The sequence below is a fragment of the Hevea brasiliensis genome, chromosome 18 (genome assembly GCF_030052815.1).
Source record: "Hevea brasiliensis isolate MT/VB/25A 57/8 chromosome 18, ASM3005281v1, whole genome shotgun sequence".
Taxonomy (NCBI): domain Eukaryota; kingdom Viridiplantae; phylum Streptophyta; class Magnoliopsida; order Malpighiales; family Euphorbiaceae; genus Hevea; species Hevea brasiliensis.
Window position 1 is genome coordinate 1337585 of NC_079510.1, and position 72089 is coordinate 1409673.

General features: G+C 37.5%; 1 protein-coding gene across 1 annotated transcript; it reads right to left on the bottom strand.

Moving 5' to 3' along the window:
• Positions 1 to 7268: 7268 nt before the first annotated feature.
• On the bottom strand, positions 7269 to 13880 carry LOC110667912 (decapping 5-like protein). The gene is made up of 7 exons (XM_021828909.2): positions 13617 to 13880; positions 13419 to 13519; positions 10271 to 10342; positions 9301 to 10164; positions 8439 to 8606; positions 7970 to 8077; positions 7269 to 7869 (listed from the first exon to the last, which is right to left on the bottom strand). The coding sequence occupies exons 1-7, from the start codon at positions 13783 to 13785 to the stop codon at positions 7729 to 7731; spliced, it is 1623 nt and encodes a 540-aa protein (XP_021684601.2). The 5' UTR covers positions 13786 to 13880; the 3' UTR covers positions 7269 to 7728.
• Positions 13881 to 72089: the final 58209 nt, after the last annotated feature.

The window sequence follows — 72089 nt, forward strand, 5'->3', positions numbered from 1 at the left end:
AAGGAGCAACTACAGGAGCTTTTGGACAAGGGTTTCATACGTCAGAGCACTTCACCCTGGGGTGCTCCTGTTCTATTTGTGAGAAAGAAGGATGGGTCATTGAGGTTGTGCATTGACTACAGACAGCTGAACAAGGTGACAGTGAAGAACAAGTATCCACTTCCTCGGATCGATGATTTGTTTGATCAGCTCCAAGGAGCTAGATTCTTTTCCAAGATAGACCTGCGATCAAAGCTACCATCGCTTGAGAATCGGGAATGAAGACGTGTCCAAAACGGCTTTCGTGACAAGATATGGTCATTATGAGTTCTTGGTGATGTCTTTGACTCACTAATGCACCAAAGAAACCTTCATGGACTTGATGAACAGGTGTTCAAGCCATTTTTGGACCGCTTTGTCATCGTGATTCATAGATGACATTCGTATACTCGGACCGAGGAAGAACACGTGTGGCACTTGAGGATGGTGTTGCAAACGTTGAGGGAGCACCAGCTATATGCCAAATTTTCAAAATGTGAATTTTGGCTAGAAAGCATCTCATTCTTGGGACACGTGGTTTCTAGTGACGGCATTCAAGTGGATCCCAAGAAAATTGAAGCTGTAATTGATTGGCTTAGGCCTACAAATACCACCGAGGTGCGAAGTTTTCTGGGTTTAGCTGGCTACTATAGGCGTTTTGTACAAGATTTCTCCAGGATAGCGGCTCCCCTAACTAAGTTGACCAGGAAGAATGTTCCATTCATTTGGACAGATGACTGTGAGGTGAGTTTCCAGAAGCTTAAGGAGTGTCTAACCACTGCCCCTGTGTTGACACTACCTGTGAGTGGTGAAGGATACACCGTGTATTGTGACGCCTCTAGAGTTGGCCTAGGGTGTGTGTTGATGCAGAATGGAAAGGTAGTGGCTTATGCTTCAAGGCAGCTGAAGAGGCATGAGCAGAACTACCCCACCCATGATTTGGAAATGGCGGCTGTAATCTTTGCACTTAAAATCTAGAGACACTACCTGTATGGTGAAGTGTGCGAGATATACACCGACCACAAAAGTTTGAAGTACATCTTCCAGCAGAGGGATTTAAACTTGAGACAGAGGAGATGGATGGAGCTTCTGAAAGACTATGATTGCACCATCCAAAGACCACCTCGAAAGGTCAATGTTGTAGCAGATGCCTTGAGCGTAAAATCTTCCGCGCTTGGCGCACATTTCAAAGAGAGAAGAGACCATTGATTCAGGAGGTACATGAGTTGATGGATCAAGGTTTAATCCTAGATCTTTCAGATGAGGGGGTATTGTTGGCTCACTTTTCAGTGAGGCCAGACTTAAGGGACAGAGTTAGAGTTTCCCAGCACAGAGACCAACAATTGATGAAGATCATAGAAAGAGTACAAAGAAGGTGAAGGTGGTGAGTTTGGGTTTGCCAATGATGGCGCCCTAGTGCAAGGTTCTAGGATATGTGTGCCCGATGTGGACAACCTCAGGAATGAAATCATGCGAGAGGCACACTATACACTGTACAGTGTCCACCCAGGTTCCACCAAGATGTACCATGATGTGAAAGATAGCTATTGGTGGAATGGCATGAAGAGAGACATTGCAGACTTTGTGTCCAAGTGCTTGACTTGTCAGAAGGTGAAGTTTGAACACCAGAGACCGTCGTGAAGCCGCAAGAGCTCCCTATCCTGAATGGAAGTGGGAAATGATCACTATGGATTTTGTGGATCGTTGCCTCGGACCACGCGAGGATATGATTCGATATGGGTAATTGTAGACCGCTTGACCAAATCAGCTCACTTCTTACCTGTGAAGACTACATATTCTGTGGCACAGTATGCCCGGTTCTACATTCGAGAAATAGTCAGATTGCATGGAGTTCCGGCTTCCATAATATCTGACAGAGGGCCCCAGTTCACTTCTCGGTTTTGGAGAAAGTTGCAGGAGGCTCTTGGCACACAGTTGAACTTCAGTACAGCCTTCCACCCTCGCATTGCATCGGACAAATTGAAAGGACAATCCAAACATCGAAGACATGCTTCGCATGAGTGTCTTGGATTTTGGAGGTCAATGGGATGAGCAGCTAGCTTTAGTGGAGTTTGCCTATAACAACAGTTATCACTCCAGCATAGGGATGGCACCCTATGAGGCACTATATGGAAGAAAGTGTAAGTCTCCTCTGTGTTGGACAGAAATGGGGAAAGCGAAGGTGCATGATGTAGACCTAGTGCAGTACACTTCAGAGGTAGTTCCTTTAATCGTGAACGATCAAGACAATTTTCAAAGAAATGTAAGAGTTATGCACTGCACGGAGGGATGTGGAGTTTGCAATGGGCGACTATGTATTCTCAAGGTATCTCCAATGAAGGGAGTCATGAGATTCGGAAAGAAGGGCAAGTTGGCACCTCGATATCTGACCTTTGAGGTTACCGATAGAGTTGGGGCGCTTGCCTACCGGCTGGAGCTACCACCCAAACTTTCTCACGCTCATCCCGTGTTTCACATCTCCATGCTCAGAAATACATTCCCGATCCTTCTCATGTATCTGCAAATGATGTGATAGAGCTAAAAGAGAACTTGACATTTGAGGAGCAACCTGTAGCCATAGTGGACTACCAAGTGAGACAGCTAAGATCCAAACAGATCCCTATGGTTAAGGTTTTGTGGAGGAGTCAGTCGGTGGAAGAGTGCACCTGGGAGTCAGAACGGGACATGCGTAGCAAGTACCCTTATTTGTTCAATGTATAATTATGTGCTTTATTCTGCCTTGTGTAAAATTCGAGGATGAATTTTCTATAAGGGGGGAAGAATGTAACACCCCAAAAATTTTAATTTTTTGAGCATTTTTAGTATTTTAATTTTATTAAATTTTTGGAATTTTTTTGAGATTTTTCAGATTTTAAAAATCGGATTCGATTTTCCGAAAATATAAACTTTGATGATTTTTTAAAAATTAATTTAAAGACCACGTGGCAAAACTAAAAATATATTTGGAGTCTACGTATTTTTCTCGAAGTTTTATGGAATTTTTGAATTTTTGGACCTCGTTTTGGTCCCGAGGCGAGTAAAATTCAAAATTTTGTATCTCGAATCGAACCAATCGAATCGACCGGGATCGGACGGTCGAATCGGACCGCCCTTTTCCTTCTTCCTTTTTCTTCTCCGCGATGGCTCTCTCCCTTTTCTCTCGCTTTCTCTCTCCTCCCCTCGGCCAGCCTCCCCTGCGTCCTCCTCGCCGGCGCGCCTCACCCAGCCACCACCGCCCGTAACGGCCGGAACGCGCGATCTCCTTCCTCGCGCATGCTCGGCTTCCCGCCACCCGGCCGATCCGGCCACCAATTGGACCGGGTCTTGTGTCCAAAATCATCTACTCAACAGAGCTTTCCATAGACACAAAGAACGCCAAATCCATCGAGCGGTTTGTCCGATTTTTGCTCGGGAAGATTTTAGCCCATTTCGACTTTTGGGCTAGATTTCTAGAAAACCGTGAATCCCACGATAAAACAGAGTCCAACATCACGCACCATACGTCGAGAGATTCGAACGACATAAATTTTGAATTTTTCGACACCGCTGGTGGGTCCTACTAACTTCGCAGTTGTTTTTCCGAGCATTTAATGAGCTTAGAAAATTCTGAAAAATTTATGTACTAACCCCGTGTTATGGGCTTCGTGTAGGTATCCTCGATTCGGAAATTCGACAGCTTGACCGGTTCGCAAATTTCGCCAGATGCACTGCTACGGAAAAGTCTCCGAATTGGACCGAGGTTTTGGCTAGCCCCCCATTCTCAGACGCACCGAGCGCGTTCCCAAAGTCGGATTATGCTCAGGTAAACCCGAACCTTGTTTTTTCGTAATTTTCTAGTGCTTAAATAGTATTAAAAATCCATAAAATATTCGTGGTAGCTTAGAAAATTACTATTCTTTTTGCAATAGCTTAGTAATATTGCTAAGGACCATGAGGCAAAGTTTTATAATTTTTAGAGCTTGTTTGGGCAGTTTTGTAAAATGATCAATAATAAGGACTAAATTGAAATTTTGCGTATTGTGATGGATGATTGATTTGATGGGCCCTGTGAGGGGCTGTGTGATATGATTGAACTGTGGATATATGGATTTTGAATATAGAAGTGTGTTTTGAGCCATTTTGCAGTTGGGTTAGGTAGGTCCTAGGTATAGGGAGACTCACGATTTTCTGCACGACTTAGGACGCTTGATCTTTTTCTTTGTTTGTATTGAGTCAAATTTATTAAATAGATGTAATGTAATTGTCAGTGAGCCGACAGCCTTTCTTCCTCCGCCCACCACACAAGAATTTGTCGCAAGTTTGTGAGTAAAATATTAATTTTAATTGTAATTTAAATATTAATATATATTCATCAAGCACATGCATCACTTATATTCATATATTTATGTAGTAAAAATATAGGCACTAATTATGTTGAATACATAAATGATAATGAGCAATGAATGTTGTTGTGGTAATTTGGAGCAGTGTGCGTGTGATGTGGTGTGGACTATGGATAGACGGCGATCCACGCTTGAGTAATTCATGGGACCCGATCCTTCGAGGGGTAGTCACGGCTTGAGTAATTACTGGGACCCTCGATTTGGTTATTAAGTGGAAGTCCGAGCTTGAGTAATTCGGCACCAGTTGGATTTAAGAGAGTCAGATAGGGATCAGCCCCATATGTTATGATTGATACTACAGGTGTGTGAGTGCTCCAAATTACCTTTTGATGCTATGATGTGAATATGATGTTGATATTGCATTTCACTCTACAGGTGCATTAGTTCTGAGATAGATATAGAGATTAAGGTTAAAATTGATATTTTACTCTCTGAGTCGAACGCTCACTCCTGTTCAAAAATTTTTACAGGCCGCAGGAGGATATTTTATTCTGGGTTAACCTGCTTTTATACTTTCCAGGTTGTTTATCGATATTTGTGTAATTTTATTTACTCCTAGAATTTTCGCATGTGTTAGCAGTAATTATTTGAATTTGGTCTGTAATATTATTATCATGTTGGACCTGTAAACTTAATATTTTAAGTCTGTTTTGATGGATTGGATGAGGGAGCTGAGCTCCCATTTATTATTATGTTGATGAGTATGTGGAGGGTGAGCTGAGCTCTCCAATGGATTGTTTATTGTGTTTACAGGTCGGGTGAGTCAAAAATTCCCCGTTGGTAAGTCCATTTTATGGCCGGACTCTGTCCGTTTGTTTTTTTGAAATTGGGCCCAAATGGGCCTCAGCATTGGGTAAATGAACAGTTAGGCTTACTACGGGCCTCGGGGGCTTTAGGCTGACCCAAGTCCTAGTGCCGGTCCGGCCCATAGGTTGGGTCGTGACATAAATTATAGCACAAAATTTTTCAATATTCCTAATAAAAGACGAGAAGTTTGATTTTTGAAGTGCACAATTTATCACTATTTTTATATATTTAAAATCAATTAAACACTTTAATGCTAAATAAATTATTGCAACAACTTTTGGTTATCAAAACTATGGTGAACAATGTTGCATTATCGTCAATATAAAGAATTTTTATATTGTTTATCACTTTTATTATAGGAAAAAGTTGTTTTTGTTCATGTGAAAATATTTCTAAGATTTTAAGTTTTTTCTACTTATGAATTCATAAATTTTAAACCTATTTTTCTGTTTTTAAGTATTTATGAGTTTTTTTTTTCTATGTTTTGATGGATCTATTAATATATTTCTTTTAAATTTAAAAATTAATATTTATTTATAATTAATTATGACTTTGAAAATCTAATCATATTAGTTATATTATTAAATATTAAAAATTTATTGTATATTACTATTTTTCTATTTTATGATATTTAATATTTAAAATCTTTATATAAAATATACTCAACAAATATATATCTAAACTAAGTTATTAAATTATTTTCACAATATCTAAATTTTTATGATAAAAAAATATATAAAATAAATAAAAATATCTTTGTCAATGACTCAATATAATTATTTTTATATGAAAAATCAAATTAAATTATTAATAATGTAAAACAGCATAAGACAATCATATTTGTTGTGTAAAACTATTTAAATTATTTTTATAAATTATTTTTATAATTAAACCTTTCAAAATACAAGACAGCATAAGACGAAACGAAAAAATAATTAACCCTTCATTCAATTTTGATTAATTCACCATTTTCAATAATTAAAAACAAAGACTTCTGCATTTGGTTGTGTAAAACTAATTTAGTTTTAAAAATATAGGCAAATTATAAATTTGTTCTTATAATATAGTAATATTAATGACTGAATCGATATATTTTAGAAACTAAATGAAAAGATCCCTATATTTTAGTTCAATTAATAATTTAATCTTTCTAATTAATCCATAAAATAAACAAAAATTTCAAATTAAATTTTTAACTAAATTACTATTTAATCCCTACATTTTATTCTTATATTTTAAAAAATATACTATTTAATCTCTACACTTTACTTTCATTAAACAATTAAGTCCATTCATCAATTTTAACAAAACTAGCCTTCCTCAACAAAACTATCATTCCCCAATAAAAAATTCTAAATTTCTCTCTATTTATGCTCGCCTTTCTCTCATTCTTCCACAGCCCATTACGTACCCCTCTCTCCCTCTCTCTTTCTTTCACAGCCACTCCACCTCATTAACCTTAACGTCAGCGCAAAGGCTTCAAATATCTTCTTATTCAAAGAAGGCTTCTCAGTGTTAAATTGCATGATCTTCACATCTTCTATATATATATATATATATATATATATATATATATATATATATATATATATATATATCATTTCATTGTGTTTGAAATTTTAGATGCTTTATCATTAAGCTAACATCATTCAAATTTAGAGATTTAGCCATGCTTCTTTAACAATGCCAAACCAGGCCAACTTTCAATCATAATAATGACAACAGTAAATTAAATATTCAATTCATTGCAAGAAAAAGAATTTTAATGAATTATCACACAACCAAGCTTATTAGAAAAATTAAAAAAAATTTTAATTAAAATTTTCTAATAATAAAAAAGAAATTAATTGAATTGAATTCTTATAAAATTTCTAGAGTCCAAAGGGAGAGCAATAAAGATTCATTTTAAATGAATGTGGATTTGTATTTGTTGTTCAAGTGAAAAATCATAACTTTAGTATAATATCAAACTCAAATTCCCCATCCATCTGAACAAAGAGATCTAGAAATGGAGCAGAATGACTCATTTCATAAATCTGTGAAAAGCGAAACTGATTCAAATTAATCAGCTGAATTTAATAATGCTTTCATTAATATGGGGCATCCCAACGCCACCTTAGCATATTTCCAGAACACTAAATCAATACAATGTCTGCCCATAATTTACAGAGCACAAATATGCATACCTAAGTAGAAAAGGAGTTCAAGATATAGATCGATTCGAAAACCTAATTGCATTGTTCCTTCTAACAATAAAAGTGAAAAGGCAGCCCATTACCCAAAAAAACATGAACTTGCCATAATTGTTCAATTTAATGGTTCCTACCAGGTATCTCAACATTAAAATCACCAGATATAGATACCTCATGTAGTTATCATATTACCTTGAGGATAAATCCTTCCGATGCAAAATATTAAAAATAAGGCAAGCTGAAATGAAAGGTGGACCATGATGTGCAAAAACAAATGGATCTCTTGAGAAGGGAGGGCGGGAGTGTGGTGGTGGTTTGAAAGGGCTGCATCAGAAAGGCAAGTTCCCATTCCCCCTCCCACCATAACCATATCCCCTTCCTCCATTATGTCTGCCATGATAGTAATAGCCACGTCCGGCACCCCATCCACCATAGCCAGGATTAGGTCTCTGATTGCGCCAACCAAAAGTCTAATAAAACATTACAAGAGCAGAAAGTCAATAAATCACCTAGAAAATTAAGTTGAGCATAATTTGATCCACATCTTCTGTGTGTAAGAAATATGCTAACCTCATTATCTAGCGTCATTCGGTTAGAGAATCGGTTCTGACCATTCCTTCCCTGGCTGAGTGTATTACAAGAAATTGTGTCAAAGAATTCATCTTTCTTGTATGCAGGCTGCACAGAAACATAATAAGGTTAACTATTGAGCATAATTTAAAACTTCAACATCTATTTTGGGGGGATGAAAGAAGAAGAAGAGGAAGAAGAAGAAGAAGAAGAAGAAAACAGTAGCTAGATTCCACAATCACAGAGGGTAATTCCCCACTGCAACTGAGTGCGAGTGGAATTTGATTCCTAATCCCTTAAAATGATGTTAATAAAATGATGTTAAGTTACCCTATAAAGGAAATTAGAAAATGATGTTAAGTTACTTTATAAAGTAAATTAGAACCAACAATAGCGATCTGTATTTTCATTTCAAACAAAAAATAAGTAAATAAATCCGTCTCATGCATAAATATGTTAAACCTCCTACCTTAGCATCAAAATGAGGCACCAGGCGAGGAACCTCTTTGTCCTCGAAGCCTTGGTTGTCCTCTGTGCCCACTGTGTTATCTCCCCGATTTGCCTTTCCAAGATAACCCCAAACTTCATCCTTTTTAAACTTCTCATTCATGGCTTCAAAATCAAATTCTTCAGTGAACTGCATGGAGAAGTGTAAAAAAGAGTAACTAAAAAGCAGGAAGCCATGCAAAACTGTGAATCCAAAACTTCTAAGGCAGACCCTTCACTTAATTCACTCCTAGTTGATACACTTGCATACCATCAAATGGTGTAAGCACTTCACTCTTTAAGAACTTCAAGTAAGGTCCTAATGTTCAAAACATTACAATTTGAAGCCTGGAAGTTTTAAGTATTTCAACTTCAAACACCAATAGATTCCTTCCCCTAATTCTAAAAAATTTCACATTAAAAAAAAAAAAAAGTTCTCATCAACCATAACAAGTTTTTAAACAGAATTTTTATAAATAACAAATATCACCATGTGATCTACAGCTAAAAGATTTAGCTTTGATTTGAAATTTCTCCAAAAATCAGACATTACACAATGATTTCATGAAAGTTGTACGTCAAGTAAACCTCATCGTATAGATTATTAAAATTCGAAGCCATACTTGTAAAACAAAAAATAGAAAGAGAAATTACAGACAGAAACTTTGTATAGATTTGAATTAAAAAGCTTAAATGATTCAGGCCTTCAACTGAAGAACCTTAAAATTGTTGCAAACAAATTCTCACAGAATAGAGTGCAAAGATGCAGGGGGCAAAAGAGCTTTAGCCATAACATGCAACACAATGACAAGAAACTTTGATGAAAATAATAAAACGTATCTAACCTTCTGTACAGTACTTGGCAATGGCAATAATGGTTCTTGAGAAGCTGGAGAAGGAACAAAGGACAGTGACGTAGATGATAAAGGAGTCAGAGGATCCGTATTCTTCTGATCAGGGTACACTATGGAAGAAAGCACATGTGATCTAGACTGTGCCAATTGATCAGGACTTAAGAGACATGGAGCTGGTGTTAACAAGGGGCTTGAAGTAGAAGCCTCATAAGAAGATATAGGGTAAGGCATAGATTGGGCAGTGTACACTGTTTTAGGGTCAGAAACAGCTTTACTAACATTTTGAACATTAGTGAGACCTGTATCTTCACTAGAGTATGGAACTGAAGATACCGTTTGCCTATTAATATTAGTATATGAAGTAAGAGATGGTAGGGACGTTTTAACAGATGAGAAGGATGGCATATCATGAGAAAGAGAATATTGTACAGGACTAAAAGTTGAATTATTAGAGGCAACAGATGGTACAGGAGTAGCAAATTCTGATGCATTTGTTAATCCCATTATTGGAGAATCAGTCAATGCTGCAGCAGGCATCTGATTCTGTGCTGACAAGGAAGATGAAACCATGGATGGGGGTTGAAAAGGAATAGAGTGCTGGGAAGTATTAGACCTATTGATTGATGTTCCATTATATCCTTGCCAATTCATTGACATAGAAAATGATTGACCAGAATCTTCAGCAGCCTGGGAAAGATTTTTTGAACCAACATGGTTTACAGACTGCAACGAAGTCAGTGCAGTCGGATAGCCTGTGCTTGTCAAAGCCGGCATATCTTGCACCAGAGCAGATTCTGCCAAAGTTTTACCACCAACAGAAGCTGAAGAACTTAAAGGAACACCTGCATAGTGTGACTACAAAATAGCAAAAACCAGAATCTAAATAAAAACATGAATTTGACCTCATGATTCAGAGACTTCAAAAGGTTACAATTCCTTAAATAAAGTCAAAAGTCAAAACCTGAATGATAGCAGGGTCATCAGGAATTGGTTCTTCAGTTTGTGCAGGTGGTGCGGTCTTAACTTGCAAATCCTGAAAATCCCAATAATTGATTAGGATATACACATACAGCACAAACCAGTATATGTAAACTTAAATAAGTAAAAATTCACTCATTACAGTATCAAATATCAATGCTGAACACCATAAATGTACAAACAGTCCAGAGATATTGGGGAGAATGGGAAAGGATCATTGTGATATAATTGTACCAACCCAACTCTCAACTCAACTCAACTCAACTAAGCCTTTATCCAAAAAATTTGGGGTCGGCTATATAAATTCGCTTTCTCCACTCTAAATGATTTTGGGTTAAATCCTCAGAAGTTTGAATTGTACCAACCCAAAAGGAAGGAAAACTAAAATTTATAAATTTCTCCATGCAGCAATGGTGGGGGATCAGAATTACAGAGATAATAGTTTTAAAAGGTGCAAGGCACAATTTAGCACAAAGGGGATGGAATTTTGAGTATTTGATTTGAAAGACGAGGTGCCCATTACTCTTCTCTCCCCCTTCATTTCTCTTCTTTCTCTGTGCTGCTGCTGCTTTACTCAGCTGCTACAATACTTTGGATACTGTTCACAGTAAAAAAAACGACCACAAATATTCTTCTCAATCTATTAGCTATAAATCAAACTCTTAACCCTAGTCCCCTTCTTCCTTAAATCAGAACACTGCTAAAACTTATAAATTGCTTAAGATTTGCCTACCATTAAAGCATTTGAAGGCTGGTTTCTCAACCTGTTGTACATCAGCAGCTCACAATTTGCCTATTTGAACCCCTAGATAGTTGCCAAATGATTCTTCTCTGATAAATTCTTAGATAATCTAAAGGTCAGAGCAATCATTAATGACAGTTAAACAGCAATGCCCGTCATACAACGTATAGACAATGAAAAAAATATTAACCTCCAATGCTTTATATCTGTTCCTTTTTCCCTTTTTTTTTTTTTTCTTTTTTTTTTTTTTGGGCTGGGGGATTGGAAGTGGTTAGGAACTAAAAATTTTATTAAGAGAATAAATAATAGTTCAGCAGCATGACACAAACATTGTCTTCTGAGATTAAGGATAAATTTGACATTATTTTTGAGGGATCGTTGAGAAAAATACCACCTTAAACATATTGATTAGAGGCTATTAAAAATTGATTTTAAGTTAAATTTGATATGTTTACATTTTCAAACTGCTTTTTCCACTAGCATCAAAAATGATTCTTTTTCGAAAAAAAAAAAAGTTTTAACTACAATGCCAAACAGGCTCTAAGTATGTCCAAAAACTCAACATAGGAAAGATAAAGACCTCATAGGGATGGGGTTTTCACTTAGATAAATATCATAGAAAATCATTCTTTTTCTAGAATCAAGCTATCTCCAATGTCGATGGATTGGGAAGAAATATTAGTGTACATAATTGAAAACCACTCTCAATCAATTTGGTTTCATGCCTGGTCGTTCAACTATGGAAGCGATCTTTCTCATTAGAAGCTTGATGGAGAAATATAGAGATGGGAAGAAAGATCTACACATGGTTTTATTGATTTGGAGAAGGCTTATGATAGTGTTCCAAGAGAGGTCTTATGGAATGCGTTAGAACAAAAGAGGGTATCTATTAGGTATATACAAGTATTGAAAGATATGTATGAAGGAGCAACTACTATTGTGCATAAAGGAGGGGACACAAGAGATTTTCCGATCTCAATTGGATTACACCAAGGATCAGCCATAAGCCCTTATCTTTTTACATTAGTTTTAGATGAACTGACGAAACATATACAAGAGAGTATTCCTTGGTGCATAATGTTTGCGGATGATATTGTTCTGATAGATGAGACACGAGAAGGAGTAAATAGGAAGCTAGAACTTTGGAGAAGTACTCTAGAGTCAAAGGGTTTTAAGTTAAGTAGAACGAAGATGTAATACATGCATTGCAAGTTCAAAGAAGGCCAAACCGGTGATAGGGAAGGAGTTAGTTTGAATGGAGTGGCACTGTCCCAAAGTAATCACTTTAAATATCTAGGCTCGATCCTTCAAGTAGATGGGGATGTGAGGAGGATGTTAGTCATAGGATTAAAGCCGGATGGTGAAGTGGAGACGTGCCACGGAGTTTTATGTGATCGTAAGATTCCCAATAAATTAAAAGGAAAATTTTACCGCATGACCATACGACCGGCTATGCTATATGGTAGTGAGTGTTGGGCACTGAAAGAGTCCTACGCATCTAAGATAAGAGTTGCAGAGATGAGAATGTTAAGGTGGATGAGTGGCCATACTAGACTAGATAAAGTCCGTAATGAAAGTATTAGAGAAAAGGTAGGAGTGGTGCCAATTGAAGATAAGTTGAGAGAAGGGAGATTGAGGTGGTTTGGTCATGTGAAGCGTAGACATACGGAGGCTCCAGTTAGACAAGTAGAGCACATTAGGCTAGAGGCTAGAGGATAGAAAGAAAAAAAGGGGTAGACCTAAATTGACTTGGAGGAGAGTAGTACAGCATGACTTAGAAGCATTACGCATTTCTGAGGATTTAACCCAAAATCGTTCAGAGTGGAAAAAGCGAATCCATATAGCCGACCCCAAATTTTTGGGACAAAGGCTTAGTTGAGTTGAGTATAATTGAAAACCACTTCCTATGTTAGTTCAATTAATCAAATTGCAAAAGACAATCCTTCTCTCTCTAGAATCAATCTATCTCCAACTGCAACGGATTGAAAGGAAACCCACACTTTGAATTCCACCCCCATAACCCAAAGAAGCATAGCGCCCAAGGTTCCCATTGGCATAAACCCACACTAGGAATTCCACCCCCATAACCCAAAGAAGCATAATCATTGGTTTTAATCTATGCCAATAGAGCATTACAAAGCATGGCTGATGTGTATAAAAAACAATTTCAAAATTTAACCACAAGTATCAACCATTTCCAATTTGTCATATTCAAAGACTCTCCCAACGACTTAAACAAGCATTACAAATTTTTGAATTGTGACAAAACACAAATCTCATGATATAACTGCACAAAAAAAAAAAAAGATATTTCCTTGTAAACATCATACCCAACTAACAATGTATCAATTTTCCATAATTTTTTTGATGTTATAGTAAATGGATTTACCTTAATATCACTTCCACGGAAAAGAATGAATTCATAAACCTTATCGCTTGAGGAAATTTGGGGGCCATCTTTCTTTCGACCTTCTGTTCCATAAGACTTTACTGCAACATCATAATATACCCAAAAAATTAAAAAAAAATACAAATTAAATTAAAAAAAAAAGTTGAAAAATATGAAACAGTGAATAGGATAATGCACCATTCTTGAGGCCAATAATGGAATCTTGAACGCTAAGATGATAGAGGATGCCCTCGTAGCGAATCTCGGACTTTGAAATGAGACTAATAAAGCTCCCAATGTAGGAATCTCCCACATTTGACGATTTTGCAGGAGAAACAGAAGAAGACGGTGACGATAATGAACCCATATTATATGGCCTAATGGAAAAATCAACAAGAAAGTGAAGGAAAACGAAGCCAAATATTCTAGATATTAGGGGGTTAGGGTTCTCGTTGACGTTAAATGGGTGATTTATAAGGCCTGACTTGTTTATTTCGAAAAATAATTATTCAACTTTCATAAATAAAATAATAAATTATTATTATTTAAATTTTTTAAATATATATTATATATTTATTTTATCATAATATAATTAAATTTTTATCCTCTCAAATTAATATTTTAAATAATTATTTAATTTTAATTATAAAAAAATATAATATAATTTATATTATAAAAAAGTTGTTTCCTAATTCTTTTATAAAATTTTCGTAAAAGATTATCATAATTTTTCATAAATGAACAAGCTCTAAGTATTTATTTTTATTGATATCAATTCAAATATAAATACTAAACTAATTTAATTAGTAAATTACATTTAATTTATTTAATAATTCAATTTAGTTTAATTTTTATTTTTATAATATTTAATCTATTTAGCTCAATTTGATTTTTGGAAAAAAATTATATTAAATCAAATTAAATTGATTTCTTTAAAACAATATGTTTTTCAAATTAGAATTGCATAAGTTATTTTTTCACTTTCTTTTTTTTTTCTTTTAATTTATCATATTAACTTCTCCTTTCTTTGCGCTTAGCATTTGCAATCAGTTTGCTTCCTCTTTCTACAGCTTCTTCTTTGATTCTTTACTTCTTTAATTTCTTGCTTATTCTTTTTTTATTATTTACTTCTTCTTCTTCAATTATTTGATTCTTCTTTTGTGAGAATGATCTTTCCTTATGAGTATGCAATTTGCTTTCTCTTAGTCTTTCTGACTGTGACTCACTATTGCCCCTGTGTAAAGCAACCTTGCTAGCCCTAAGCTCATGCATCAAGTGGAAAAGTTGATGAAGAAGACTTTTGAAATGAATTTGGCTATATAAACAAAATTGGTGCATTTTTTTACTTCAAACGGTAGTGATTGGGTATTATATTTTTTGAGATTATTGATTAGATATTGTGTCTTTTTTTGTCTATCAATTATTTGTTTTGATTTTTTAATTTATGACTAAGTATTATGTTATTTGTATCATTTTCTCTCCCATTTGATTGTTAACAATAACATTTGTTATTGATTTTATTTCCCTTTATAAAGCAATTCTTTTGTTTCTAGATTTTTGTTTATGAAATAACTAAATCTCTTTTTGTTTTCATTTGCAAATTCTTAATTAAGAAGAATTAGGATTTTACCCCTTTTTATAATTGATTGTTTTAATAAGTAAATAATTTTATTAAGCAGAAAAATTCAGAAAAATCTCGATATGCAAAATAAAAGATCCATAAGACCTAAAAAGAACTAAAACTAAAGAAAAATCATATCCCAAAAGTATAAAACCAAAGCAACAAAATAGCAAAAATCCAAAAATAAAAGAAAAGCCCAAAAAAAGAGTATACCACAATGTAGCAGAAGGAGAAACTCAATAAGGTTTTGTCTAATAGTTTTAATCCTTGGATTCTCATTCTTTGATGTGATTCTACAAATTTTCGTTAGGAATAACTTATTCTTAATACTCCCTTGATATCATCCACCAAATCTTGTGGAGGCTTCCTACAAAATCAATTATCTCATGTAGCTACGATTGCAAGTCTTAGTATGCCTTGACTCAAGATCATCTTTTCAATCAACAACAATTGGAAAGGACTAAGAACGAGCCTTGTAAATACCTCCTTCATAATCGATATGGATTCCTATTTGCTCTAGATTACTTAGGATAAAGTTTCATTAGTAGTGAGATGACAGCATGCTTCTTGATATTTACTTTGATTTTTATAATAATTTTGAAAATAGAAAAAGACAGGAAATAGCAATCGGAAATATGAAAACAGTTGCTAAAAACAGTTGTGACAATTATTTCTTCTGAAAAAAAAAAAAGATTGCAGATATTCAAAGTTCTCAAATAAAAACGACATGTTCAAGTGCCGTGCAGTTTAAATATATCCTGATCAAGGAATGTCCAAATGTCAGCAAACAAACAATTTCACCACCCCACAAAGACTAATGGAATATGATATATTGCTTTGAATATTCTTCTTGGAGTGAAGAACAAGTTGGGAATTTCTTCCATATAATCTGCAACTAATTTGGGATGAGATTAACAAGTTTGTATAATTAATTAATATGCAACACCCAACCAAGACTGGCTGCTAATTCACTTTGAATAATCTACCAATCAAAATTACTATAAGTGGCGTACCTGACAATTCTTTACCAATAATTTTATTTTTTTATTAAATAATAAATTTTAATAATAATTATCCTTAAATAAATTAATAAAAGCTCATTTAATAAATAAAATAAATTTAATAAATTAAAATGCAAATAAAATAAATCCAAATTTGTTATCATAACTTTCACATGGTATATGACTATTCTTCTCTAAATGCGATTCCTTATAGATTTAAAATATAAATATGTGATATTTATATATTTAATAGTCGAGCCTTATTATATATTTTATATATTAAATTTATGATAAACGAAATTTAGATAAAAATAAAATATTTTGAATTAAAAGTTAATATAAATTATGTTTAAATTTGAGTCTCACTCTTCCAATCTCTTATTCAAAAAAAAAAATTTTAAATTACTTATCAAATCATTATATAAAAAATGATAAAATATTTAATTTAACTCATGTATTTATTGGAACACATTTTAATTTTTTCTCTAAATTAACTTAAAAGTTTCAATTTAAACTTAATTTAGCACAAAAATTAAAATTTATGGTTAAATTTTTTAAATGAAAGTCAAAAATTTAATTTCTTAATTTTGTGACTATTTTTTTTTATTTCTTAATTTAAGCTAAAAATTAAGAAGTTTAATTTCTTACTTTTCTTCATTTTTAAATTAAATTAAAATTAAATTTAAAAATTTAAGCTAATTTGAATAAAAATTAAAAATAATCAATGAATAAAATCAAATTGATTTGATTCAATTCAATTCAATTTTTCTCTTATTTCAGTTTTTTTTTTTGCTTTTTTATTTCTATTAAGGAGAAAAACGTAATCATTTGTCCTCGATAGTTTACAAAACTTTGGCATGAGTGAAAAGGACAATGTAAAAAGAAAAACATTGTCCTTTTTGCATGTAAAATAAGGAAAATGGAAGAAATAATGGCACAGAAAAACAGAAAAAGACATTAAATTGACTATTGTGCATGTTGAAACAAAAAAGGAAGACAATTCTCCTTTGGCAAGCAGAACAATGTCAACCCAAAGGAAGGATAGATAAAAGCAAACTTTATTGCAACAAAGTAGGTACTAAGCGAGTGGGAAGGAAAAGGTCTCTCCTGCACATGTTAAAAGGGAGGAGGGAAGAAACAACAACGTAAAAGGGAAAGGAATAGAAAAAAAGGTGTTAGTATGTATGAAATTCAATTTATTTGGTTTTTTAGTTTTTCATACCAATCCAAACCAATCGATATCCAAACCTAGAGGTAAGCTAATTCGATTTAAATTTAAAAAATAAAATTTGCATAATTTATTTTTTTCAGTTTGGTTCTGTTTAATTTCTTTTTAAATAAATGAGGTTTATTCAATTTTGCTAAATTTTAAATAAAATAAGTTGAATTGATTGAATGCTCACACCAATTCATTAGCAAAAGAATGATAAATTCTCTATAGGTTTGTTTGGTGTTATTATTGGAGCTGTTGTAAATAAAAATATATCTTTAAATGTATTAGTTAAATTGTATTAAAAATAAGTTTAAAGCTAAATTTAGTATGTTTTAGTCATAAAAACTACAAATCAACTAAATAGTTTTTCTTAACAATATCTAAAAATGATTTTTTTTTCAAAAAAAGAAGACTTCAAACCAAAACACCAGACGAAGTCTAGATCGTCAAGAAATACTTATGTTACACTATTTTGCATTAAAAAACAAACGATCTTCTCATAATAAATGGGATTCATAAGAAAAATAAAATTTTAAAATAAATTTATCTACATTATTATTCTCTCTCATTATTCTCTTAATGTTTCTCGGCTTCTTAATTGCATTTGAAATCCTTTTTTTTTTTTTTAATCTTTTCTGTAAAGGACTTTTGGGAATCCTTTACTAATGAAGCTCGCTAATTAATCTAACTTAAAGTTGTCAAAGCTCGCAGTAAGCTTTAAGTTTATCCAAGTCCTAGTACTGGTTTAACCCCAAGAATGCTGTCACGACCTAACTTATGAGCTAGACCGGCACTAAGATCTGGGCCAGCCTAAAGCCCCCGAGACTCGTAGTAAGCCTAACTATTTCTCAACCCAATCTTAAGGCCCATTTGGGCTCAATTTCAAGAATTCAACCGCTCATAGTCCGACCATAAAATGGACCATTCAACGGGCAGTTTTTGACTCATCCGACCTGTAAACACAATATATAATCAATTGGGGAACTCAGCTCACCCTTCACATACTCATAATATCATAAAATCCAATGGGAACTCAGCTCCCTCATCTAATTCAGTCATGCATACATTTATTATTCTTACAAATTCAACACAATATTATATTATAGACCCAAAATTAATTAAAATACTCCAAACACATAAGGAGTCTAAAATTTAACTCAGTTATATAAAATACATTAGATACTACTAATTGACCTGCGAAGAAGAAGAGCAGGTTAGTTACAACAAGTAATCCTCCTGTAGCCTGAAAAAATAGATGAACAGGAGTGAGCGTTCGACTCAGAGAGTAAAATACTAATTTTAACCATAATTTGAAAAATTACAATTTAGTCCCTATAACTAATCCTTTTGCAAAAACCGTAAAATGTGACGCTGCGGTCCTTAGGACCCTTATGAATACAGTGGAAAACAGAAAATCATGAAAAAGAACTGTTAAGCCAGCCAAATAATTAGGTTAGGGAGCCGGAAGAAATATGAAATTATTTGCAAACCGGGATGAACCGGCGAGGGGCAATTTGGTCAATTGACCCCGAGAGCTGACTCCTGACCCAACTGTCAAATAAAATCGGAGAAAAGAAAATTTTGGAATCGAGAATTAAATTAAAGAACTAATAGAGAAATAAAAAAAAAAAAGAAAATGAAAAAGGTGTAAGAAGATGACATCATGCATGATGCCATAAAGATTATAATTAATAAATTTAATTAAAGTGATTTGTGGCCTTCCTAAGACATAAAAATAAATAAAATAGAAAAAAAAAAGAAAAAAAAGTGAATTATTACATCATCATCTTACCTCATGCATGATGCAATAAAAATAATTTTAATTAACCAAAATTTGACTAAGTCAAAAGCAAGATAAATACTAAAAATTAAAAGAAAAAAATGGGTCTTCTTCCTCCATTAAGTGCCGTCCACTTTTCTTCTTTCTCATCTCTTTCTTGTTTCCTCCATTGAAGCTTAATTTAAAGCTTCACAAACCCTAAAATCCTCCATTAAATCCCCAAAAAATTCTTGATAAACCCTACTTTGGCAACTTGAAAAGTAGATTGAAGAAAAAAGGGAAGGAAGAAAGTTGACTAATTGAAGGATTTGAGCTTTAAAGAGAGGTTAGTGATCTAAACTTAAATATTTTAGTTAAATGTTTATGTTCTTAGTTCAATTAACTTAGAATTATGCTTAAAATGAAAAGAAATTAATTGTTGGAGGATTAAAGGAAAATTCAGCCAGCTAGGGTTTTGATGTGTGTGCATGAATTTGATTGAATTCAAAGTGAAGGTAAGCTTACATGAGTATAGAAGTAATGTTAGTGTGCTTGAAATTAGCTAAATGCAATAATTTAGTGAGATAGGGTTTGGATGCCTAGGGTTTTGAGGCAAATTTTGGAGAAATGCATAAATGATGATTTTGACTTATTGTGAAGTGAAAAATGGTCAATAATGACCAAGGGAAATGTATGGGAATTGTTAGAATGGAAGACAAATTCGTAGGTCAATTGGTCATGCTGCTGGCAACATGATCAAACCCACTTTGAAGGACCAAAACTCAAATTTTACAAATCCAATTGATATGCCACCAATTGGAGATGAAAATAGACATAAAATAGCACAATTTTCATTAAGGAACCATGGCCAAAAACTGACTAAAACTTGGTGAACAAATTGACCAAAGTGAAATGAGAGCAGTCACATCAAGATTAAATCGACCAAATGAACGAATCGTTCATTTGGTCATAACTCGAGTTAGGAAGGTCAAAATGACCTGAAATTTTACCAGCAATTAGATATGATATAGACCTAAAACTTTCATGAAGAACACCAACCCAAATTAGGCTATTAACCCATTCAAATTATTGAGCAAAGTTGAATTACCAAACCTGCGATTCTGCAGAATTCTATTTGAGCAGTAATGTTTGAAGGGCTATAACTCTCTCTAGGAAACTCGGATTTAGGTAATTCTTGAATCGATGGAAACCTAAGACATAGCAGAACATTTCGTATGAAGAAAGTTAGAGCAAATTATGAACTTAACTTGATCAAATTACTGAACAAAGTTGGACCAAAAATCGCGGACCCAAAATACCAAGATGAGCGATTGCGTGAATAAGAAATTTATTTTGGCTATAACTTGAGCTACAAAACTCCGATTAAGGTGATCCAAAAATGAGAATACACTTAAGACAATAAGGAACATTTTCTATGAAGGAAGTTTTGCCAAATTCCAATAGTAGATTGATCAATGGAACAGTGCAACTTCGGAGCACCAAAACCGAAAATTGGCAATTTTGCCAAAATGACTTAAGCTTTGAGAAAATGACCAAAACTAACAAGTTTAATGGCCAAAATGGGGTATGTGGGTGAAGTTGGAGTTCCCATACCTATTAAGCCTTAAAAAGTCAACAATTTGACTTGAATAGTGCAGTAAATAGTAACTCGAAACACAAAATTTCAAGAACGTCGAATTTAGCACGTTAGAGCTAGGTAATTGTGAAGCTAAATTTATTTTGAATTTATGTTAAGTTCTAGTACTGAAACATTGTAAAATTGTGTATTTCAGTTGAAAAGAATATCGGGAAGGAACCCGAGGAACCGAGTCGAGGCTAAGGGATGACTCGTTTGAGGTTTGTGCACAACTAACCTTTTTGTTATTTTTCAATTCCAAATTGATTTGAAATAAATTTATTGTATGATTAATGATTTTTGTTGTGTTCAGAATTTTAACTTATCGAATGAAATTGTATAATTTGAATATAAATTTTCTTATGCATTTAAGGATTTATTGCATTGTTTTGAGGATTGTAAATTTTAAGTTTGATGTGTTGCCAACCTTGAGCATGAATTTATGATGATTAAATATGTTGATTTGTAAATGCTTTGTAAATAGAAATTGTTTTGAATATGATTTGAAACCACAGTTGACATGACAAAATATGTTGTGAATTCTCATTAGCTTGTCTAGTGAGATAACTCCTCCACTTGATGGGGCGAGTTTCTTCCTCTCTAGCTTGCCAGTTGGGGAATGATGTGAATGAGTACTCATATATACTAGCTAGTGTTTGTTGCTCCCTTTTAGCCTCGGTTATTGGGAGAATGTGAAATGTCGTGGTGTACAACACGGCATCTATTCGAATTTTGGGTCATGGGTTCGACGGTGTGTATTGTTGGCAACGTCCTTTAAATTATGCATGATTTGATAAATTGTGATTGAAATAAATAATTTGTCAGTGATTCAAAAATTTTTGTATTGTTTCGGAATTTAAAAGAAATGTAAATAAATAGTTACTATTTGATCAAAATATTATTCGAATGAATAATTTGCATGAATAAAAATGTTGATTTCGTAAGGTCATGGATCTTGAAGAATTTAGAAATTTTAAAATTCTATTTGTTATGAATTGTCAAGCATAAATTGTATTAAGTTTTAAATTATTAGTTTGTGCACCACTGAGTTCACCACTCAGCGATAGCTTTGTATGCTGTCGCAGATATAAAGACTAGAGGAGCAGCAGATTGAGCTGCTGAGGACAGGGGAGCTACCTGTTAGAAGTTATCGGGTATAATTTATACCCTGACAGTAAATATTCATTTTGATGTATGTATTGCACGTAATTGTATGGACATGTAAAATCGGTCTTGAGCAGCTTGTACAAAGTTTGTATAAAGTTGTAATATTTATTGTAGTTTGAAATTCTCTTAATGTAAATTTTATAATGATGTATCTAAATTGTTTTGTTTCTAATGAAATATGAATGATATTGATTGACAGTATTTTGAGAATTATTAAACTTGTGAATTTGAGAAATTGATTGAGATTGAGTATGAAATTAAAGCAGTTGTTGAGAAAAATTTTTAGAAGTGCTTTTTATAGGTATTTGAAGAACTGTTTTCTCAAAATACAGAGGGAACTCTGTGAAAATTTTTATAAAATTTGCGGAAAAAGAAAATGGGCTAAAATTTCCAACTAGATTTAATTTAAGTAAATGTTTTAAGTACTTATTAGAAAATGCTCACCACTTGTCAAAAATAAGAAAATTGTTTTAAAATCCCTTGTAGGGTACTTAATGAGTTATCGGTAGGTGAAGTTCGGTAGTTCATTAGGTATTCTACGGGATCATGTTATACTTTACAGAGGGGTAAGGTGTGACATAGGTACTTGTACATGATAAGTAGGCCAAACCAGTGACGCTTATGGCAAGCACATGGAGTTTACTCTTATCAATGCATTGTCATATATCATATCAGTGCATATAATCTTTAGACCTGAGATAACACAGTTATCTTATATAGGTGGTTTGTGTTTGATACTGCTTTCATACTTGTATTGTGTATGGGTATATGGGCATGTGTTGGCTCCTACTAGTTATATATGGAGATAGATGTTGATCAAGATGGAATCCATTACCCTAAGTAAATAGGGATAAAATCCTATGTTCATTTAATTGTTCTTGATGTTTCAAGTTCCTAGCCAGGACAGACAGATTTGGTCAGAAAAGAGTTTCTGACAAGAAAATCTAATTAATCAAGAACTGAAATTAAAAGAGAATATAATGTTCATATCAAATGGGGTTTGATATTAACCATGACTCTAGCTCGAATTGGGATTTTGTAACAGAGAGATTCTAGTGCATGATAACATATGATTATAGGCTCATTTAAGGTATTCCTTGTTACTGATTGGGTGGCCATGGCATGCTATGCTAGGTGTCAACCATGATTTTTGAGATGCCTAGAATGATTTAAAAAAATCATTTATGGTAAGAAAGAGTTCTGATGATATTAAGAGTTAATTTCATATCTCATTGCTAATTAGTGATGAGCCTAGTGAGTCACACACATACACAAGTTAATCACCAAGAAGAATGTGATTTAATTAATAAATTAAAGAGTTTAATTGATTAATTAAATAGGTTTGGTTTGCAATGAGATTGCAAAGTCCCTAGCATAGCTTGAAACCGAATCTAGGTTATTGGATGTATAGTATAAGTTAAATTTATATTTAAAGTGTTTAAATATGAATTTAATTGTGAGAAATTAATTAATGGAGATTAATTAATTAATTTATATTTGATATAAATTGATTAGAAGATGAGAAATAATGATTTTGGGTTGAGAACTCAAAAATAAAACATAAGGGTAATTTGGTCATTTCACGTAGTGACATATGGCACCATGAGATGGTGACACATGGTACCATATAAACTTGCCATTTGTCTTCCTATCATGCAAAATGATCAAAGTCAAGATTAAGTCTAGCTTTGACACTTGGCTTAATGAGATTAAGTCAATTGAAAATAAGATGCAATGTGGTGGTGACATATGGCAAAGGGTTTAAGTGATTATTTGACCTAACTATAAATGGGAAAGAAATAAGAATTAAAAAAAATAACTCTCTCTATTCTAAGAGTGGCGGCAGCCACTATTCCCTCTCCCTCTTCTTGTTTTCTTCATCAATTCAAAGAGAATTATTCATTCCCTTTGAATTAAAATTGCTAGGAATTATTTCTAGCGTCCTATACACACATATAACCTCTCTAAAAGCAAAACCCCAAATTATAATTGGTTGGCAAAGGCTTGAGAAGCAAAATTGGGGGCTGCCATTGGTGATCTTAGTGTGGACAAGCTAGAGGGACAACACTTGGGGTCCTATGAGCTTCCTAAAGGTGTCAATTGTATCCATAGTGCATCAAAGAGGTTAGTGCCCAAATTCCTCTTTCAAATTAGGGTTTAATTGAATTAATTTGTTAATTCACAACATTAAATGGCAAATGAAGATCCTAATACATATTAAAAGTGTTTTAATATGCAATTGAGCATTGAAATTAATTAGGTACATAAGAGATGAGGCATGATGCATGAAACCCTAGAAGAAAATTTTTGAAATTCAATGCTCCAATGCACTAATTTCCACGTTTATGCTCTTTCAATTGGTATTAGAAGCCATTATATTTGCCATTAGGATTGAATATGAGGTTTAATTGTGTGATTGGATCAAATTTGGATTGATCTAAAGCTGTTTGGGTGCTCATGTGTGGCGGTATGGTGTTCATGGGTGGCGGCATGGTTGAGATACACACCCCAAGGGTGCCTTTTGGTTTTGGGCTTGGGTTTTGGGCTTATTTATGCAGTTATTGTATATCTTAAGGCCCATAATTAGGCCCATACCTAATTAAATTATTTAATTAGAAATTTTAATAACACAATTAATTATTGAAAAATGTTTTCAAGGTATTAAATTTGGAAAGGGTTTCTAAATTTAAATTTGTTTGAATGAGATTCAAATCTGAATTTTTTGGTTGAATATGTGATATTCAATTTAATTTTTTAGTATGTATATTTTATTTAATTGTTAAATTTTAATATGCATGATGGATGATCATGGACAATAAAAGACCAATGTGATTGGATTTATTTCTTTTATTTTTCTTTGGGTTGTAAAATAATTAATTTTATTTTAGTAGCATGTATTATAAATGTTGTAATAATTTGGGTTGTAATTTCATTTATTTGAGGACTTTAAAGTCCATATTCTTATAAATTCTCCTTGGTATGCCAAGGATTACAATGTAATTGGATTGCAAGAAGATCAAGGAGGTCAAGAGCATTGGTGGGTTCAGTGGGAGGAAATCAAGATCAAGTGTTGATTATGTACTCCTTTAGCAACTCTTGTAAAATGAATGAATGAAATACACCTAGGAATGCCCTGATTCAATTCTTGGTGGCTCAAAATTGAATCCCTTAGAAAGTCCATGATCATACCATATTATTTGTTTATCCATGTATGGATGAGATGTATGGGAATGTATGCAAGCATATGATATATGCATGCCAATTGGATAATGTGCAAAGTGGGACCATATTAGTAATTAAGCCGACCACTAAATCTTCCAAACAAATGATTAAGTTGGAAATGGTATAATTAAGGTAATTATATCATGGCCCTCCATTGAGACAATTATTTTAAGAAATTTTAAATACTTACATGTGATGCATTTAATCTAAGAGATTTTCTTAAGAATAATTGTTAAGCATGAGATGTTGTAAATATGTAAATAGTTGATGTCTAATAATGGATGTGCCTAAGGACATTAAAATTATTTGCATGTTTACTGGCTTAATGGGATCAACTTAACTAATTCAAGATAAATCAATAATGAATGTGCCTGAGATTTTGAGCATTAGGGGCTAGATAAATGATTGAACCTCACATGAGATGTGATGGGCAAGGAGTTACTCACTTATAGTTTATTGTAATTCCAATAATGGATGTGCTTGAGGATGATCAATAAGACTATAAGAATTCAATCACCCACTAGAAATCCATCCAACTAGGATTTCTGTTTCCTACTTTGGAAGTGTAGGATTCTCCAAGTTAGTGGGAGGACCAATTTGATTAAAAGACCATAATCATTTTGGTCAATTACTTGATACAATTATTAATTAATCTAGTTATTTTCTGCAGTTAATTTTTCTGATAATAATGAGCACACAACAACCACTACCATCTAATATCCTTGCGAGCATACTTGATCACAATAGGTTGACGGGACTTAATCTTTCTGATTGGCTCAGAAATTTAAAACTAGTCTTGAACCTAGAACATATTGGATATGTTCTAGAGTCAAATGTTCCTGGTCCCTTACCTCCAGAGGCCACTCAAGAGGAACATGACACTTTGGACAAGTGGAAGGAGCATGATATGAGAGCCAAATGTTACATGCTTGCTTCTATGAGTAATGAGTTACAGAAGCAGCATGAAAATATGCAAAATGCAAGTGAGATCCTCCTTCACCTGCAAGAGTTATATGGTGAGCACAGCAGGAATGCTAGGTATGAGATATCTAGACAGCTATTCCGCATGAGGATGTCTGGGAGAGAATGTAGGAGATCATGTCCACAAGATGATTCGGCTTATTGAGCAGCTGAAACATCTTGACTTTCACATGGATTTCCAACTGCAGACGGATTTGATCCTTCATTCCCTGCCTTAGTCATTTGGGAATTTTATGACAAATTTCCATATGACAAAGCAAGAGTATACTTTGGCTAGGTTGTTTAACATGCTGGTTATTGCCCAAAAGAAAATGCTGGGTAATAAAGGAAAAGAGGTGGCTTTGATTGTATCTTCTTCTGCTGGAAAGTCCAAAAAGAAGAAGGGCAAGAAGAATAAGAAACCTCAAATTCCTAGACCTTCCAAGAAGATAGCCAAACAGAAGGGCAAGATCGAAGCTGACAAAGGCAAGGGAAAGTGATTCCACTGCTAGAAGGATGGGCACTGGAAAAGGAACTGCCCAGAGTATCTCGCTTCTCTGAAGGACAAGAAGGATAGACCTTCAGAAGGTATGTTTGTGTCTTGTTATTTAGATTCTGATGATACTCATAGTTCATCTACAGCTTGGGTTTTAGATACTGATGCTAGTTCTCACATTACTTTTAATATGCAGGAACTAGCAAGTAGTAGCAGCTTACAGTCACGAGATATTAGACCCTGGGTTGGTAATGGCTCAATTGTTGAAGCTTTAGCCATAGGATCTAAATCTTTATACATGTGTGGACATATTTTGTATTTAAATAATGTTTTGCATGTACCTGATGCTTTTAAGAACATCATTTCTATATCTAGTTTGACTAGAAATGATTATGAATTTCAATTCACAAATGATGTTTGTAATATTTATTTTGGAAATAAATATGTTGGTTCAGGTTATATGCGTGATGAACTTTATTATTTAGATAATAATGTCAAATACAAATCTAATGCAAGCAATCTAAATGAATGTAATACCATGATGAAAATCAACTCAAGTTTAAAATATATTTGGCACTTAAGATTAGGTCATATTGTAGAAGATAGGATTGCAAAGCTAGAGAAAATAGGGATTTTATCCTCATTAGGTTCTGAATTTACTCCAACTTGTGAATCCTGCCTTCAAGGTAAAATGACTAGATCACCTTTTGTTGGACAAGGGTTAAGATCTAAAAATATTTTGGAATTGATACGTAGTGATGTATGTGGTCCATTTAAGGAAATGGCTAGAGGCAGTTTTCATTACTTTATTACTTTTACTGATGATAAATCAAGATTTGGATATTTGTATTTGATAAAATACAAACATGAATCCTTTGAAAAGTTCAAAGAATTTAAATGTAAAGTAGAAAATCAAACAAAAAAAAGTATTAAAATTCTTCGATCAGATCGTGGAGGTGAATACTTAAGTACTGAATTTGATGAATACTTGAAAGAGCATGGCATTGTCTCCCAACTGACTCCTCCAGGAACACCACAACTGAATGGTGTATCTGAAAGGAGAAATCGCACCCTATTAGATATGGTATGCAGTATGATGAGCTATACTGATATGCCAATCTCCTTTTGGAGATTTGCACTAGAATCAGCATTGCATATTCTAAATAGGATTCTATCAAAATCAGTTTCTTCTACACCTTATGGATATGGCATGGAAGAAAATCGAGTCTTAAGCATGTTAAGATTTGGGGTTGTCCAGTTTATATTAAAAAGTTGTACACTGATAAATTAGAAACCAGATCAGAAAAAGGTCAATTTGTTGGATATCCAAAAGAAAGTTTTAGATATTATTTTTATTTGCCTACACCACAAAAGGTTGTGGTAAGCAGAGATGCCATATTTCTTGAACAACAGTTTATACAAGAAGGTGGCAAAGGAAGGTAAATAGAGTTAGAATTGGAGAATTCTGATCAACCAACAGATTAAATGAATATAGATCCATCTAGTCAACCTACACCTATTGATGAAACATCTACGGTAATTCCTTGTAGATCGATCAAGATATCTCACCCACCAGTGAGATATGGTTTTCTTCATGAAGATGAACAAGAGTTGTTTCCTCATGAAGAAATAGATCATGGAGATGATCCAATTACCTATGAAGAAGCTATATCAGATATAGACTCTTCAAAATGGATTGAAGCTATGAAATCCGAAACTGATTCCATGCATAAGAACCAAATTTGGGACCTTGTTGACCCACCCGAAGGTATTATACCTATAGGGAATAAATGAATTTTCAAGAAGAAAATTGGTTCTGATGGAAAGGTAGAGACTTATAAAGCAAGGCTAGTAGAGAAAGGGTTTCGCCAAAGGTAAGGAATGGACTATGAGGAGACTTTTTCGCCTGTTGCCATGCTTAAATCAGTTAGGATTCTATTAGCAATAGCTGCATACTATGATTATCAGATTTGGCAGATGGATGTCAAAACAGCTTTTCTCAATGGATACATTGATGAAAACATTTTCATGGAACAACTTAGGGGTTTTGAATCCCAAGATGGTTCCAAGTTATGCAAGCTAAAGAGATCCATTTATGGGTTAAAACAAGCTTCGAGGAGTTAGAACATTCGTTTTGATGAAGCCATTAAGTCATTTGGTTTTATAAAAAATGTGGATGAACCATGTGTATATAAGAAGGTTAGTGATAGTGCTATCACTTTCCTTATTTTATATGTGGATGATATTCTATTGATAAGTAATGACATAAGTATGTTGACAACTGTAAAAGTATGGTTGTCAAATATATTTTCCATGAAAGACTTAGGGGAGGCAACCTATATTCTTAGAATTTTCATCTATAGATGTAGAGCGAAAAGAATAATTAGTTTATCCCAAAGTCTATACTTGGAAAAGGTGTTAAAGAGGTTTAACATGCTTGATTCCAAGAGAGGATTATTACCAGTGAGACATGGTATCCACTTTTCTAAAGAGATGTCTCCAAAGACACCTAAAGAAAGAGATAAAATGGCCAGGATTCCATATGCTTCGACTATTGGAAGTTTAATGTATGTAATGATGTGTACTAGGCCGGATATCACATATGCTGTTAGTTTGACTAGCAGGTTTCAATCCAATCCAGGTTTGAAATACTGGATAGCTGTCAAGAATATCCTTAAGTACTTAAGAAGAACTAAGGATTTATTCTTAATTTATGGAGGTGGTGACTTGCAATTAGATAGTTATACCGATTCTGATTTCCAATGAGATATCGATGATAAAAAGTTTACCTCTGGGTTTGTGTTCATTTGTAATGGAGGTGCAGTTAGTTGGAAGAGTTCCAAACAGAGTATGACTGCTGATTCCACTACAAAGGCTGAGTATATTGCTGCATCGGATACTGTAAAAGAGGCTGTTTGGATAAAGAAGTTTATGACAGAACTTACAGTAATTCCTTTCATTAAGTCAGCAGTTCCTCTCTACTGTGACAAAAATGGAGCGGTCATACAGGCTAAGGAACCCAGTCCCACCAGAAATCCAAACACATAGAAAGACGCTACCACATTATCACAGAGATAGTTGAGCGAGGCGATGTAGCCATGCAGAAAATAGCATCAGCTGAAAATCTAGCTGATCCATTCACGAAGCCTATGTCACAAGCTCAATTAGACCGACATCTTAAGAAGATGGGTCTAAGATATTGTAATGAATGGCTCTAGTGCCAGTAAGAGATTGTTTGTAGCATGCCCTAGAGCATATCATTTTATATGTGTCTTGTACATATTTTATTAATAAAAGGTAATTTTACTTTTCCGTTTACATAATATATTTATGTATAATAGAAAAGGTCCATTGATATTTTGTTAGAAATTCTATTCTTAAGTTGTTAACAATATGAGTGACAATATTTCTAATATGAGTGACAGTATTTCTAGTACAAAGTATCATAAATTAGTTCACAATCGATGATACTTCACAAAGGACATGACTTATCCAGAAAGATTGTAATCATGTTTGTTCTCAAGGTATTTATATGAGATATAAATAAGATGGAATGGTGAGTCTCAGGCCACATAAAAACATGATAGGCACTTAAACATGATAAGTAGGCCGAACCAGTAACGCTTATAACAATCACATAGAGTTTACTCTTGTCAATGCATTGACATATATCATATCAATGCATATAATCTTTAAACCTGAGATAACACAATTATCTTGTATATAGGTGGTTTGAGTTTGATACTGCTTTCATACTTGTACTGTGTATAGGTATATGGGCATGTGTTGACTCCTACTAGTTATATATGGAGATAGGTGTTGATCAAGATAGAATTTGTTACCCTAAGTAAATAGGGATAAAATCCTATGTTCATTTAATTATTTTTTATGTTTCAAGTTCCTGGCCAGGATTAGTCAGAAAAGAGTTTCTGACAAGAAAATCTAATTAATCAAGAACTGAAATTAAAAGAGAATATAATGTTTATAGTAAATGGGATTTGACATTAACCATGACTCCAGCTCAAATTGGGATTTTGTAATAGAGAGATTCTAGTGCATGGTAACATATGATTATAAGTTCATTTAAGGTATTCCTTATTACTAATTGGGTGGCCATGGCACGCTATGTTAGGTGTCAATCATGGTCTATGAGATGCCTAGAATGATTTAGAGAAATCATTAATGGTAAGAAAGAGTTCTGATGATATTAAGAGTTAATAGCATATCTCATTAACAATTAGTGAAGAGCCTAGTAAGTCACACATATACACTGTAACATCCCCATTGCACGTGTTCTGTACGTTCCGTTGCTCCAGTAGTCAAATAACAGTCCAGGCAAGTCAGGATGTCTGGAACTACACTTCGGTGATGGTGAACAGACATATAATGATGAAATAAATAAAAAGAAAATACAAGAAAAATCAAACAAAAACGAAAGAGAGAAAACGAAGCTAAGTTAAACGAGCCGGCACCGCAGCGATGGGTGACCGCAATGGGAAGGCCGTTGCCGACCCCAGGACCGCAGGGAACCCTCAGAATTTAATTTTGAGACATAAATAAAGGTTTATTGAAATGTAATTGACACTAGAAATATTAAAGAAAAATTAATAAATTAGTACAAAGAAAAATGAAAACTCGAGAAACAGACAAAAATTAGTGTTACCGAAAAATTGGGAATATCACCCGAAGTGGGGTATTTTGGTCAATTGACTCCTAGAGTTGGCTTTTGACCTGAATGTCCATTAAAAATAAATGATATTACACTTTATAAATTTCATGAAAAATTAAATGGTGATACATTATGTAAATTGTGAAAGAAAAGAGGTAAATGTGTAAATAAAGGAAACTTAGTATAATTAAACATTAAACCATTTATTAGTGCTCCACTAACTATAATATAAAGTACATAAAATAAACATTAGTGGGCAGAAATGGGTCATCTTCAACCTTGAGAAAAAGCTTGCCGAATTGCTCCTCCCAAAAACCTCCATGGCCACCCATGCATGAAGCTTTCTCTCTCCATCATCAAGCCCTCATTTTCACTTGCTTCCTTCATTAAAGCTTGCCTATTCACGTTGTGGAAGATATTGGCAACAAGAAAAACTAGATTTGGTGAAGTTTTGATGAGCATCAAAAGTTGTAAGTGTCCAAAACCTCTCCCTTGCTTTAGTAAAGCTTGTGTTTAGGTTGATGTGAGTGTTTTGGTGAAGAGAAATGAAAGAAATAGTAAGAAATGGACTTGTCCATTTTCGGCAGCCATGAACCCTTGTTGAGCTTGAGTTATTTTTACTTCTAATGAATGAAAATGAAGGTTGATTAATTCAAATGAAAATTGTAGTAAGTTTGTGCATAAGTATGTGCATGTAGTGTTTAGATTAAAGGTGTGAAATGGAACCTTGATGCCTTGAGCAAACTGCCATGTTTGGCAGCCCCTAATAGTATGAATTTGTGTGTGAACATGTGGTTATTAATGATATATGTTAATGTTAAATTGTGGGTAGCAAGTGTAAGTGATATTGAAGTATGAATATGTTGAAGTATATGTGTAATATTAACATTGAAGTATGTTGAATTTTAGTGGAAGTGAATGTTGAACTTAATGATGGATTGTGTGCATTGAGCACTTGAACATTCTACCCAGAATTGTTGTTGAAATTGTGTATAATATATGTATAGAAGTGTTGTTGATTGAATATTGTAGTAATGAGGAGGAGAAGGAACATCAAATTGGGAGTGTATGTGCTTTGTGCAGGTTGTGTATTGAAGGTAGCACATAAATGAGGCCATAAGTGCCAAACTATGAACCCAATTGGTAGGAGGCCAATATGGGGTGAAACTAGACACCAAATAGGCCAACTTTCGTGTAGAAAGGTTGCCAAAATTCTACCTAGAAACTGACCTTAAAAAGTGACCAAATCCGGATTAGTGCATTTAAGGCCTGAAAACTGACCATTTGGGCAGCAGTTAGTGTTTAGGCCATAACTCACTCAAAATAGATCCAATTGACCTGAAATTTTGACCATGAATAGTTAAGACCTATATCTACAAGTCTTATGAAGACACCATAGCCCAGAAATGACCAGAACCAAGTCAAATGGCTTGCACAAGTTCGGGCACAAAAACTACCGAACCAAAAGTGACCTAAAAATTGACCAAATTGTGCACTAAAAGTGCAATCTGTCCAGCTTTAGCAAATTGACCATATCTTGGTCTACACAACTCGGAATGACCTGAAATTTTGCCCCGCGTGCAATAAGACATAGAGCTACAATTTTGCTTCTTTGACCAGAAGCTAAAAACCAAGCGAAATAGGACTTTAAGCTAGACCAACCTAGCACACAAAAATTGAGAATTTGACATTTTACACACAATGATGCTTGAAGCATTTTGGCAATGAATGCCAACTTTTAAAAATGGTAAATTGCATTATATTGGCAGCATATTGAGATATAAATTGTGACATATTGATGCTAGAAACAACTTATCCATATTACCTAAAAAGGTCAACATATGCATTGACTTGTGAATTATATAATAGTTAGTAAACTTTAAAAATTTGAAGAATTAAACAATTAATTAATAATGTGCCCTAGTTTGCCTAGTTGACTAGTATGGATAGGTTGGCATGCCAATAGGATTCTGACAGCTGTTCTGTAAATGGCTTTATGCCATACTGTGTTTTTACGGCTTATTATGCCGCACTGTGACTTTAATAGCCTATGGCTATACATATTGTGTATTTATTTTTAGCTTATCGCCAGATTGACTATATGGCTTCTTAGCCACACTACTTACACACCGGGAGACACTTTGTGACTGATGGTGTGACGGCCCGAGGTACTAGGTACCCAGTGCCAGTATATCCGTTTATCCAATCTGGTCAGTATATAGGCTACACGGGCAGTAATTCAAGTACTATTAAATTCAAATACCTAAATCCAATCTATTGACATACAGCACCACCAAAAATTTGTAAACACTTTATTTACTTTATTTTAGTGTATATTTCTTTATATTTGGCACCACTAAGCAAAATTGCTTAGCGCGTTGCTTTTGTAACGCGTAGGTATTAGAGATACAGCTGGGGAGCCCAGCAGACCTACGACCGGGTGAGACATCAGATCTGCACAGGAGTCCAGAGTCATCTGCACTGCATTGCATACATGATAGGACTTAGGATATCTTGTGTTTTGTACTTTTGTTGTATATTTGAAAATTGGCCTTGTATTTTGTAATATTATGAAAGCTTTAAAGTTTGTAATATTTTGTACATATTAAATAACATGGAGATTTTCTGTATATATTTAAATTATTATGGACTGTATTATGGAACTGTTTAATGACTGTAAAAGTCTATTGACTTTACTGAGAAATAGAGACTGTGAAATATTTGAGATTTTGATATCATAATATTAAACTGTTTTCAACAAGTTTGGAAGGACAGTTTGTCCTAAATATAGACGGCACCTTGCCAAATTTTTATTACCAGTCTTGAAACACTGATTTTAACAAAGTATGACAATAGTATCAACATGATATGAATATTACACAAATGACTTCTTAAAATTAAATTGAGTTCAAGAAATGAGATAATCACAGACTAGGTATTCCGGCACACTGTGTAGCATGCCTTGCTCGGCTATACTATAGACGGGTGAGGGGTGTTAGTAACATGCTCCAACTCTATTAGTAACCTCATTAAGGTCCAATATACCGAGGTGCCAACTTGCCCTTCTTTTCAAATCTCATGACTCCCTTCATCAGAGAAACCTTCAGGAATACGTAATCGCCTACTGCAAACTCTACATCCCTCCTTCTGGGATCTGTATAACTCTTCTGCCTACTTAAAGCTATTTTCAATCGTTCCCTGATTAAAAGAACTATATCTGAAGTGTACTGTACTAGGTCTACATCATGCACCTTCGCATCTCCCATTTCCGTCCAACACAGAGGAGACCTACACTTTCTGCCATATAGCGCCTCATAGGGTGCCATCCCAATGCTGGAATGATAACTATTATTGTAGGCAAACTCCACCAAGGGTAGCTGATAATCCCATTGACCTCCAAAATCCAAACACACATGCAAAGCATGTCTTCTAGTGTTTGAATTATCCTTTCAGACTGTCCATCTATCTAAGGGTGGAAGGCGGTACTAAAGTTTAATTGCATGCCAAGTGCCTCTTGCAGCTTTCTCTAAAACCTAGAAGTGAACTGGGACCCTCTGTCAGATATTATGAAAGCAGGAACTCCATGCAATCTGACTATTTCTCGAACATAGAGTCGGGCGTACTGTGCAACGGAATATATGGTTTTCACAGGTAAGAAATGAGCTGATTTAGTCAGACGATCTACAATTATCCATATCGAATCATATCCCTGCGTGGTACGAGGCATCCCAGTTACAAAATCCATAGTGATCATTTCCCACTTCCATTCTGGGATAGGGAGCTCTTGCAGCTTCCCTGACGGCCTTTGGTGTTCAAACTTCACTTTCTGACAAGTCAAGCACTTGGACGCAAAATCTGCTATGTCTCCCTTCATGCCATTCCACCAGTAGCTATCTTTCATATCATGGTACATCTTGGTGGAGCCTAGGTAGATATTGTACAGTGTATAGTGTGCCTCTCGTATGATTTTATTCCTGAGATTGTCCACATCAGGCACACATATCCTGGAACCTTGCATAAGAGTGCCATCATTGGCAAATCCATACTCACCACCTTCACCTTACTGTACTCTTTCTATAATTTTCATCAATTACGGGTCTCTGTGCTGGGGAACTCTGATTCTATCTCGTAGGTCTGGTCTCACTAAAAAATGGGCCAATAATACCCCTTCATTTGAAATATCTAAGATCAGACCTTGATCCATCAACTCATGTACTTCCTGAATCAATGATCTCTTCTCTGTTGATATGTGCACCAAGCTACCAGAAGATTTTCTGCTCAAAGCATCTGCTACTACATTGGCCTTCCTAGGGTGGTACTGGATGGTATAATCATAGTCCTTCAGAAGCTCCATCCACCTCCTCTGTCTCAAATTTAAATCCCTCTATTGGAAGATGTACTTCAAACTCTAATGGTCAGTCTATATCTCACACACTTCACCATACAGGTAGTGTCTCCAGATCTTTAGTGCAAAGACTACAACCGCCATTTCCAAATCATGGGTGGGGTAGTTTAGCTCATGTCTCTTTAGCTGCCTTGAAGCATAAGCCACTACTTTTTCATGTTGCATCAAAACACACCCTAAGCCAACTCTGGAGGCATCACAGGACACGGTATATCCTTCACCACTCATCGGTAATGTCAACACAGGGGCTGTAGTTAGACATTCCTTAAGCTTGTGGAAGCGCTCCTCACAATCATCTATCCAAATGAACGGAACATTCTTCCGAGTTAACATAGTTAGGGGAGCTGGTATCCTGGAGAAATTCTACACAAAATGCCTATAGTAGCCAGCTAGGCCCAGAAAACTTTACACCTCAGTGACTGTTGTAGGCCTAAGCTAATCAGTTACCACCTTAATTTTCTTGGGATCCACTTGAATGCCTTCACTAGAAACTACGTGTCCCAAGAATGAGATGCTTTCTAGCCAAAATTCACATTTTGAAAATTTGGCATATAGCTGGTGCTCCCTCAAAGTTTGCAACACCATCCTCAAATGCCACACACGTTCTTCCTCGGTCCGAGAGTATACCAAAATGTGATCTATGAATACGATGACAAAACGGTCCAGGAATGGCCTGAACACCCTGTTCATCAAGTCCATAAAGGCCGCTGGTGCATTAGGGAGACCAAAAGACATCACCAAGAACTCATAATGACCATATCTTGTCCAGAATGCTGTCTTAGGCACATCCTCATTCCTGATTTTCAACTAATGGTAGCCTAATCGTAGGTCTATTTTGGAAAAGAATCTAGCCCCTTGGAGCTGATCAAATAGATCATCGATCCGAGGAAGTGGATACTTATTCTTCATAATCAACTTGTTTAGCTGTCTATAATCAATACACAACCTCCAGGACCCATCTTTCTTTCTCACAAATAGAATAGGAGCGCTCCAAGGTGAAGTGCTCGGACGTATGAAACCCTTGTCCAAAAGCTCCTATAGTTGCTTCTTTAGCTCTTTCAATTCTACTGGTACCATCCTATAAGGAGGCATTGATATGGGGTTTGTACCCAGCACAACGTCAATGTAGAACTCTACTTCCCTTCTTGGTGGCAACCTTGGAAGCTCCTCAGGGAAGACATCCATAAATTCTCTGACAACAGGAACATTTTCAATGTTAACACCTTCTACAGATGTATCTCTCACCAATGTCAAATACCCTTGATACCCATGCCTCAACATTTTTCTAGCACTAATTACTGACACCAAGTTATATGGAGCCACGCTCCTGTCATCATCAAAGCTAAACTCTTTCACACTAGGTATATGAAAGTACACCCTTTTATTCCTGCAGTCTAAAGTGGCATAATGAGTTGCCAACCAATCTATTCCCAAAATTACATCGAAATCCATTACTGGTAGAGGAACCAAGTCTGCTAGGAGGATCCTTCCATCTACTACCACTGGGCTACCCGGAAAAACTATATCCACATCTATGTTGTAAATAAGAGGGGTAGCTACAGACAAGGGCATTCTAAAGTTATAGGGTTCCTGCCCAATCTCATGGCAAAAACAGGGAAGAAAATGAGTGCGTAGCACCTGGATCTATCAAAACACAAGCCTCATAGGAATAGACTAGAAGAATACTTGCCACAACTACATTGAAAGCCCGAGCATCCTAGTGGGTCAAGGTGAAAACCCGAGCTTGACCCCTATCCTGCATTGTAGAACCCTAAAATTGACTTCTATCTCCTGAGCTGCCTCCAAATCCATGTCCTCCTTGTCCTCGGCCCTGTTGGCCACTGAACTGACTGCCTGCCATGCTGGAAGCACCAGGATACAATTGACGAGGAACATTTGAAACAGAACCCTATGACCCTATCTGTGGCTCGCTGAACACTGGACATTCTCTAGCAAAGTAACTCGGCTAGCCACATCGGAAACATACTCCTGAGCCCATCATACAAGGTCTTGAATGTCCTTTTCCACACTGCGTGCAAGGTGCCAAGGAGGATCCTGAACCAGACCCAGAACTATTGTAACCCGAATTGTGACCACTGCTGGAACCGTACCCTGGCCTGAATCCTCGAGATTTGTGTTTAAAACCACCCTTCTTGTTGTTTCTACCCCTTCATCTATAGTGATTTTGGTCTCCGCTATCCGTGGTACCCATGTAGGGAACACCTGAAGAACCCTCTGCTTTATTCTTCTTTGCCTTTCCATTGTCATCTCCTGTATAGCTAATTTCAATATGTTGGGCTCGATCAACTACCACATCAAAAGACTGATCAGACATCATGGCCAGGTTTGCATACCTCCTGTCCAGCCCCTTTAGGAACCTCTTTACCTTCATACTTTCTGTAGCCAGTTGGGGGCATATCTACTCAGTTCCAAAAATTCTGTAGCATATTCATCTACGGATCTGCCATTCTACCGTAAGGCCTCAAAGGCCCACTACTTTTGATCCCTGAAGCTTTCTGGCACAAACTTGTTGATGAACAATTCCACAAATTGGGCCCAAGATAATCCCTCAATACGAGGTAGTACGTAGTCTATCATCCACTGCCTTGGCACTAGCCCCAATACATGCTGCACACACTCTATAAGTCTCCTATCAGTCAACTACAATTCCATCACTGCCTATTTGCAGGAGTCCAAAAATTGGTAAGCATCATCTGACACATCATAAGTACCAGGCACCAACTTCTTGAAATTAATTATTTGTTTGTAAGGTTCTCCTCTTGGTGCGGTGGGCTGCTATTGTTGTGGAAGGTGGACCATATATTGTGCCATCATATCGATGGTTCTCTACAATTCGGCTAGGTAGCTGCCATTGGGTCCATAGGACCCTGGGCCACAAAAGACTGTTCCTGAACTGGTGGCAGCTGCTCCTCTACTTGAGCAGCTCTAGGTCTCTTGCCCCACCTCCTCGGGGTAGGCTCCTCATATTGTGCTGACACTTCGTCTGGCACATCTTATTCGGTGCAGTGGCAACTCTTCTACTTCTACATATTTTCCTAAAATTCAGCAGTATTAGCCTATAAAAATTCAAAACGGCATGTTACACAGCTCTATAGACTCATATTTACACACAATTATATAACGCAGAAACTAGAAGCAAAGATAACAATGCAAGGATGAATGTGGACCCTATTCTCTGCATGTGACTCCTATTAGACTCTTCCTAAAACTTTAGACATATATTCTCTATGAATCTGGAGCCTAAGCTTTGATACCATATTTGTCACGACCCAACCTATGGGCCGGATCGGCACTAGGACCTGGCCCAGTCTAAAGCCCCCGAGGCTCGTAGTAAGCCTAACTATTTCTCAACCCAATCCTAAGGCCCATTTGGGCTTAATTTCAAGAATTCAATCAGACAGAGTCTGCCCATAAAATGTACCATTCGACAGGGAGTTTTTGACTTACCCGATCTGTAAACACAATATAAAATAAATTGGGGAGCTCAGCTCACCCTCCACATACTCATAATATCATAAAATCTAATGGGAACTCAGCTCCCTCATCCAATTCAGTCATGTATGCATTTAATATTCTTACAAATTCAACACAATATTATATCACAGACCCAAAATTAATTAAAATACTCCTAACACATGCGGAGTCTAAAATTTAACTCAATTGTATAAAATACATTAGATACTACTAATTGACCTGCGAAGAAGAAGAGCAGGTTAGTCACAACAAGTAATCCTCCTGTAGCCTGAAAAAATAGATGAACAGGAGTGAGCGTTTGACTCAGAGAGTAAAATATTAATTTTAACCATAATTTGAAAAATTACAATTTAGTCCCTATAACTAACCCTTTTGCAAAAACTACCCAAATGAGCTCTAAAAATTCTAAAACTTTGCCCTGCTGTTCTTAGCAATATTATTAAGCTAATGCAAAAGAAATTATATTTTTCTAATCTATCACGAATATTTTATAGATTTTTAATCAAAATTAGGCACTAGATAATTAAGAAAAAGTAGGGTTCGGGTTTATCTATGCCAATTCTAACCCTGGAGACGCGTCCAGGACGTCTGAAAATGATGGGGTAGCCTTTATTCTCAGCCCAGTTCTGAAGCTTTTTCGGTAGTCTGTCTGTCGGGCCCGAAATTGTGGACCCTAGCAACCGTGGAATTTCCTCGAATTGAATGTACCTACATGAAGCCCATAACATGGGGTTTAGTATATAATTTTTATGAAATTTTCTAAACTTATTTAATGCTCGGAAAAATACTACGAAGTCTTATGGTGCCCACTGAAAAACAGTGTCAGAAAAATTTGAAATGCGTATTGCCGCAAAGCTCTCGATGAGTGGAGCACTCTGATACTCTCGAATTTTTGGTGGGCTTTACGGTTTTCAAAAAATCTAGCCCAAAAGTCAAAATGGGCTAAAACTTCCCGGGTAAAAATTAGACAAACTGCTCGATGGATTTTTTTGTGCTTAGTGTCAATGGAAAGCTCTCGAGATGTAAATGTATTTTAAGATAAGACCCAGTCCAATTGGTGGCCGGATTGGCCGAATTTTGGCCGGAAAGGTGAAACGTTGCGAGGCGCATAAGGGGAGTTTTTTTGGCCATTTTCTGGTGGCTTGGAGCGTCGCTCGGCGACGAGGAGAGGTGTTGGAGGTGCGCCAGTGAGCTGGGGAGGGAGGGGCGGTGGCTGGCTTGTGAGGGGAGGAGGGAGGAGAGAGAAAAAGGGAAGGGAACTGAGGGTGTCAGGGGCACGCGGGGAAGAAAAGAAGAAGGGAAAGATGACCGGTCCGATTCGACCGGTCTGACCCATCCGGTTCAATTTGATCGGTTCGATTCAGGGTACTCAAAATTGAATTTTTATTCTGTCTTGGGATCGAAAACGAGGCCCAAAAATTTCGAAAAATTTCTAGAAAACTCAAAAAAATCCGTAGAGTCTAAAAATATTTTTAGTTTTGCCACATGGTCTTTAAATAAATTTTTAAAAATCATCAAATTTTATATTTTCGGAAAATCGAATCCGATTTCAAAAATTCAAAAAATTTCAAATAATTTTCCAAAATTTAAATAAAATAAAATATTAATAGCTACCCATAAAATAATTAATTTAAAAATTAGGGGTGTTACAAAATGGATTGTGGTAAAATTGGTATCAAAGCATGATTTGCAGTGTCCTAAAGACAAGTGTAAGATAAAGTAAAAGCAATTTCTTAGGAAGCATAATTCTTACATTTAAATATGATTTCAAGTGTTTTTCTATATTTTAAACTAACCTATGATTCCATAAAATCAGAAAAATGGAAAAATGAAAAAAGAAATACTATTAAACCAATTGTTCCCTTAGAAGTGGGACAAGTTCTTGATATGAATTCAAGGCAGCTAAAAACACTTGCCCCAAAAAGAAAAGGGAGACACAACCATAATCACAACGACTAGAAAATATTAACTATAATTAGATACAATAAATCCCATGTTAATGATTACAAAGCTGAGAAGAGGTGAATGTAATAGCACTATGCCCTAATCTGCGATGACTTTTAATTAACTTGGAACTAAACAAAAGAAGGAGGAGCTAGTCTAGAAATAAAAGAAGTCAAGACCACCTCATTATGAAGGAAAGGAAGGAGAAGAGCAATTTCCTACCTATTCGAGGTGAAAAGGCTTTGCAACACCTTAAGATTCTATGATCCTATAGATATTGAGTTTTTCATTATGCACGGAGATGTTGCTATTTGGTTTTACAAAAGAGTGAAACTCATGATGGCTAAAATGATATGGACTCAGATCAGTGAGATGTTCATTTTTAAATAAATCCTTAAAAATGTTAGAAATTCCAAGATGCATAATGAGATCCTAAAAAAGGCAAAATAGTGTCAGAGTATCTCAGGCAATTTGAAAAGTTGAGCAAGTATTTTTCATCCTTTATTCCAACTAAGGAAATCAAGCTGGAGAAATTTGTAAATGGGCTTCAAAAGGAATACATCACCTTGATCACTGCTAAAGGAAAAGTGTCATATAATAAAGTGGTGGACCTAGCTCATGAAATTGAGTCAAAGCTAAAGCTAACTGATATAAGGCTTAATAAGAAAAAAAGAAAGAGTGAATCCTAAGAATATTCTATCTTCAACTTTAGCCATAAGAGCTTTAGTAGACCATTAACAATTAAGGATAAGAAAAAAGTAGTAACTTCACCTAGCCTAACCTACTAATATGCTTCAGTTGCGAATGATGACATGCAGGCTCTTGTGAATCCTATTTTGTTTGCAAGCAAATGGTACATTTTATGTGAGAATGTCTAAGGGCACTGTGAGGATCAATGGCCAGCATGAAGCAACCTGTCTACAACAATAATAATGCACATGATACAACTCCAATTTCGGGCCATTTATCAATTTAAGGGGTTTTGGGCATGGCATTGTGAGCCTATTGAATAACCAAACTTGTAACACCCCTATATGCATAGCCTGGTATATTTTACTGTTTCGATGACCGGTATCGGTCTGGACAATTAAGGGGATTATAATTATTTTTAAGAATGTAAATAAATAGTGAGTACCAGATAGTGAAGTATAAATAAGAAAAACAAGGCATAAAAGGTTAAATGAGCCGGGAGTCACAGCGATAGGTGACCTTCCCGGGAAGTGACTAAGAGGTAAGTCCTAACCCTACTTTTGAACTGGAAAATGTAATGCCGCGGTCCTAAGAACTATTGCAAACCTAGTAGAAAAGAGAAAACCACAGAAAAGAACTGATAAGTAGGTCAAGTAATTAGGTCAGGGATCTGGAAGAAATATTGAATTACTTGCAAACCGGGTCAAATCGGCGAAGGGCAAATTGGTCAATTCACCCCTAGAGGTGACTCATGACCTAACTGTCCAATAAAATCAAAGAAATAAAAATTTCAAAATAGAGAATTAAATTAAAGATTTATTAGAAAATTTAGGGAAAAGAAAAAGATTGAAAAATGGCTTTATTACATCACACAAATGACATCACATATGATGTCAAAATTAAAATTAATTTCCCCAAATAATTGACCAAGTCAAAAAGCAATTTAAATACACAAAATAAAAAAAAAAGTCATCTTCTTCATTTTTCCCAAGCCTTGCCATCACCTCCTCTTCCTCTCTCTCAAAATTTTCTTTTACCTTCATTAAAGCTTAAGTCTAAGCTTTTAAACTCCCAAATTTCTATCAATTTCCCCAAATTAGCTACTTAAACCTTACTTTGGTGACTTGAGAAGAAGATTGAGCAAGAAAAGTAAGGAAGAAAAGGGAGGAATTGGAGAATTGGAAATCAAAGTTTGAGGTTAGTGATCAAACTTGAATTCTTTTATTGAATTTCTATGTTTTTAGTTCAATTAACTTATAATTTAACTTAAATGCAAACAAAACAAATATGGAGGACCAATTGGAATTTTGGCCAACATTAAGGAGGATTGAAAATTCTTGAATTTGATGGAATTGAAGGATTAATTGAGGTGAATTAAGTAAGTAGATCAATAATATACAATTTAATTGCATTAAATTACACAAGTAAAAATTTAGGGTTCTTGAGCTTTAGAAATTGGGATAAAAATTAGTGGAAAAGGTCAATTGATGCAATTGACCATAATTGAGGTTAAAAATGGTCAATTGGGACCATTTGTGTTGTGTTTGAATTGGTAGAAACAAATTGAAATTCAGATTGGTTAGGGTTCTTATTCTGGCAGCTTGACCTAGGTCCCTTTGAGGGACCAAAACTGAAATTTTACCAACCCAATTGGTGTAAGGCCAATTGGGAATAAAAATAGACACATAATGGCACATTTTTTATTGAGAAACCATTCCCAGAAAATGACATTAACATAGTAAACAATTAGGTCAAACCTGAGTGTTGTGCATCGCCACTATACCAAAATGACAAATGAAGCCATAACTTGGGCTAGACAGGTCCAAATGACCTGAATTTTGTTGTATTGGAAAGATATGACATAGCACTACAACTTTCATGAAGGACACCAACCTAAATTCTGTCCATAACCAAGTCATTTTGCCACCCAAAGTTAGAGGTCTAAAACTGCCAAAACCAATTAGGTGCCCAGAAATTCTGGGTAACACCAATCCGGCCAACCTGATTCAAATGACTATATATTGGGCTAAAAACTCAAAATGGAGTGATTCAAAAAGGGAATTAAAGATAAGACAATAAGGAACAACTTTGATGAAGAACACTTAGCCAAATTCCCACAGTAACTTAACCAATAGAACAGTGCAAAACAGGGCACAAAAACTAAAAATTCGAAAATGCACTTAGGAGACCTAGAAATTTAAGGGGCAACCAAAACCAATAAATTAGGCACCTAAAATGTGGTATGTGGGTATAATTGAAATTTCCATACCTATTAAGTATAAGAAAGTTAATATTTTGACATGAATAGTAACCCCAAAATATAAATTTTAAAGAACATTAATTTAAGTATATTAGGACTAAAAATAAGTAGATGTAAATTTATTATTGAATTTATTATAAATTGTGATACTGAAACACTGCAAATTGTGTGTTTCAGTTGAAAAGAATACAGAGAAAGGAAAGGAGACATCGAGTTAAAGCCTAGAGGCGACTCGCACGAGATTTGTACACACCATAGAATTTTTCTGTAAATTTTCTTTGGCAAATTGTTTGAATGAATAAATTGTGACTTATTTGTATTGAAAAATTTTGATTTAATGGAACAATATGCTTTTGACCTAAATTGTTGGAAAATTTAGTGGTATGTGATAAATTGCAAATAAATGTTTAGAAAATTGTTAAGATAGTTTTGAAACCACAGTGTCATGACCATATATTTGAATGCCTCACTAGCATGACTAGTGGGAGGAAATAGTTTTGAATTCCCTCTCTGGCTGAAATGTTGAGGTGTGTGCCAGTAGAGGAAGAAATTTGAATGGGTACCCATAGTTTGAGCTAGCTAGTCTTGGTATGCCTCATAAGCCTCTGGCTATTAAGATGAACATTATATTGATGGCATGATATAACTGTGTGTTTTTATAAAGTTTGTTTTGTGACTTCTGAAACGAAAATGCTTTGATTAAAATTTAAAATTGTGTTTTGCATCTATTTACTGACTTCATTATTATAATTGGATATGTCGCAAGGGGTTTTGCGGTCGCCTGAACGAATCCTCACCGAAGTGGGAAAGAGTGAGGAGTCGCCACCTTAGTTTTGAGGAAAACTAAAGAAAACCATTTGTGAAAATAGATTGAAATGAAACCACTTCAAGACAGAGATTCTAGGTTCGGGGTCCGTAAACGGGTAGGGAAGGTGTTAGGCACCCCACCTCGTCCCTTAATAAGGGTAAGTAGATTTAATTTTGCATTAGTTAGGAGGGCTTGAATGGACATGTTAATCCTTTCGACTAAAGGAACATTTGATTTTTCACTAAATTTGGATTACCCAGATACATAAGTAAATGAGACAACCTTAGTGAGTTACTGTTGTATGTTAATTTTATTTGAAAGGAATATTTTATTAAAATTTAATTTAAGAATCGGATCTCCGAACTCTTTAATATTTGTTAAAATTCTGAGTTGAGACCGGATAAGAACTCTCCTCCGATCTCTTTAAAATCATTAAAAATTTTGAGTTGAGATCGGATAAGAACTCTCCTCCGATCTCTATTTAATGTTTATTAAAAATTTTGAGTTGAGACCGGATAAGAACTCTCCTCCGATCTCTATTTAACGTTTATTAAAATTTTGAGTTGAGACAGGATAAGGACTCTCCTCCGATCTCTATTTAATATTTATTAAAATTTTGAGTTGAGACCGGATAAGAACTCTCCTCCGATCTCTATTTAATATTTATTAAAATTTTGAGTTGAGACCGGGTAAGAACTCTCCTCCGATCTCTTTTAGATTAACAGGAGCCTGAAAGGGACTTTTCCAATCTCCCGAATTTTAATTCCAGCTACATGTCATAAGAGCCTAAAGCTAAGGATTCTGGCATTCAAAGATGCTGGGGATAAGGCTTCTTGATACCTTGTGACTAAATGGGGAATACTAGACTTGATTTACCGACCTTCCATGTAGTCATCTTACCAATACCTATTAATGTCCGATCTATTCTGTTTCGTTTACTTTGGTTTTATTCCACTTTGTGGCATCTTGCCGAATTGTCGTTTACGTCAGCCTAATAGTTTGGCTATTTTCCTAACGTGTTATTCAGGCTCTCTCTTTTAAAAGAGACCCTTAAGTTGCAGTTACCTACGTTTTACCCAACCACTTACACGCTACTAGGAGCTAGAAAACTTGCATTCAGAAATGACGAAGATTAATAAAATGATGGGTGATCACTAAAGAGATAACTCGAGTGACATTCTTTGGGGTTCTTTTGCACAAAATGAACTTGGAGTTAATCGCAGTCGTAAGATGATCAAAGATAGTGCGACAAGTAAACGTAAGCGATTAATAAAGCGACAATATGAGCTCTTACATGAGAGCCAAATCTATTGAAATAACTACGGGGTGACAAATAGTGATAAGGCAATGGTGCTTTGAGGTGATGTTAAATCGTGAATGAAGGGTGCTTAGCTAAAATGCAATCAGATTAAGATAAAAACCGAGTGGAATGAAGTTGAGCTTGGACAATGGGAATGAAAACAGAGATGATAAAGGGCTGAAAGTGAGAGTGTGACCAGATAATGAACAAACTGGAAATGTAGAGTTCCAGTATTCAGAATCCTTTTCAAGAAAACACTTCAGAAAACTAGTTTCAAAAGTCTTTCTAATCAACACTTCTAAGTAGCAGAGTAACAAACTGAATGAAGTTTCGAGTTCCTCGCTATAATAACTACCTCTCTTTTTGCCGTCCCTTGAGCAGTTTTCATGCGGTATTTATAGGAATCGGGTGCTCCCCATGAAGGGTCAGGATTTATTTTGAGGGAGATGGAGGGTCAAGATTTCGAAGGACATGATCGGATGTTCAGGAATTAAAGAGAATCAAAATGAATGGCTGAGATTATTCTTCAGAATATTTGTCCTTTTCTTCTTTCAATCTGACGGTCTTAAATCCTCTTGTCCGGAACGATCTGAGGGCTAAGAGCGAAAGACGCTGGTCTTGTCGTCTTCTCTCTTGATCCTAGGGTTCCGGGTTTGTCCTTACAAGTGAGATCAATGGTGGAGATTGGGATGTACAGGACTGTCATGACATACCCTGGCACCTGTCAGCATTGCGGGCGATTCTTAGGCGTGTGGTGGAGATCTCGTCTGCCACGCTTTAACTACCTCGGCTCTGATTCGGCAGCGGTTATTTGGGATTTGTCTTATTCTTTTTGCCTTCCGACCCCTCCCACGCTCCTATTCCGATCTCTCATGCTGATCTCCCATCTTCCGATCTCTATTATTCCGATCCCTAGAGATAGCCCAAACGATGTAATCCGATCTTTTGGAAATAAAAGTCAATTATTATCTTATTATTATTGCACTGATTATTTTTCGATCTCTGATGTGTTTATCCGATCTGGTTCCAACCCTTAACTGATCCGCAATTCGAAACATTTATCTTAATATGTCGATCTCTAATTAGTCGTTCTCTTTATGGAATTTGAGAGACGTGTAAGAACAGCTGGCGAATCCCGTTAATCGATGCATTGCCTGGGACATCGTGAGCATTAAATGCTCGGACGAGTATAAATAGGGGTAAAGGGTTAACCATTTGCTCCTGTATGTCATTTTCGGTCTCTTGCTCATAACTTCAAAGTGTTCTCGTTTTCTCCAATTCTTCCGACTCCGTTCAGACTCCGGTAAGGGCTTTGATCTTCTTTTTAGTTTAAGTTCTTTATTTCCTTTGAAAATGAGCGGTGCCGAGGGTCAGAGAGTGGCGAGCCCTCCTTCCATTCAGTTCTCGTGGTCGTCTGACGAAGAAGAGGTGGTCGGGCCAAGCGCGCAACCAGAACCTCCTAGGGTCTCCGTTCCAGCTTGGGGGCGGATCGCACCATCAAGGCATGCACCTTCTTCAGGGAGGGAGAATCTTCCCATGGATGAGCTGCCATCGATCTTGCAAGAGTCCGATCTGCAATCGTTTGGCCAGGAGTACAATATTCGTCCTGATTTGTATGAACTTATCCGGTGTCACAGCTATCACCGAGCTGATTACTTCTTTGAAGAGAATGACTTGGTTATGGTATATAAGGAACAGTTAAAGGCCAGTCTGCGGTTCCCTCTGGACGATTTCTTCAAGGAGGTCTTAAAATTTCACCGAGTATGCATTGCTCAAGTCCACCCCAACTCGTGGCGGATCTTAGTAGCCTTCCGAGGCCTATGCCGAGCTAAGGGGATCAGACCTACGGCTAAGGTGTTCACCGAACTGCACAGGCTAACTCGCTGAAAGGACGACGAGCACTGGTTCTTTCAGGCGAAGCCTCATTGTGGGCTCTTTACCGATCTGCCCTCCAGCCTTAAAAATTGGAAGAACCGCTTCTTCATTCTAAGGAGCAAAAATCTGACCTGCTTTGAGGACTTCCCCCGTAGCTGGTGGCACCAAGGGCCCTTGATTCCGAAGCGTATTACCTTGAACCAAGAGGAAAGCCTCATAGTGATGGAACTGAAGAATCAGGCTGCCACTCAAAAGTTCTCCTGTTTAAATGCGGTGACTGCCGAGCTGCACCATTGGACCATACAGCTGATCACCGGCCAAGATCGCGAACTTCCGCTCTCTGACCTCGGTATTGGTATTTTCTACATCTCAGATTTCAGGACCTTAGCGATCTCACTGACCTTTTCTTTGCGCAGGTATGGCGGGTGGTGAGGGTTCCAAGAAGCGGAAGAAGGACAGAGAGATTTCCCGGAAAGTAAAAGAGATGAAGCGTTCGGCACTACTTCAAACACCCGGCCATGAACCTGGAGAGATACAAGGGGATCCGCCCCGACCTTCGGGACCGCCGATCACAGAAGCTGTCCGATCTCCTCCTCAAAGGGAAGAGCCGGCTCTGCCTCCTCCAGTTGCTCCAAGCACAGAAGGGGGTCGTTCTCGACCTCCTACGAGGCCCCCTTCTCGTGGCGCCCAAGTGCTGATCACTTCTTTGGAGAACAACCGGACTGTTCGGGAGAACCCCGATTTTGCCAAAGTCTTGGGGTCTTCCATCTGCCTTCGGGAGGATCGGGACAGACTATCTCAGGACAATCTTGACGACATCCTAACCCGCTCCATGAGTTTGAATGTAGAGTGCCTGGTGAACCAGCACATAGTTCGGGAAAAGGCTTACCGCCTGGGTAAGGAGATCGAGAAGAAGAATCAGGAAGTGGCTTCTCTCCGATCCCAATTCCTATCCACTCAGGATTACATATCTCAAGTTGAGGGGCGGGCGAAGTTCTATGAAGACAAGTTGGCCGAACAGTCTCATGTTCTGGCTGAAAGGGATCGTGCTCTCGGGGAAGTCTAGGCGCTTCGGGCCAACGAAGCTTCTCAGGTCGCTCAACTTATCGAGGAGCTTAAGGCGAAAGACGAAGAAATGGTGACAGGAATAGCAGGTGCTTATGTGAATGCTCACTAGGACCTCTTAGCCGAACTCCAGAAGCGTTACCCAGAGGAAGACTTCTCTAGGATGGCCGACCTGGCTCCCGGGGGCGAGGGTGAGGATAGTGAGGACGAGGGAGAGGGTGAGCGAAATGTAGATCAGGGGAATAACTTGTACAAATTCTGAAATGAAATGAAATGAAATGACTCTTTTGTTCAATGAATGGTTATGATCGGAAAATTTCTAAACACTTGATTGTCTGAGTATATTGAAATAACTGAAAGCGATTATTATCCTAAGTGTGAGAGATCGGAAAACACGACATGCATGAGATTGGTAAGGAACCAACGCTAAACAGAACTTAATTGAAAATTTGAACATCTAAGATCGGGATCTTCATTAAACCGGATTGGAACCTTAGCTTGATTATTCCTAAACTTTTAAAAGGGAGGTCGACCATGAATACTGGCAGCAGGGCTCTAGTGTTAATTCAATCTCGTCTGACAAGAGAGATCGGGAATATAATTAACTGGTCAGGATATTTGACAATTGGCTTGAGAGATCGGTGAATGATTGAGAGACCGGTAAGGCTTAGCATTGACTAAATTCTCTGTGAAGAGAGATCGGAACTGTGGTTAAATGGCAAGGAGAGACTTAGTGCTAGGGATCGGTTTCGAAGTTTATAGATTTAGGGGATCGGCCAAAATATGGTGTCGACAGCTGCCCCTCTTTACATAATTTCTATTAAAGGGAAAATTTCCGGTGTAGGAATTATGTAAAGATTCAGACTCATATTTTGGACGATCAAGTGTTCAAAGTTAGGGAGCTAAAGCACACTTAAGTTGGTGGCCTAGGAATTCGCAACAGAAGTTGAACTGAAAACAACTTGGATCAAAGAACCAGAAACATAGGGAATGATAGCAAGAAAGTAAAATTGCAGGAAATTAAAGTTGGCAGGAAATTTAAAATTGCTGGAAATTAAAAATCAACTTAGATCAAGGAACCAGAGGTTGATAACAGGAAATGTAAATTGCTGGAAATTAAAAATCAACTTAGATCAAGGAACCAGAGGTTGATAACAGGAAATGTAAATTGCGGGAAATTAAAATCAACTTAGATCAAGGAACCAGAGGTTGATAACAGGAAATGTAAATTGCGGGAAATTAAAATCAACTTAGATCAAGGAACCAGAGGTTGATAACAGGAAATTTAAATTGCGGGAAATTAAAATCAACTTAGATCAAGGAACCAGAGGTTGATAACAGGAAATTTAAATTGCAGGAAATTAAAATCAACTTAGATCAAGGAACCAGAGGTTGATAACAGGAAATTTAAATTGCAGGAAATTAAAATCAACTTAGATCAAGGAACCAGAGGTTGATTGCAGGAAATTTAAATTGCAGGAAATTAAAATCAACTTAGATCAAGGAACCAGAGGTTGATAACAGGAAATTTAAATTGCGGGAAATTAAAAATCAACTTAGATCAAGGAACCAGAGGTTGATAACAGGAAATGTAAATTGCGGGAAATTAAAATCAACTTAGATCAAGGAACCAGAGGTTGATAACAGGAAATTTAAATTGCAGGAAATTAAAATCAACTTAGATCAAGGAACCAGAGGTTGATAACAGGAAATTTAAATTGCAGGAAATTAAAATCAACTTAGATCAAGGAACCAGAGGTCGATAACAGGAAATTTAAATTGCAGGAAATTAAAATCAACTTAGATCAAGGAACCAGAGGTTGATAACAGGAAATTTAAATTGCAGGAAATTAAAATCAACTTAGATCAATGAACCAGAGGTTGATTGCAGGAAATTAAAATTGCAGGAAATTAAAATCAACTTACAAAGCAAGCCTAATCCGGACACAAGAAGTTCTTCCCCAATGAAGTGTACTTAACAGAATCCCGAAGGCCAATGACGAATGGAGGACGAGTTGCAAGACTTGACCTATGACCTCGTTTCTTCAAATGCCCCTTTTCTGTTTTTGAGACTTTCTCCCGAAAAGCACCCTCGCGGGTTTTCACTTCCCCTTCGTTTATATGACTAGAAGCGCCCTTTCAGGTTTTCACCTCTAGTTTTTTTTTTTTTTTTTAGGTCATTCCCTGCAAATCTCATAGTAAAGTACGTGAGGTTATCAATTGTCAAATCTTAATCTTATGGCAAAAATTTTAACTGATTTAAATAGCGCATTAAATAACGAGATTGCAGAAAGATAAATATAAGGGAAAGATAGAAACATGGGGAATGAAGTGTGATTTTATTACGGTTTAATATAAACAAAGAAGAAGTTTCAAAGAAGAAGGGTACAAGGACAGCTCTCACATATTCCCTGTGGCTGATTTTGAAATCCCTTAACTGCCATTATTTCAAGTTCTCTGAAGCCTCATGCCGTGACAGTTCCCTCTTCATCCTGGTTTCATGCCCCCCATTCCTTATTTCTCCCTTTTTGTTCTCGGGATGCCCTTTTGGGTTTTTACCCCTATATTTTTTTTTTTTTTTGGATTACTCACTTTTTCAGGATGCCCCTTCGGGTTTTCATCCTTCACTCGTTTTACAGAAAGCGCCCCTTCGGGGTTTTCTCCTTCTTTTACACATTTTGCTAGGAGCGCCCTTTCGGGTTTTCACTCCTACTCTTCCTCTTTTTTTTTAGGCATAGTATCTCTTGACGGTGTCAGCATTCACAGGTCTCGGAAACTCTTCACCGTCCATGTGGGTCAAAATCAAGGCTCCTCAAGAAAATGCCTTTTTAACCACATAAGGTCCCTCGTAGGTTGGCGACCATTTGCCCTGGAGATCATTTTGATTCGGTAGCACTTTCTTCAGAACTAGGTCCCCGGGTTGGAATTCGCGTGGGCGAATGCTTTTGTCAAATGCTCTAGCCATCCTCATCTGGTATAACTGCCCATGACATGCTGCTGCTAACCTTTTCTCATCCAGCAAGTCTAACTGATCCAACCTTGACTGGATCCACTCCGACTCATCAATCCCTGATTCCTTCAGAATCCTTAGGGAAGGAATTTCAACTTCAATAGGTGATACCGCTTCCATCCCGTAAACCAGTGAGTATGGAGTTGCCCCAGTTGAGGTTCTTACAGAAGTTCGATATGCGTGGAGAGCGTAGGGAAGCATGTCATGCCAATCCCTATACGTGACCGTCATTTTCCGGATTATTCTCTTGAGATTTTTGTTCGCAGCCTCCACCGCTCCATTCATCTGGGGACGGTATGGGGAGGAATTGAGGTGTCGGATTTTGTATTGATCACACAATTTCTGGACTTCGGGCCATTCAGATTCTTGGCGTTGTCAGTGACGATTTCATTGGGGAGACCATGCCGGCAGATGATATTATTTCTGAGGAATTTGAGGAACGTGTTCTGCGTGATATGGGCGTATGATGTGGCTTCGACCCACTTAGAAAAATAGTCGATTGCTACTAGGATAAATCTGTGCCCATTGGATGCCTTAGGGTTGATGGGACCAATCACATCGATGCCCCACATTGCGAAAGGCCATGGTGAGGCGAGGTTGAACAATTTGTGAGGCGGAACATTTATTGGATCTGCGTAGATCTGACACTTATGGCATTTTTGGAAATATTCGATGCAGTCCTTTTCCATTGTAGTCCAAAAATATCCCCGTCGCATGATTTGCTTAGCCATCATGTGCCCATTGGCATGGGTTGCACAATTTCCCTCATGAGTCTCAAAAAGGATTTTCTTCGCCTCTTTTGCATCCACACATCTCAACAGTTCACCGTTGGACCCTCTCTTGTATAGGGTTTCACCACTGGGGAAGTATCCCAATGCCAATCTCCGAAGCATCCTCTTTTTGTTTCGGTTCGCCCCTGAGGGGAATTCTCTGGTTCTGCAGTAGACCAGGATGTCATGATACCAAGGTTTACCGTCGGGTTCTTCCTCAATCATGAAGCAATAAGTTGGCTCATTCCTTGCCTTAATCTTCAATATCTGAGCCATCTGCCCTTCTTCGATTTGAGCCATACCGGCTAGAGTAGCTAAAGCATCAGCAAATTAATTCTTGTCTCTACTAAGGTGAGTGAAAGAGATCTCTTCGAATTTTTTAATCAGCTCCAGTAAGTACTTCTGATATGGGATTAGCTTGGGATCCTTGGTTTGCCATTCTCCCTTGACTTGGTATATAATCAGGGCTGAGTCTCCATATACCTCCAATTTCCTGATCTTCATTTTGATTGCATCCTGTAGACCCCTCACACAAGCCTCATATTCTGCGACGTTGTTGGTGCAGTCAAATCTCAACTTAATGGCTATCGGGAAGTGTTTTCCATATGGGGATATCAATACAGCTCCAATTCCATTACCGGACAAATTGACAGCTCCGTCGAAATACATTTCCCATACATCGGCTGGTCCCTCTTCTTCGCAGCCTACTTCATTAATGTGCTCATCAGGGAACTCAAAATCCAGAGCTTCATAATCCTGGATAGGATTCTTTGCTAGGAGGTCAGCGATTACACTACCTTTCACCGCTTTCCGGGTCATGTAGACTATGTCGTATTGGGAGAGTATAACCTACCACTTGGCTATCCTACCTGGTACGAATGGGCTTTCGAACACATATTTGATAGGATCCATCCTAGAGATGAGCCATGTCTTGTGATTCAACATGTAGTGCTTGAGGCGATTTCTTTGTCGGGTCTGTGCAGCAAGTCTTTTCTAAGAAAGAGTACCTTGACTCACAATCATTGAACTTCTTGCTCAGGTAATAAATAGCCCTCTCCTTTCGGCTGGTATCATCATGTTGTCCCAAAACACATCCCATCGAGTTCTGTTGGACCGCCATATACAGGATAAGAGGCCTCCCTGCCACGGGTGGAACCAATACTGGTGGGTTTGACAAGTATTGCTTGATTTTCTCAAAAGCCTCTTGACAAACTGAATCCCATTGGGTGGTGTTGTTTTTCCGGAGTAGTCTAAAAATAAGCTCGGCCTTGGCAGTGAGATTAGAAATAAATCTCGATATGTAGTTCAACTTTCCCAGAAAACTGCGTACCTCCCTTTCTGTTCTTGGGGATGGCATCTCTTGAATAGCTCGAACCTTGTCTGCATCTACCTCTATTCCCTTTTCGCTCACTATGAACCCCAACAATTTTCCTGACCTAGCTCCGAATATGCATTTGGTAGGGTTCAGTTTCAACTGATATTTCCTGAGCCTTTCGAATACCCTCCTCATCACCTGTACGTGGCTTTTTTTTCCTCTGGATTTAATGATCATATCATCCACATACACTTCCACCTCTTTATGCATCATATCGTGGAATAATGTGACCATTCTTGTATTTGGTAGGTAGCACCGGCATTCTTCAACCGAAGGCATGACCCGATAGCAAAATACTCCCCATTGAGTGATAAAAGCGGTTTTTTCTTTGTCTTCCTCATCCATTGGGATTTGATTGTATCCAGATGCCCCATCAATGCATGAGCACCTGCCCAATCCCGCAGCATTATCTACCAACACATCAATGTGGGGGAGAGGGAAATCATCTTTTAGACTTGCTTTATTAAGATCCCTGTAGTCAACGCACACCCTGACTCTCCCGTCCTTCTTCATTACCGGGACGACGTTAGCCACCCATTGTGGATATTTGACCACTTCCAGGAACCCAGCGTCATATTGTTTCTTGACTTCATCCCGAACTTTGAGCAGTGTGTCTGGATTCATTCTCCTTAACTTCTGCTTTACTGGGACTGTCCCCGGAATTAGGGGGATTTTATGTGCCACTATCTGAGGGTCCAAACCCACCATATCATCATAGCTCCAGGAAAATACGTCGAGGAATTCTTTAAGCAGACTGATCATATCTCCCAATTCTTCACTCTCCACTACCTTAAGTTCCCTTTTTACTTCTTCTGTGCCTAAATTTATGGTGTGCGTTTCGTCTCCACAAGGCACTAGGGAGGGTTCATCCTTTTCATTGCTTTCTTCTGTAAGGTCTTCCTCAGAATCACTTGAAGTAATGGCAGTTATGGGGATTTCAAAATTAACCAGAGGAATTTCTGAGTCTATTGGATTATTAGGTGTTAATTGATGAATGGTCCTGAATGAATAAAAATGGAACATATTATAAGGATGAAATTCAAAAGGAAAGAATTGGAAAGAATTGGATTTAAAATGCACTATTAATTCATTAATATTTATGCCATAAGGAAAAAGGTCCATTTACAGTATTACACTTGTCACCATGGACAAAATGATCAAGTGTAGATAACCAAAGGTACTTTACTCGAAATTGAGTACAGGGATGTCCTCTGCTGTCCAGTTATCTAGTTCTTGCCCCTCAGCTATCGGTGAGACTAGAGCTTCATATAAGGGATCCAGGTAGATGACTTCGATGGATGGTTCATCAGGTGATTCTTCCACCTCTGCCGGATTTTCAATGACCGGTTTAGCGAAGACTTCTGTGATTCTCGGGACTACTTTCATCTTTCCCATTTTCTGATCGAATCTCTGATCCCTAAGTGTTTTCCTCATCCAGAATCGTCCATCCATAAGGGCATCTTCCTCATAACCCAAACCACAGCGACCTATCTTCTGAATAGCCGGTATAGGTTCAACAATCCCTTGCAAAGTGGTGCCCAAGCCTTTGCCCTCCTGATATCCATTCTTTGACATCACTTTGGCCACCATAGCCATAGCCCCTCCACTTCCGGTTTCTTGTAACTCAAGGGCCTGGAAGGAGCTTTCCAACGACTCTTCAGCTGCTTCCACATAAGGGAGTGATTGTGGCTTGGTGACTAGCAAGGCCTCCTCTCCTTTCACTGTGATGATTTTGCCGTCCATAATATATTTGATCTTTTGGTGCAAAGTTGAAGGAACGGCATTCGCAGAATGGATCCAAGGCCTCCCCAACAACATAGTGTAGGCCGGCTCAATGTTCATCACCTGAAACGTGACGTTGAAAGTACATGCACCGACCTGGATTGGCAAGTCAATGTCTCCCAGCACTTCTCTCCTTGTACTGTCGAAGGCTCTCACTACCATAGCACTCTGACGTATGTCAGATTGGTCAACCGGCAGCCTGGCTAAGGTGGTATTAGGCAGTACATTAAGAGCTGACCCGTTATCAATAAGTACCTTGGCTACTATACAACCCTTACACTTCACTGTTACATGTAGAGCTTTAGTGTGCCTTAAACACGCAGGGTCTATCTCATCCTCCGAGAAAGTAACAAAACTGGATGCCTGGATTTGTCCCACTATCTTCTCAAACTGCCCCGGAGTAATGTCGGGGTTTACAAAGGCCTGATCCAGGATTTTCTGCAAGGCTTGTCGGTGCACTTCCGAACTCAAGATCGTGATAACAATAAATTCGGTAGGTGTCTTTCTCAACTGCTCCACCACATCATACTTGCTCTGTTTCATTATTTGGAGCAGCAGTTCCTCCTCTTCTTTATGCTCAGCAGGCTCTACTTCCCCTGCCTTCTCGACCTCATCTTCTGCATTCTTTGATGACTCTCCCATCTTTACTTTCCCTTTTCTTTTTTCTTTTTCTTCGTTCACGTAACACCTCCCACTTCGAGTTATGAACTCGACTTCTTGCTCATGCGAGGAGGATTTTGTGGTAGCGACAGGTTGAGGATTATCCTGGGGAGTAGCACTGGTGGTAGGTCCAGCATAAGTCATCTAAAAGTGTTCATGAGGAGTGAAACATGGCTTAGGAGGTGCCGGGGGTGAAGCAAGGCTAGGAGCCGGTGTACTGCTTAACGCTCCTTGGGTGAAGACTTGGAAATTGTAGTTCCAAGGTATGGCATGGGTGTTGGTAATAGGGAGCTGAGATGGGGCTCGGATAACCGTTACTGGCGGTGAGGCTACTGGGGGTGAGAAGGTGATTTTGGGTTTGGAGGTAGAAGGAGTTTGGCTGAATCTAGTGGTGTTCACTCCCCCTTCCGTCTTTGACTTTGTCTGGCATCTCAGAACTTTGAGGGATAACAAGTTCTGGACCTCTTGTTTGAATCCCTCACAATCTCGCAGCTCATGATCGATTGCCCCTCCATGATAAGGACACCCCGTACATTCTTCTACTCCCGTTACCTGAGGGCAAAGATAGCCTTCCCTCATTGCCACAATAAAAATTTCTTTAAAGTAAGGAACCAGCTTGTCTACTTCCGGTGTTAATCCTTCTCTATCAGACTCTACCTTATTTACACCACTGCCCGCATTATGGTTAGGCAGTGGGTTTGAGGTAACATTGGGAAGGGAACCATTTCCCTCAATTTTCAGCCACCCGTTTTGGATTAAAGCGTGCACTCTCCCCCTGAGTGCACCGCAGTTGTCAGTTGAATGCCCTTGTGCCCCTCCATGGTACTCACAACGGGCAATGGCATCATACCACCTGGGATACGGCGGCTGGATCGGGTCTAAGGGGACTGGTACAATTTGGTTTATACCGACAAGGTATCGGTATATTTCACTGAGAGGGAGGGGAAGAGGTGGATCAGGGTTCTTTGGAGGTCTTGGGTTGTTTTGTGGTGGTCTTGGTTGAGCGGGAGGAAGAGATGGTCTTGGTTGGTAATTTGTAGGTGAAGGGTATTGTGGGCGTGGGTGTGGATAATTAGGAAAAGGAGGTGGAATGTTGGCGACTGTTTGGCCATGAGGGGGAGGATATGGCCGATAATTGTTTTGAGGGAATGGGGAGTAATTGTTTTGACAGGTGACGGAATGCACATCACCCTCCTTTTTCTTGCCAAAGCTGGCAGTCTTTTTCGCAGGGTTCTCAGCCAACTCCTGCAACCGTCCCATTCTTAGATTGGCCTCAATTCTTTCGCCGGCCTGTATGATGTCAGAGAAGCTATTGGAAGTGTTCCCAATCATCAAGTTGAAGTAGGGAGCCTTCAAAGTCTCGATAAATAGAGAGCATAGCTCATTATCGGTCACCGGGGGATGTACTTCTGCCGCCTTTTCTCTCCATCTCTGGGCATACTCCTTGAAGCTTTCCCGGTCTTTCTGCACCAGATTTTGAAGATCCCTCCTTGTGAGGGCCATATCGCAGTTAAATTTGTACTGCTTCAAAAAGGCCTCGGCTAAATCCTTCAGAGCGCGATGCACTCTGTCTAGCAGCACCACCTCGTGAGTGCTCCAGAGGCTCTTGTGAAAGAAGTGGATTAACGATCATCATCTGTCATAGAGGACATCTTGGCAATATAGGTGGCCAAATGAATTCGAGGGTCCGAATTCCCAGTATACTTATCAAAATCGGGGACCTTGAACTTGGGTGGCACCACCACATCCGACACTAATCTTAGTGATGCCACGTCGACCGAACCATACATGTTCAGCCCCTCTATTGCTCTCAGTCTCTCTTCTAGAGCAGATAGTTTCTCGTTTTCTTTCATCTTATTTTCCCCTCCCACTGCATGATATGCTCCCCCGGCCGGGAGCTGAGGGGTGGAGTAAATTGGAGGGATTAGGATTGGAGGGTGAGGCTCGGTATTTGAGACAGCCGGGTAATAAGAGAAAGGCAGGTCATTATTCATGGTGACCGGATTGACAGTGACTGTCGGGTCCGGGATAGGTGATTGAAAGGTGAAAGAAGTTGAGGCTTGGTGCGGATCATTTGTTGTAGGTGGTGGTGGAGGTAATGGTAAGTTAGGCTCTGCTGTGGGTTTATTCTGGGACATTTCCCTCATTAATCTCATAAGTTCTGAGACTTGATCTTTCAGTTCGGAGACTTGCCCCTGTAGGTTCTGTACTTGTTCCTGATCTTCCATTATCTTCTTTGTCCGAGATCTCGTTAAGTACACTCGCTTGGGTTGAACCGTGTGTTTGGTCAGGCTTGCCTTGTTTGAAGCAATATTGATTTCCTGTAGGGTGGTGAGAAAAAAAAAAAGAAATGAATTTTGAATTTTGTAGAAAAACTAAAAGCCCTAGTTTGGACGAAGGATATAGTGGCATTTGGGAGCCAGAATGAAATCTGCGAAAGGATAATTGCACCACTTTATCATGGCATCGTTCGATAGTCTGACTGTGAATGACTGGATTGAATGCGCTCTTATGATACCTGTCCATATAGCGCACTCAATTTTTCACATAACCCTAGCGAGGGAGTTCCTACGGGAGTCATATTATTCATTCACAAATTTGCTAAACAATGGTCCAAAAATCATTTCATTAACTGAATAATTTGTACACCGTATTCTTTACATCGGCCTAGGCTCTGGAAGGTTCTTTATAATGAGATGACATTTCCTGAGATACTCATATATCCTTTCTTCTTGCTTGGTAGGGTCGAATGCTTTGAGAGCATATTCGGATTCAGGTAATAGTTCTTGTTTTCCCTGTGCTATTGTTCTTTCCAGCTGGTCCACATTCTCTTTCAGTCCTTGATAGAGAGCAGCTTGTTTTTCTTTCTCCTTCCTTTCCTTGGCACACTCTTTCAAGATATCGTTGATGAGTAGCGCCTGTTCTTTTAATTCGAGCTTCTTCTTTTTGTTTTCCTGTTTATACTCTTCAACGAGTACCTCTTGGTAAGTACCTCTTGCTATTTCATCTTTTCCTGAAGCTTATTATTCTGCACTTTCATTTCTTTGACCTCAGCTTGAAGAGAGTCTCTTTCCTCTTCCCAGTGTACCTCTTGCTCTTCGAACCCCATCCTTTCGGCCCTTGCCTCTTCCTTGAGTCTTCTCACTTTTCTTTTAAGTTTCTGCTGTTGGTCCTCCAACTGCTTTATTTGTTCTTGCAGTTGTGAGTTTTCGGTATTTGCCTTTTGTAATGAGTCATCCAGACGGTTATCCGCTTCTTCTAATAGGACATCTCGGCACGGGTCGCTGTCTTCGAATTCTACAGTTGAGTGTTCTCGGTCCCTGTTAGCCCTCCATTCAAGATAATCGCGTGTGGCACTTGGACCTTTAGGCGACCTTTCCATCAGAGAGATGTTTTCCCAGGATCTACGAGCCATTTTCAACCCTTCCTCTTCTTTGAGCTCGTGGTAGAAATGACCTTGGTGGTATTCTTCACTGTCGATTCTGGTCTGTGTCAAGCCAAACTGCCTCATTACCAATGCCGGAGTGTAACTTGTGTACCCGGTTACTCCGATTAAGGATACCGATTGATTACCTCCCGTACCGATCAAAACGAGTTGGCCTGACGTCCACAGCTTCCTCCAACAGTATTCATGGCTATTGAAACTCAAAATCCGTTCCCGCCACTGCTGTTCATTCTTCGGACTGATTACTAACCGGGTCATCTTCTCGATGGGAGGCTGGTCAAGGTACCAGGTCAATCCTTTGGTCTCCACAGGACACATGTGGCTGATAATCCAGAGGTATAACAATTGAGAACAACACTTGATGGACCCTTTACCCTGTTGTCTGCAGTAGGTAAGGGTTAATAAGGTCTCCGCAAGAATTGCCGGTATCGGATTGACCTCCTGCCTTTCTACCGCCCAGAATACTTCCACCGTGCTGCAGGTTATGATTCCTAATGGTCCTGGGAACAAAATCAGGCCATAGATTCCCAATGCGAGTGCTACTGAAGCTTGATCCCATTGTTTCTCTTGGAGGAATTGATCTAACCGCTTCTCGAGGTAGGTCCAATACCATCCATGCGTGTTCCCTTTGACAGTTTCTTTTGACTTTGCTTCCTCCGAAGGAATACCCAACAAATGTGTTAATCGTTTCCAGGTCTGCCTATGCTCAAGGTGTAGGTAGATCCGATTCTGTGTTGAGTAAGGAATCCCTAATAATGCCTGATATTCCTCCATGGTGGGAACCGTATCAATATCATTGAGAGAGAATACCCCGTACTTTGGATTCCAAACCGACAGCATCGCCTTTAATGCCGGGATTTGGACCTTGACTCGCATTAAGGTTGCAATCCTCCCGTACTTCTCTTCAAATCGTGCCTTAACCTGATCGGGGAGCGACCTCCATCCATTAGACAGACCCTCGAGACCGTTCATTCTGACCTCTATTTTATTCAGATCTAATGAAGGTAGTAAGCTAGCGTGTGCCTTGGAAACATCATTTTGCGAGGGTACTGGACTTATGAGCTGATTTGGACCAAAGTTTAGCATTCTGAACCTTTTCTGCCGACTGACTCGAGGATGCCATGATAAAAATGATGCCTATCCTTTTACAGACTCTTGGTTTGGTAATGCCTGTGGGAAAACTCGTTAGCAAGATAAATTAGGGTAATTTTGAATCATACTGTTGACAGGATGACACGTACACATTTATCAAAGTAGGAAAATGTGTAGGTGTTTTAGTAGAATTCAAGATTACCCTCACAAAAATGAACAAAAGGAAATTAAAGCAGAACAGGGTAAGAGTAAGCATGCCCCTTTTTGTCCTATAATAGGGAGACTCCTGATATCGGATGAGCGCTACCTATTTGGATAGTTCTATCTTATAAGGTAGTTTACTACGGTTTTCAGCTATTGTGATAGTTTAGCTCAAGGTCTAATTTTCTAAAAGCCACAGGTTCCCAAATTGCCCCTACTGTAAACAGTAGAGCCCCATTCTACCCCCATGATATTATCGGGAAAATTCCACGGGTATCACAGTGAATAGAACGAGTTTCAATTTGAGCAGAAGCCTTCACGGATACTAACGGGGTAAAACCCACGGGTATCGCTACATGACCCCCTCCTATTTTCCTAAAAGGGTAAGAAAGCTCGGGTATAGGGCCAAAGTATGTGAGGATATCGTGTGAGTGTTCAGTGTGTGAAGGGACGCATTTACCTCTTCCCAATATAGGGGGATTTTTTCTTTTTTTTTTTCCCTTTTTTTTCAAACAATAAGCGCTGTAGGGAATAAAACAAGCAAAACAAGTAAAACAGTTAGCGGAATAACAATAATTAACGTATAAAATATTGCCGAATGAGCCCACTATAATTTGATCGGAAAAAATTAAATCTACCTTTGGACCTCTAGACCGGGGTTAAGTCAGTATTTCCCGATTAGTCGCCAGTATCGCAGGGTTTTTGCGGTCGCTGAACGAATCCTCACCAAGTGGGAAAGAGTGAGTCGCCACCTTAGTTTTGAGGGAAACTAAAGAAAACCATTTGTGAAAATAGATTGAAATGAAACCACTTCAAGACAGAGATTCTAGGTTGGGTCCGTAGCGGGTAGGGAAGGTGTTAGGCACCCCACCTCGTCCCTTAATAAGGGTAAGTAGATTTAATTTTGCATTAGTTAGGAGGGCTTGAATGGACATGTTAATCCTTTCGACTAAAGGAACATTTGATTTTTCACTAAATTTGGATTACCCAGATACATAAGTAAATGAGACAACCTTAGTGAGTTACTGTTGTATGTTAATTTTATTTGAAAGGAATATTTTATTAAAATTTAATTTAAGAATCGGATCTCCGAACTCTTTAATATTTGTTAAAATTCTGAGTTGAGACCGGATAAGAACTCTCCTCCGATCTCTTTAAAATCATTAAAAATTTTGAGTTGAGATCGGATAAGAACTCTCCTCCGATCTCTATTTAATGTTTATTAAAAATTTTGAGTTGAGACCGGATAAGAACTCTCCTCCGATCTCTATTTAACGTTTATTAAAATTTTGAGTTGAGACCGGATAAGGACTCTCCTCCGATCTCTATTTAATATTTATTAAAATTTTGAGTTGAGACCGGATAAGAACTCTCCTTCGATCTCTATTTAATATTTATTAAAATTTTGAGTTGAGACCGGGTAAGAACTCTCCTCCGATCTCTTTTAAATTAACAGGAGCCTGAAAGGGACTTTTCCAATCTCCCGAATTTTAATTCCAGCTACATGTCATAAGAGCCTAAAGCTAAGGATTCTGGCATTCAAAGATGCTGGGGATAAGGCTTCTTGATACCTTGTGACTAAATGGAGGATACTAGACTTGATTTACCGACCTTCCATGTAGTCATCTTACCAATACCTATTAATGTCCGATCTATTCTGTTTCGTTTACTTTGGTTTTATTCCACTTTGTGGCATCTTGCCGAATTGTCGTTTACGTCAGCCTAATAGTTTGGCTATTTTCCTGACGTGTTATTCAGGCTCTCTCTTTTAAAAGAGACCCTTAAGTTGCAGTTACCTACGTTTTACCCAACCACTTACACGCTACTAGGAGCTAGAAAACTTGCATTCAGAAATGACGAAGATTAATAAAATGATGGACTGATCACTAAAGAGATAACTCGAGAGTGACATTCTTTGGGGTTCTTTTGCACAAAATGAACTTGGAGAAAATCGCATACGTAAGAAGAACAAAGAAAGTGCGAAAAGTAAACGTAAACAGTTAATAAAACAGCAATATGAGCTCTTACCTGTAAGGAGCCAAATCTATTGAAATAACTACGGGGTGACAAATAGTGATAAGACAGCGGACTGATTAGCTTTGAGGGTGATGTTCGTGAATCAAGGGTGCTTAGCTAAAATGCAATCGATTAAGATAAAACCGAGTGGAATGAAGTTGAGCTTGGACAATGGGAATGAAAGCAGAGATGATAAAGTGAAAGTGAGAGTGTGACGGATAATGAACAAACTGGAAATGTAGAGTTCCAGTATTCAGAATCCTTTTCAAGAAAACACTTCAGAAAACTAGTTTCAAAAGTCTTTCTAATCAACACTTCTAAGTAGCAGAGTAACAAACTGAATGAAGTTTCAGAGTTCCTCCGCTATAATAACTACCTCTTTTTTTTTGCCCGTCCCTTGAACAGTTTTTCATGCAGGTATTTATAGGAATCGGGTGCTCCCCATGAAGGGTCAGGATTTATTTTGAGGGAGATGGAGGGTCAAGATTTCGAAGGACATGATCGGATGTTCAGGAATTAAAGAGAATCAAAATGAATGGCTGAGATTATTCTTCAGAATATTTGTCCTTTTCTTCTTTCAATCTGACGGTCTTAAATCCTCTTGTCCGGAACGATCTGAGGGCTAAGAGCGAAAGACGCTGGTCTTGTCGTCTTCTCTCTTGATCCTAGGGTTCCGGGTTTGTCCTTACAAGTGAGATCAATGGTGGAGATTGGGATGTACAGGACTGTCATGACATACCCTGGCACCTGTCAGCATTGCGGGCGATTCTTAGGCGTGTGGTGGAGATCTCGTCTGCCACGCTTTAACTACCTCGGCTCTGATTCTGACGACGGTTATTTGGGATTTGTCTTATTCTTTTTGCCTTCCGACCCCTCCCACGCTCCTATTCCGATCTCTCATGCTGATCTCCCATCTTCCGATCTCTATTATTCCGATCCCTAGAGATAGCCCAAACGATGTAATCCGATCTTTTGGAAATAAAAGTCAATTATTATCTTATTATTATTGCACTGATTATTTTCCGATCTCTGATGTGTTTATCCGATCTGGTTCCAACCCTTAACTGATCCGCAATTCGAAACATTTATCTTAATATGTCGATCTCTAATTAGCCGTTCTCTTTATGGAATTTGAGAGACGTGTCAGAACAGCTGGAGAATCCCGTTAACCGATGCATTGCCTTGGACATCGTGAGCATTAAATGCTCGGACGAGTATAAATAGGGGTAAAGGGTTAGCCATTTGCTCCTGTATGTCATTTTCGGTCTCTTGCTTATAACTTCAAAGTTCTCTCATTTTCTCCAGTTCTTCCGACTCCGTTCAGACTCCGGTAAGGGCTTTGATCTTCTTTTTAGTTTAAGTTCTTTATTTCCTTTGAAAATGAGCGGTGCCGAGGGTCAGAGAGCGGCGAGCCTCCTTCCATTCAGTTCTCGTAGTCGTTTGACGAAGAAGAGGTGGTCGAGCCAAGCGCGCAACCAGAACCTCCTAGGGTCTCCGTTCCAGCTCGGGGGCGGATCACACCATCAAGGCATGCACCTTCTTCAGGGAGGGAGAATCTTCCCATGGACGAGCTGCCATCGATCTTGCAAGAGTCCGATCTACAATCGTTTGGCCAGGAGTACAATATTCGTCCTGATTTGTATGAACTTATCCGGTGTCACAGCTATCACCGAGCTGATTACTTCTTTGAAGAGAATGACTTGGTTATGGTATATGAGGAACAGTTAAAGGCCGATCTGCGGTTCCCTCTGGACGATTTCTTCAAGGAGGTTTTAAAATTTCACCGAGTATGCATTGCTCAAGTCCACCCCAACTCGTGGCGGATCTTAGTAGCCTTCCGAGGCTTATGCCGAGCTAAGGGGATCAGACCTACGGCTAAGGTGTTCGCCAAACTGCACAGGCTAACTCGCCGAAAGGACGACGAGCACTGGTTCTTTCAGGCGAAGCCTCATTGTGGGCTCTTTACCGATCTGCCCTCCAGCCTTAAAAATTGGAAGAACCGCTTCTTCATTCTGAGGAGCAAAAATCCGACCTACTTTGAAGACTTCCCCCGTAGCTGGTGGCACCAAGGGCCCTTGATTCCGAAGCGTATTACCTTGAACCAAGAGGAAAGCCTCATAGTGATGGAACTGAAGAATCAGGCTGCCACTCAAAAGTTCTCCTATTTAAATGCGGTGACTGCCGAGCTGCACCATTGGACCATACAGCTGATCACCGGCCAAGATCGCGAACTTCCGCTCTTTGACCTCGGCATTGGTATTTTCTACATCTCAGATTTCAAGACCTTAGCGATCTCACTGACCTTTTCTTTGCGTAGGTATGGCAGGTGGTGAGGGTTCCAAGAAGCGGAAGAAGGACAGAGAGATTTCCCGGAAAGTAAAAGAGATGAAGCGTTCAGCACTACTTCAAACACCCGGCCATGAACCTGGAGAGATACAAGGGGATCCGCCCCGACCTTCGGGACCGCCGATCACAGAAGCTGTCCGATCTCCTCCTCAAAGGGAAGAGCCGACTTCGCCTCCTCCAGTTGCTCCAAGCACAGAAGGGGGTCGTTCTCGACCTCCTACGAGGCCCCCTTCTCGTGGCGCCCAAGTGCTGATCACTTCTTTGGAGAACAACCGGACTGTTCGGGAGAACCCCGATTTTGCCAAAGTCTTGGGGTCTTCCATCTGCCTTCGGGAGGATCGGGACAGACTGTCTCAGGACAATCTTGACGACATCCTAACCCGCTCCATGAGTCTGAATGTAGAGTGCCTGGTGAACCAGCACATAGTTCGGGAAAAGGCTTACCGCCTGGGTAAGGAGATCGAGAAGAAGAATCAGGAAGTGGCTTCTCTCCGATCCCAACTCCTATCCACTCAGGATTACATATCTCAAGTTGAGGGGCAGGCGAAGTTCTATGAAGACAAGCTGGCCGAACAGTCTCATGTTTTGGCTGAAAGGGATCGTGCTCTCGGGGAAGTCCAGGCGCTTCGGGCCAACGAAGCTTCTCAGGTCGCTCAACTTATCGAGGAGCTTAAGGCAAAAGACGAAGAAATGGTGACAGGAATAGTAGGTGCTTATGTGAATGCTCACCAGGACCTCTTAGCCGAACTCTAGAAGCGTTACCTAGAGGAAGACTTCTCTTGGATGGCCGACCTAGCTCCCGGGGGCGAGGGTGAGGATAGTGAGGAGGAGGGAGAGGGTGAGTGAAATGTAGATCAGGCTGGGGGTGATCCCCCAGCCGAATAACTTGTACAAATTCTGAAATGAAATGAAATGAAATGACTCTTTTATTCAATGAATGGTTGTGATCAGAAAATTTCTAAACACTTGATTGTCTGAGTATATTGAAATAACTGAAAGCGATTATTATCCTAAGTGTGAGAGATCGGAAAACACGACATGCATGAGGTTGGTAAGGAACCAACACTAAACGGAACTTAATTGAAAATTTGAACATCTAAGATCGGGATCTTCATTAAACCGGATTGGAACCTTAGCTTGATTATTCCTAAACTTTTAAAAGGGAGGTCGACCATGAATACTGGTAGCAGGGCTCTAGTGTTAATTCAATCTCGTCTGACAAGAGAGATCGGGAATATAATTAACTGGTCAGGATATTTGACAATTGGCTTGAGAGATCGGTGAATGATTGAGAGACCGATAAGGCTTAGCATTGACTCAATTCTCTGTGAAGAGAGATCGGAACTGTGGTTAAATGGCAAGGAGAGACTTAGTGCTAGGGATCGGTTTCGAAGTTTATAGATTCTGGGGATAGGCCAAAATATGGTGTCGACAGGATATTTTTGATTTAATTATGCATAAAGGAGTATTTTTAGTATGTTGTGCACCACTGAGTCATTGTACTCAGCGATGACTTTTTATTGTTGTTGCAGGTAGAAAGACTAGTAGAGCTGCCGAGTGAGCTGCTGAGGATTACAGTATTGCCTTTGAGATTTTATCGGGTATAACATTATACCCTTATTGTACATATTTATTTTGATGTATGTGACTGTATGTACATTTTATAAATTCGTCATGAGCCGTTGTACAAAACTTGTAATAATATTATTTTGGATTTTCTGATGTAAAATTAGATTGATGAATGTATATCACTTTTTCTTTAATGGAATGTAAATGAAATTATTCAATATTATTTTTGAAAATATTTGAGTTGAAAATTGACTTGAATTGTGGAGTTTAAAAAAAATTGTGATGAATTAAGCTATGATGGTAGTTGATTTTAGTGCAGTGCATAAATTGGAAGTGTTTTCTATAGGTAAAAATTTTTTGTTTTTCTCAATTACAGCCGGTACTCTGCCAAAATTTTTCCAAAATTAGTTGAAAAAATAAAAATGGACAAAAATTTTACATAACTTTTAAACTTTAATTAAATGTTTTTAATGCCTGCTAGAAATGCTCACCACTTTCAAAAAGTAAGAAAATTATTTTAAAATTCCTTGTAGTGTATTTAATCAGTTATCGGTAGACGGAGTCAATAATTCATTAGGTATACTATGGGATCATGTTATGCCTTATAGAGGGGTAAGGTGTGACAAAACTAGTTTTAATATGCTAGACCAAAAGGAACTAGAAAGACATGTCCAAAACAAAAACAACAAACAAACTGGTCATGGACAAGCCTAAGTTTTTACACTAACCTCTTAAGATGAGCAAGCCTTCATTACAATTGTGCTTGGCAATGTTTTAGTCTGCTCCTTAAAAGCTCACATTTTAATTAGGCCAATTAATAGGAAAAAGCCAAACCTTTGCATGCTTTTGCATTTTAATCCTATCCTTTTAATTATGGAAAAAAAGAGTTAAACTTGAAAGGTTTGGTGAAATTTTATCCAGTTTTGAATTTCAATTTGGGAGGAGTGTGGATATCCTGATGTGGCATGCCACCTGGAGTTTTCTTATTTTTAAAAGTGAGATCCACTTGACACATTAGTTGTAACTATGGTTTGTTTATCTTAATCCAAGTGAAAAAAATAAAAAATAAAAATATTACCCCTAAAATCTATCGTGCTCTAAAATCCCTAATCCTTAAATCACGATTAATTCAAAAGCTAGCAACAAATGACAGAGAGTGAGAGAAGAACAGTCCACCATTATTAAAGAGAAAAAGCGAGAGTAGACAAATTTTCTTCTGAGAAAAAAAGCAACATTGGTGGAAGTTTCAAACAAAGATAGGAGCCAAGCATTCAGTGGTTACGTAGTGGTCCATCTGACAGGTTGTCATCTCTATGTAACATTTGCCTTTTCCCAATGTTGAAATTTCTGCTGTTGATGAAATATTCTGACGAATTCGAAGATTCCAGAAATAAGAGAATGATGGTAAGAAATGTATGTGTATGTATGTATGAGGTGTTCAAAATGTATTTAAAAATAAAAATGTTTTAAAATTTATTGATCCATAAAAGTTTTAAAGTGTTTTGTATGCAGAAGGAACTTCAGCGGCCTGAGTATGGACTTTCGACAGCTGAAGTCCTTTTTTACTGTTCAAATTCTTTTTTGGACATAATAGACTTTGGTAGTCAGAATTATGACTTTCGGCAGCTGAAAGTCCCTTAACAGCAAAGGTATAAAATGGACAATAGTGTGTTTTTCTATCAAAAGAACTTAAACTCGCTCTTCTCTCTCTCTAAGCTATTGCGACATGCAAGTTTGGGTTTAAAGAGGTTTTCTTGGCCATTTCATGCTTTGAAGTTTGATTCTTCGATAGGGAAGCTCGGTGAAAATGGATTGAAGTTGGGATCATTAATTCACTTCTTTCTCCAATTCAAGGGAAATAGGATCAAACTTGAGAGATTTAGAAAGCTAAGGATCGAGGCTAGCTACCATTTGTGTTAAGTGGTTGATAGACTATAAGAGGTGAGTAACTCTAACACTAATAAATATAAATTCTTTAAATGTAAGTCATAATCATCCACATGCATCATTTCATTGTTTGCTAAGGTGTATGTATCTAGAGCATGAATATGTTGCAATTTTGCATAATTGTTGTTGATGTATGATGAAATTTGGATGACCCACTGGTTCCCCCTATGTTATGTATATGTTATATTTATGATGTGATCATGCATGATCAGTGGTGGTAAGACTAAGTGAGGCCTAATAAGCCCCTGGCGCACTATTTTTAAGTGAATGTCCTAAGGACCCTTTGTATGAGCCTGGCACATTGGATCTGGGGAATCACTAGTGACAAGTCTATCTTTTGTGGAATATTTTTTTATGTGAAAACTCATTTAGATGATGCATTGCATATGTATGAAATGAACAATATAATTAAATTATGTTGGTTAGTCTACTCACTGAGCTTGTGTAAGCTTACCCCTTTCTCCTCACCCCAGGTGCAAGAGTGTAGGAGTAAAAGAGTTCTTGGAGTTTGAGCAGCAAGAGTAGCTATAGAGTTTTTATATGTATATTATATGTTTAGTGAACATGTAATATGTAAAGTGAATAGTTATTGTGCTAGTATTCAAGATTTTGATATATGTTTTATCTGAAGCAAGAGTGATGTTTTGATGGATATCTGTAATATAAGCTAACTCTTCTTTAAGTATGTATGTTGAACCAATTACACTTTAGTGGCTTTCTATGTATATTAAAAGTTCAAATTCTGAGCCAACTTTATGTTAATTATGAATAACAAAACTAAAGTATAATGGTTTGAAGTGTGCTTGTATTGTGAGATACAGGGATATATTTACGTTTAACAGGTTTCTAGGCTTGTTACGAGTTTTGGTAACCTTAGACTGATACAATCCCTAGTGCTGGTAATGGCTCGTAGGCTGGGTCGCTACACCTTATTTATGTAATATGATGCACAAATCTTATAGTTAGAGGCATCTAATAGATACAAACAAAAAGGGATAAATTTATTGTTATAAAAGACTTTTTACTGTATGGGTTATTGTGTTTACATGTTGTAAATACTAATTTATGTAATCAATTTTGCATGGTTAAAATATGGGTTTCCTGTAGAAGTCAATTGATATGCAACGGAGTAAGGCTAAGGGCAGTGAAGACTAAGTATTTAAAACCATTAGGGTTCATTTAGCTGTAAAGTCTTAACTATACTAACAGTTTATTGTGTTAAGCATTATAATTAGGAATATTAATTATTTGTTTAAATTTATTGGTAGTTTTCTTATTGAGGTGCAAGTGGGAGGAAAATTTAGTAAGAGTCACTTGTTCACATATATCAGGTGGTTAAAGGGATTATGAGGGAATGACTGAAGGAGCGGAAGCATGAAAATTGTTCATTAGAGCATTAAATTGCAAAAAATTTTCTTCTAGGGTTACATGTATCATACCACATGTCGACACCATATTTTGGCCGATCACCGAAGTCAATGGACTTTGAAAATCAATCCCCAGCCGACATTCTTTGGTTACAAGTGACTTGATCAGGAAATAAACAGATCCTGCATCTAGTCGATTGCTTTCCGATCTCTTGTCAAAGGAGATCAAACCAATGTTAAGTCTCCATGTCATCCAATCTTATTTCCGATGTCTCGTCAAAGGAGATCAAACCAATATTAGGTCTCTATGCCTGTCACACCCTACTCCCCTGTAAGATGTAACATGATCCCGTAGTATACCTAATGAACTACCGTACTTCTCCTACCGATAATCCATTAAATATACTACAAGGGATTTTAAAATAATTTTCGGGAAATTTAAGTCATGGATTAAAATCTGGTGTTATAAAATTTTTTCAAAATTTCTGCAAAGTGCCGATTGTATTTTGAGAAAACAGTTCTTCAATCCTGCAAAAGAAAATGTTCCCAATATGTTTTCTCAAATACAACTTCAATAACTTCATTTCAATTCATAATTCAATTCTCAATAAACAATCAATTCATTTTCAAACTACTCATCATAAAGAAACATTTCATTGATTACAAGACTCAAAATTTATAATACAAAACTATTCAAGAAAATGAAATCTCAAATTTACATTTACAATAATTTACATTTAATTACATACCAAAATATTTTACAAGAGTTTTTATATAACTGCTCAAATAATTTACATACATATTATTACATGCATACATCAAAACCTATGTACATGGGTATACCTATGATATACCTGGAGCTGATCTGAATGTATCCTCAAAGAAATTTACTCACTGCTCTATGCTCTTCTTACCTGCGACAGCATACAAAGCTATCGCTGAGTGGTGAACTCAGTGGTGCACAACTATAATTTAAAACATAATACAATATATATTGACAAAATTTACAGTAAATAATTTGGAAATCTGAATACTCATCAAATTCCACAACTCAAAATATTCATTGCCAATAATGTAAATCATTTGTATAAATGACTTCGATCACAAAATTCAATTTATCAAATCATGACTATCCATTTAAGTAATTCCAACAAAATCAATTATACATAAACCATAATTGAAATCACAATTCCTTACCATTCAAAAGCCATTCTGTATCTCAAAAATCAATCTTTATCTCACTAACTATGCAAGACTAATCCGAAAGGGCCATATTCGATGTGATTCTAACTCCCTATGGTCGGGGAGGTCGAATCAGATTCTAACTCCCTATGGTCGGGGAGGTCGAATCATCGTGCACAGTACCATCACAATAATGAATCTTCCGCAAGGGCCATAACGATAAAATAAACTTAGATCTAACCTCAAATCAGAGGAAAATCTAAGCCTGTGCACGTACCATGGTAATCAAAACACAACTAACTCCATTGTCTTCTCAACAAATG

Excerpts from the sequence above, each read along its gene's own strand:
- LOC110667912 (XM_021828909.2), bottom strand. The coding sequence starts at position 13,785 with ATGGGTTCATTATCGTCACCGTCTTCTTCTGTTTCTCCTGCAAAATCG. Across the intron at positions 8,607-9,300 it reads TGCCAAGTACTGTACAGAAG|TTCACTGAAGAATTTGATTT; the intron begins GTTAGATACGTT and ends TTCTCCATGCAG. Across the intron at positions 7,870-7,969 it reads GAATGACGCTAGATAATGAG|ACTTTTGGTTGGCGCAATCA; the intron begins GTTAGCATATTT and ends ATGTTTTATTAG.